Source organism: Musca vetustissima, unplaced genomic scaffold (genome assembly GCF_032173495.1).
Source record: "Musca vetustissima isolate MV318-11 ecotype Yass unplaced genomic scaffold, APGP_CSIRO_Mvet_v1 utg25509, whole genome shotgun sequence".
Classification (NCBI taxonomy): Eukaryota; Metazoa; Arthropoda; class Insecta; order Diptera; family Muscidae; genus Musca; species Musca vetustissima.
In genome coordinates, this window is record NW_026885149.1 from 272,443 (window position 1) to 344,531 (window position 72,089).

Genomic DNA, 72,089 nt, shown 5'->3' on the forward strand with positions numbered 1-72,089 from the left:
AGACCCCATGTTTATTTTAACCAAATCAGACAATTTGAAGTCGATTTACAAATGTAGTATGCCTCTGAATAATGAATAAATAATCGCCAAAATTTAATTCATTTTAAAGAATGTCTCTACAAAATTTCAAGTGAAAACAAGAATGAAGATATATCCGATTTATTGTGTCAGCTTCAAGTGACGGCTGAACAAACTTTAAACGCGTTTTTCCACATTTTTTTTAAATCAAAAGCTAATAATCCAGTTCCAAATTTTGCAACGTCTCTCGGGGAGTGTATAGCTTTCGTATGAACTAGGATAAAGCCAATCCTCTTATTTTTTAACTTGGTTTTTGGTAAAAAATCGGCGATTTTCCAAAAATATTTTTTCAAAGGTCCACCATTTTGATTTTAGAGCGAAGTCAATAATCTTTGACATGTACTCTTTCTAACATGAAAAACAGCCATCAAAAATAAGGCCTTTTCTTTGATTACAAAAAACAACAACAAAACAATAACAAAATTTTTTTTTAAATTATTTTTCTTCTCTTTTAAATCTTCAAATATATATGTGCAAAGTTACAAACCTTAACAAGCATTGGTATTTTTTGAAAATCGTGAAAAATTTAATTCATTTTTTGCACATTTTAATACTTTACCAAATCCACTTTAAATCCATAGATGAAGCCGATAGCCAACCTCTTCTGGTACCTCTCCACAGATTGTCATATCTTTGATAAAACAGAAAATCAATATAATTTACCGAAATAATAATTTTTTATTTTTATAATTTTTGATGATTCAGCCACAACATAATCGTATAAAGAGACTGCAATATATATCCAATAGGAGGGAAAAATTAATATTAGGTACAGTATTTATTTTTACTTTCACTTAAAAAAAACTTGTATATTCTATATATATAATTTGATGAAAATATAGATGAATATATTTTTCACAATCTCAAATCACCTTCTAGCAATCTTATATCCTAATCATCAGCTATTACACACATTTCATTGGAAAACTATTCTTATATTTGAGTATATTAAAACGAATTTGGAAAAAAGGCAAATTAGACTATAAATATATTTAATATATTCATGGCATAATTTTCGCAAAAACAGAAAAACGCCATCAAAGGCGACGGAGAAATTGATGAATAAATAAAATATGCGACGAAATCATCATCATCGGGTCGACTCCACCAATCCACCATGACAGTCGTTCGTTGATGTACCGAAGAAAGTAAAATCTCATTTGAAAACATCGCCCTAATGTAAACATTCGCTTTTGTGTCGTTTCGAAGCTTACGGATGTGTGTCAAGTATTTTGAGCAACGTTGCAAAATCATCGTTCACGATTTGCAAGTTGAATGGTGGCTGTTCCAAAGGATGATGAACATGGTGTATTGATAGATTTGAAGATATTGGCAAAGAAATGTTGCATTTTATACAGTTATGGACAAATAATAACGCATTTTATTTGTTATAGCCTCAAAATAAATTTTCGAATTCTAATCAAATTCCGAATTCTAATCAAATTTCGAATTCTAAAACGGAAAGAATTGTTTGTTCAATTATGTCCGCCAATATCTTTCTTGTCTCATGTACAAGATCTCTTCGCACACTTTGTTTTTTTTTTTTTTTTTGATAAATTATGCCTCACATTTATGAGTATTTTTACAGGTTGTTGTTTAAAAAAGGAGGATAAATTCCTTATTGATTCTAAAATGGAGTATCTCTTCGAATATATATATATATATATATATATATATATATATATATAAATATATAAATTAAGTTCATTTGGATTTTTTTTGCAAAATGAATGCATACAAGACATATAAGTCTCATTCAACATACGACAAGTTATGATTTTAAATAACAGCTGCTAAAATTTGATGGCAATATATTAGAGTGGTCCGAATGATGTTGATATTCATTACATGTGACATGTGTAATAAACAAACTATTAACATAAAGTTTTAGGTATATACGCCTTTGTTATTGGAGAACAGCAGGAGAACAGTTGTATTTTGAATCTCTAACTAAGAAAAATCTTCTCTAAGAAAACATATACTGTAACCAAAATATTACAGAAAGTCATAAGATCAATTATTTCTAGGCAAAAGTAAACTATTCGTCAAGGAACTACAATGATTACAGGTAAATGCACATCAGAATTGATTGATGTATTTATATCTCTCTATATATATATATGCTACATTTATCTCGTTTGCAGATTTCATATTGAAAATTATGGAGAGTTGTGTGAGTGAGTGTAGTCTGAACTCTTGCACACCCCAGTATATTCAAATATTTACTTGTAAATGTATGCACATGTATATATAAACAGAATTTCAATCTAGAATGCTATGGCTTCTCGAGCAGGAGATGAAACGATTTAAAGTTTACAAAAATATTTTTCTTCACTTTATCAAAAGTAGAAAAAGAAAACAACAACAACAAAACAAAATGAACCAGAAAGCAACACAAAACTGAAATGAAAAATTCTTTGTTAACCTTTAAAAAAGTTCGCATATTTTTCATAAATTTGTTCAGGACGAACAGCTCAAAAGTTTCTCCATTCAAATTTGATCTTTTTTTTTGGTTGCGTCCTCATGGCTGACTAAGCCAAGTAGCATGGACCCACCCATCAACTGTAGCTGTAGCCAATTTATTTCGTTTGCCTTTGGGGCAATTGACCAACCCAGCCACTTTGGAGTTCAACAATCAAAGTGTCTATATTTTAAGTGGCAATTTAAGACTTGTTTAAAGTCCTTTAACCACAATCAATAAAACTACGAATTTCTTTTAATTTTTACGATTCGCCGGTTGCTTTCTTGTTTCGTATTCGCCCTCTTCTGTGTGTGTTCCTTCTCGAATGCTATGTATGAGAAAAACGGATATGTCTTCGTTTGGCATACATGAAAGTCAAACCACCAGAAACAACAATGGGGATGTAAGGAGGGTTCGGTTTATCCTTGGTTTCAAGAATGTGAAATAAATTATGTGCCTACGTAAATTGATGTTGATGGCAGGCAGGGGAGGGGTAGATGAGAGATGGGGAGGTAGTTACTCTACAAGGAATGCCTATTATTTGTGTCGTAACCTGGATGAAGTTTGTTTGTCAGCAGGATAAGTACATAATACCCCAAGATCTAGTAGGTCTGACCAAACGGCAAATTGAGTTAACAGTTCGGGCACATTTGCCGCTTTTGGGGGACCAACAAAATTCTTCCCTGCATTAGCTCTCGTCTGCTATTAGTGTGGGCAATAAGACGACTGACTGGCACCAAGTTATTTAATCATTTCTTGTTTTATATCTTATGACATCGAGGCAGAGCGGGGGGTTTGATATAGGCACTATGACAACAATAACAATGTCTAAAGTAAAGCCGAGTAGGAGGACGAACATATTGTTGTTGTTATTCCATCGTTTCTATTCAATGTTGTCATGTCTTCCCAGAAGGATTTTTCAGATTTTCTATTTCCTCAGCAGAGGTGGCCAAAGTGAGAACAAAGTTGATTTTCAAAAAAAAAAAAACAAAAAAACAAAAAAAGGAAAACAATGAAATGCAAAACATGCCTTTACATGCCATTTAATATTAACTTCGTTACGTGTAAGCACAAGTCGGTTTGAATGCAAATTGACCGGGGGAGACACGAGTGTGGCAGCACTACGAACATGCATATGTTCGTAAACGACAAGCAGATGACAGTTTTCTCTTCTTAAATTAAATCACATCAACTTGTCTGTTTGTCTTTGATAGGCACGCACACACAGTCGCACCCGCTCCCTCTGACACAAATCGGATGTATGTGTATTTTACACAACACAAGAGCTCACAACAGTACATCTAAAGCGGACGGACACTGATGAATAATGACGCAATGGCACTTGGATTTTGTTGCCAGTTCCGGGCCAACACCTGTTACCGGTTACAGGCGACATTGTAAAACATCCGGATGCGAGAGTGCACCAGAGTTGGTATCGCACAATGTTAAGTTGTAATCTTGAACAAGTTCGGTATAATTTCATGAGTTGCCTCATGCATAACAATGACTGTTGACTTTTGAATTCTAAAGCAAATAACTTTCGAATTATTTTCCTCAGCACTGCTCTTGTTGACTTGGCTTTTATTCCCTGGGACAACTTTTCAAATGCGTTTTCATTGTAACAATAGCATTTATTTTACATGTTCATCTAGTGAAAGAATTGAGAGGAAAAAAGAAGACAAACACATACCTACATATGTATATGTACATACGTTTATATGACTGTATGTATGTGTGTGTGAATGTGGACAATGGCAGGGGAGGAAGGTTGTGCTTGGACCAGAAGAACACATGTATGTACGGAGTCAGCATTCTGAGAATACCTTTGAATATTTACCCAGTGTGTTTGTGTATGACTTCCTTTGTATTCGTAGGTAACACGACCAGCTCAAAATTTGTCAATTTTTTTCAAAAAATATTTGCGCGACAGGTTATGTATCCAGAGGCGGTTTATTGTGAATTTATTTAGTAATCCGATTTACTTGCAGATGTTTTTAATTCAATTTTATATGCTATTCATAAATGGAAGTTATTATAATTTGCATATTTTAAACTTTTAAACGGGTATATATTTTAATTTGTTCGTTGGAAACTATGTTATAAACGGCCATATAATGATGAAGCATTGAGGTCCAGTTTACAATATCAAAATAATCCGAAATTCTAAAAAAAAACTCACAAACTCACATTTATGTACATATACCAATCGAAATATTTGTGGCAATCGGTTAATATTTAGGAGATAAACTTGTCCAAGACTTTTTGTCGGTTTTCCCATACAAAACGAAATTTTTACAGAGGAAATTGACGAAAGTTCACATATTTGGAGGACGAGCATTAGTGGTGATTTCCAAAACTATAGGCCATGGTGTGGATTTCACAGTGTTAATACTACACTTTACACATATCCTTCACCCTACGACAGAACTGCTTTTCTACTTCTCATGCGAGATGAAGTTTTTAATCGTATGTATGTAGGGCGACCAGATTTTGAAAATAAAATAGATGACATTGAAAGAACTAAACAATCTATTTGAAAATAAATGATGTTTAAATTTTCTAAAATAAATGTTCATCAGGTTTTTAAAAATATAGATGTCTACAGATGACAGATTATAGAAATAAATGACAGATAGAAGACAAATATTGATGATTGTCCTCTAAAAAAGGGCAATCCTTAGTGTATGTATATGAGCATTTCGTGGAAAAGGTAAACCAAAGTCGAAGAAACTTTTTCTTTAATTGTACTTATTTACAAGTTACAGCACAAAGTGCAAAGAGAGACACTATTTGTAATTTCCAGGGACCGTAACGGTTATAACTTATATCAAATCAGGTAAAAAATAACTGTTATTATGTGACCTAAATAAAAAAATCCACTTTAATTAATTATTTTTTAACGGAAAAAATAAACGTTGATTTTTAACTGTTAAAAAATTTTTATTTTTTTCAAAAATAAAAGTCTTTTTGGGATTTTTATTTTTTCCGTCAAAAATAAAAGTCTTTTTGGGACTTTTATTTTTTCCGTCAAAAATAACAGTCTTTTTGGGACTTTTATTTTTTCCGTCAAAAATCAAAGTCTTTTTGGGACTTTTATTTTTTCCGTCAAAAATAAAAGTCTTTTTGTGATTTTTGTCAGAAAATAAAAGTCTTTTTACGTAAATAAACATATGAGTTTGGTGTTATATAACCTTTGACCTAATAGTCAGGGGAATGATTCTAAATTATATTCATGATTTGGTACACTAGACTATTTTTTAAAAATTTATAACAAATATTTTTTACCTTTGATCTTGATTACTTATGTGTACACTTATTGTAATAAGGACAGAGATTTATAAATTGTAATTTTATAACTGATTACAAGTTGTATAAACTTCTTTATATAAAAAGAGTTTTATTTCCTGACGGAAAAAATAAAAATCCCAAAAGGACTTTTATTTTCTGACGGAAAAAATAAAAATCCCAAAAAGACTTTTATTTTTGACGGAAAAAATAAAATTCCCAAAAAGACTGTTATTTTTGACGGAAAAAATAAAAGTCCCAAAAAGACTTTTATTTTTGACGGAAAAAATAAAAGTCCCAAAAAGACTTTTATTTTTGACGGAAAAAATAAAAATCATTTTTAACAGTTAAAAATCAACGTTTATTTTTTTCGTTAAAAAATAATCCTTAACATGGGAACTGAGAGGATCACTCAATATCCTCAATGGGTTCCTCAGTACGAATCTATTGGTATATGACACTATTAGTGTCCCATGTCTCTAACATGAAGATTTTTTTGTTCGCATTTTAAAAAATAACTGTTATTTTCGGTCCCTGGTAATTTCGCATATTTTTCTTAGCATAAATTCTAATTTAATGGCTACAAATATAGATACTGCAGATATAAAAACTGCAAAATAACAAATGTCGCATGTGTTACGTCACGCAGAGTTTTCCCATTCCTAACAATGATGTCTAAATGCATATATACGTCTTACCCGTTGGTGAAAAATTAATCTTTCCCCGCTAATCGGTTTTCGTTTATAAAAAATACTCAATATATGAATAACAATTGTTTCGAAGGGGTGCTCGTTGATGGTCCCTCTCTCTCTGCTCCTAGCCCATGTCCTTGTTCCTGAACATTAAAGCATGTCAACTGAGAATGATGACATTTTATGAAAGGAAAATACTTAAAATAAAAATCTCCACATAATACTAACATCTGTCAAATTAAGAAACTTTTACTCATTATTTCTCCATAAATAGGAGTTCTTATTTATTCGGTCTGGTGTGAGGCCGACAACAATGGGGACGGACATACATACAAAAATAGCATTGGTATACAGTCGTTATTTTCTGCAATATTCCCAGCTTACCTGTACGAATTTCCCTAAGGTGAAACACAAAAACCAAACTTTTTTTTCTACAAAATTATTATTTTTGTTTATTTTATTATTTTTTTCTTAACAAATGCACATGCTTTATATCATGTTTTGGTTCACATTGTCACATTTTGTTAATACATACATAAATACTTCTGTTGATGTTCTGATCATTTATTTTTTGTTAAATTATAATTCTTGTTTTTGTTGGGTACATAAACTTTAACATACCTCCGGTTATTTGCCTCCATCTACCATCTGGGAAAAGGAAACTGACCGTTAATGTTTTTTTTTTTTTGTAAAAGTTCACCTTCAGCTGCCAAACATTTTGTGGTTAACAGTATTTTAGCGGCCTTTTTACACAGTTTTCAATTCATTTGTACCTCCTCTTTGGATTCGTTTAAGGGAAACTTTTCGTAATAAATTTCCGTTTTCCGCTTTGTGCCGCTTCCTTTGCATTTTTAATTAACATCAAATGAAATTAATAAAATGTTCCTAAGGTTTCGAATCAACACAAAATATTCTACGCATTTTTATCATAAACGTTTGTGGGTCTACTCTGGCGGGAAAATATTAATCCTACAAAGCGAGTAGATTTTTTTCGCGCACGTGATTGAACACCGGCCTTGCTTCTCTGGAATGTGTTTAATGTAAACGATGAGCTTTTTAATATGAAAACTGTGTACGTCGGTATAATGCATTTAATTACTACATCATGGGGTTAAATAAAATGTGTTAGAATAAAAAGCATTTAAGATATCATTGCTTATTTTTTTACAGTAGGAATTTTGTTTTTTATAAGTTTTCTTTATCAAAAGATTTTGGTTTATAGTTTATTGTCAGCAGATTTCATACATCGTCTCTTGTCTTTGCAGATTTACACTATATGGATTTGTTTGAAATTGTTTAGAATATAATAATAATATAGTCAAAGTTATTCCAAAATAATTTTTGAACGTTTATTTTAGAATCTTGGAATAAACCTTAATTTTAGTAAAAATAATCTCATTTAAAATTATTGCCGATTTTGAATTTGTGATCACCAAATTAATTGAAATAATAGTAAACGTTCAATACATAATGAAGGGAATTTAATTTTTGAAAAAGCAATGTTTTTCTTCAGGTATGGATAAAATAAACCATTTTTTAAACATTCCATGGATAGGCAAAATAATGACAACAAAAAATAAATAAAATACATTTGTCTGTGATGGGTATCATGCCTGACAATTTTGTCAGCAGATTTTTGTTTACATAGTCCTTGTTATAGATCAAATATATCAGATACGAGGATTGTATGTATCAGTCAACCAGAAAATCTTTAAGCCATCACTCGGGCCAGTCAGATAAGTCAAATATTCATGCATAGTCTAACAGATAAATACATTTTGATTCAAATATATTGATGCCATCCATTCCAAGAACTCACATAATTTTGCATGCTCTTATATTTTGATTGTCTAAAACGTAGTAAATGTTAAATGTAGCTAATGCCATCGTAAGAAACAAATATAATATTTCGAATGATAAAAGCGTTGTTTGCTGTAATGTCTTTTTGAATCCGTACTTTACGTTCTACCTTAATTTAATCGAATGACTAATCCTTGCAACATGTGCCTGGAATTGCCATACGAACATCGTACCTATGCACTTTTAATGGTTGCAGCATTTTTAATGGTTGACAACAATTGATTTTCTGTTCTCATGTTTATTTATATATATTTATATTTATACACAATCAGTCACATTATTTTATAAAATAAATTTACCTAACTATACACTGTACAGATGGGTTGTTGTACGTGTGTGTGTTTACACATTCTGTTTCATTTTTTTCTTCTTTTTATTTTGTATCATAATCAATTATTCAGGAGAGGGATTTGTGTTTTGTTTCAATGCTGTTTTTCTTTTGTTTCTTTAAATAAATTGTATACATACTTTCTATATATATAAATAAAAACGTTTTAAAATATTATTAAAAGCTCTTTAGAGGTGTTCTTAACTTCATTCGTTAAATTTATTAATTACATAATAATAATTAGTATATAGGTGTTTATGTATTATATAAATAAAATATAATCGCTTATGTATTAATTGTATTATTTCCTTCAAAAAATTTGCTTTGCAAATGTTTATTTATGTTGTCAATGTATTGAAGTTGTATACAAATCATATTCATTATATCGAATTCTATGTACAAATACAGACAAAACAAACTAATATTTAGTATGGCTAACTATTTAGAAACACTAACTAACTGTACATCATAAAAAAATTAAACTATATTAAAAATTAGAAAATAACGTAATTACATTTTGAATTAAATTCCTTGGAATATAACATAACCTACATAGATGTATGTATGTTGTGTTTATTTGTATAAAAAGGTGTTAATTAGATTGGACTGTTTCATGTTTGTTGTCGAATTGTTGTTCATTATTAAACACGATTGAACTTTTGAAGACAGTTTATGCTTTAGAATGGAATTTTCCAGTCATTTATTAAAATTAGATTCGATTAAATTGAATGTGGGTAAAGTCGTATATTTTGTTTTTTTTTTATATATACCAGAATAGATTTTAAATAGGATAGCTATTTAAAAATAAAAGAAGCGCCAACAAATTGTTGCCATTCAAAATATATATATATATATATATCAATAAAGTTAGAGACAGCATTATGACTATATGGAAGGTCGTTCAATGATACTGTTGAAATTGTGTGGCTTTTTGTCGCCGCAATTAAATTTTGCATTACAATTGAATCTTTCACCAAACGAAATCTATATTTGGCAAAGTATTGTTACATTTGAACAACTATATCTCCTAACCATCAACATGGTTAGAAACATACTACAACATAACAAGTCCAATGTAATATATGTGTGTATAGTATTTAGGTATATATGCACAGGATGTGTATATAGGTGGTTTTTAGTACAGGACACCCTTTAGGCAATTTAAATAAAATATTAAGGACATCGTGTACTTGGATGTCTGTAAATAGCGAATTATGTGTAAAAGTGTGTGCGTGTGTGCTTTTGTATGTTTATATGTTTACTGTATTGATTCAATGGTTTAATACACTTTATTTGGTTTGGTTTCTATTTGTTTTATCTGCTTTATTGATTTTGTTGAAATGCAACCTACATACATACCTATCCTGAAACTATATACTCTTCTAGCTTTGTATGTGCAGATGATTGCTATATCGATGGTATTTGGGCGCCGTGCTCGCACTCACACATTGCGCGCAATACAAATGTGAATTGTTTAATCATTCCGATAGAGATACCATTGTTCGTTTCGCCTGTTGCTTTGTCTTTGTCTACATTCTGGTAACTGCTGCTCATGATGGAACATCCGTTTCCCTATTGCATTTCCGGCGCCATTCTAGCTGGCATTTGATGTAGAAAATTGTGCAACAATGGAATACGATTTTTTGTCAGCATCATACGCTGGCTGAAAAGTTATTCACAGGTGTTCCTATGTTCTATTCTTATCGCTCTCTATAGTGCCCTGCTGCTGTGTGTGCATGCAAATCTTCCCGTGCAGAATATGTGGTTGGCTTGATGTGTGCTCAGTTACTACACCGATGTTGATGGTGCCTTTTTTCTCTTTTATTCAATGATCGATAGCTGATGATGCGATTCGGTTCATTAGACAAATCGGTAAAAAGTCAGGGTTGTTTAGTTGTTTGATTGGTGGTCGTCTTCGTGTTGTTGCTGCAGTAGTAGGTGGTGGTTGTGTTGGTGGTGTAGGAATTGTTTAGTGGTGGTCTCATCATTGTCATCACTGCTCCTCCAAGCATTATGACATTTTGAATGTTGGATTGTGTGTGAGTGTAGTTGTTGTTCTTCCTTTAACGTTGTTTCTTTTTATTATTCGTTTTCTTTGTTCAGCTGCCTTATCGTCGCTACATCCAACAGTTTTTTCCTTCGATACATATCGTTCAGAGGAGCTCTTAACTCGTTGTTAAAGAGCTGCTCGTCCTGATGTTGCAGCATATTATCATTATTGTTTTTGTTGTCGTTGTCGACAATGTCCCCATTGATATCTTCCTTGTACTGCAAGTTAATACCATCCATGGGGTATGGTTGAGAGCGTTTTTGTTCCAGATGTTGCTGTAGTTGTTGTTGCTGCTGCATCATCGATGTGCCATCGTCGTCATCGCCGTCGTTGTTATTATGGTTATTGGTGTCCTTATTGTTATGCTTGAATTGATTGTTGTTGTTACTGCTGATTATGTTGGAATTTCCTGGAGCAAATGTCTCATTGATATTATCCTCTTCCTCTTCGGCATTGGCATTCTGTTGTTGATGGGGCGACATTTTCAACACTTCCTTAGCTTTATTTTCCCATAGCCTTCGATTGGCTTTTAGCTGTTCGAGTCCAAGAGCATGTCCATGCATTCATTGGTTTTTAGTTGATGGTGTTTGTTTGTTTATTTTATCGTTTGTGTCCACGCCAATGGCATGTCCAGTGCCAATTAAAAGTATTCCAAAAGAAATGAAAAGGATAAAGAAGTCATTAATTGAAATTAACTTGAAAATGAATGACGTTATGACCCGAAATCAAAGCAATGTCCCGTGGTCAATAAATATTTATACAGATGTATGCATACATATATACACATATTGAAATGTGAATGTGTTTAAATAACAATAAATATAAGAAAAATTTAAAACTCATAATAAATAAATTAAGGAAAGTTTGTGTGTGTTTATGTAGCTCATATAAATGACACAACTACTCGGACTTTTGCAGAACTCTAAGTGGAAATGAGTTTAACATATATTTGCGTAATGACGGGGCGAGACATAAATGCGGGTTTTAAGTCAATTGGCCACACTAAAAGTCGAAGCATCCACCTTTAATTCCACAAAATGACACATTACAATTCGATCAGGGAAAATTCATTACCATAATTAATTATCATCGTTTATTATGGCATTCGTCGTTTGCTATGAATTTCATTTATTCATTGCGCCAATGTGCAACATAACGCGAGTTCATTTCATACATTCACGTTTTTCTGTTATGGAGTGAAAATGTTTAATTAATTTTTTTTTAAACCTTCACATTTCATCCATTTTGCTTCCCAAAAAGGATTTTTTTTTTTTACTTTGACAATTTTATTCAATAAAGTACAAAAAGGTTTGAATCTGACAAAGTGGTAGAGTATTCTAACAATATGTCGGTAATGAATAATAAATGAGAATCTGAAGATGGTGTAATAACTCATACAGTCGCCGCCATATATATAACAAATACTTAGTTTAACGAATTCGGGATATAACGAATGAGCAAATAGTCGACTATCGCATATAACGAAAGTTTTCCAAATATATATACTGGGTATAACGAATGACGCAAAAAATAATGGGCTAGCCTTATAAAAAATATGTAAACACGTTATTATTACTGTTAATACGTTAATAAATATATTTTTTGTTAGAAGTCCATTGAAAAGTGGATTAACTTTTTTGCTTTTAAATAAAATTGCACCTTCGCGATATAACGAATTTTTCACTATAACGAACTGTACTTATATTCAGAGATATACAATAATACATTTGCTATAGAATTTTAACAGAAAAGTACTGAAATGAATCGCAAGTACATACATATATGAATAGATTGACGAATACACGTTCGAAAAAAAAAATACAAAATAACGTCTCATCCATCATACAAAATAACGTCTCATCTCAACTTTGGTAAATGAATAATCCGATTTTCATCTAAAATATAAAATGTACTCAATTTCCGTATAAATTTATTCTGATATGTTTTGCACAGAACAATGTACATGTTCTCAAGCTATGAACACTGCCACCAACGCCTAATTGGGTCAGAATATTTTACCATTTAGATATCCTTATCACTAGATATCATCCTTGAATAGACTGACGACAATGATGTCATTTAGTTTTGAATGTCGTTCCTAATCAAATCAGACTGTAATTATGTGGGAGGGGTTGATTGTTAACTGCTGTTGTTTGTACCGCGAGATTTACCAATTCACACCAATTGACAAGACCGCAGGCAACCACACTTTGTATTTGTTTATCATTACAGGGAGCAGTGGGCCATGAACCATTTAGTAGCAAACCTGCAGGCATTATTGATTTAATTCCAGCCCACCCCCCTTAACTCCTCCGCATCACGTCTGGTAATGGCATTTGTTTGTATTAATTAAAATTATGTATTTATATTACAATGTTTAATTATGCATTAACGCACATCGAATTAACAGGTCATGGGGGTATTGTTTGTACGTATGTTTGCTTGTGATGAGAGTGAGTGTCTGCGTATGGACCTACAACGAACAGCAACAACAATAACCCCGTCATTTATGTTAATTTGATTTGAGATATATACAACCATGAATATTATGTTGAAAAATTTACCGTTACGTTAATGTACGTGGTAAATTTAATTTTATTTCAACAGGTAATGTGTGCCCTAGGGTTCGCTATAAAACAAATATCAAAATATTTGATCATACGAAGGTTCGATAAATTAGTTTATATAATTTGGAGATAACATTATCTGTAAAGAATGAAAAGGGCTATAATCAATCAGTTATTGTCCAAATATGTAAATTAGGAATAAAGTCATCATAGAAAAGTACAAAAGTACACAAATGAGTTCACATTTTTTCTTCAATTTCATTTCATTCAAATCATGTGTTTGTCGAGAAAAGTGACTGCAAGGTTAATTTAAATTAAAAGTATTCTTGTAAACTGGTTTACCAATTCACATCATAATCCAAAAAACCAAGTCATGATTGCTTTATATTATGGCATCATGTTGCAGTTCTGCAGAGTAAAAACGCGAGTCAGATTTCTACACGTTCATAAATTTTGGAACATTTCAAAAGTCATTAGGATGCTGAAAGCTAACATAAAGCAACATAATTGACTATCATTTACTCCGAGAACGTCGGTGCGATACGCACAGCCACACAACGGAATAGGAGCAAGCGAAAATGAAGATTACTTTAAACTACCTAATGTCGTTACGTTGAACAGTAACAACAAAACGTCAGGAGGAGCAGTGGGAGCCGAAATACAATGTCAACATTTGTTAGAAAAACTTTTTTATTTATTTCTTCAAGACGACAACGAGGACGAAGTCAAACAAAGAAAACACCCAACAAAAGGAATACATTTTTTTTTTCAAGAAAAGGAAAGTTAAAATTAAACGAAACATAATGGAATATAATACGAAAATAAGAGAAATGACTGAATAGATGGATGGATGGCGCACAACACGTACAATAAAGACAACAAAAATAACATGAAACGAAAAAAACAAGAACATTCATAAATGGAAATGGCTGGTGGCAACGGGGAAGGAAAAGCCGGACTATACAGCAGACAGCTCAAATAATACACAATGCACAATGGGGAATTGGGAAAACAGAGTTCAGGCTAAACTGAACTGAATTGAACACAAAACAAACTCATGAACTTAACTAAATGGAGCAAATCAGAAAACAAGCGTATATTAACAACCAAACAAACAACCCAAACAAACGAGGAACCAACAACAAGAAGAGCAACGGTATTTATACAAGCCACACACACATACCTTCGATGTATTATCTGCCACCCAGGCGTCTGGCTTACCGTAATCCGGCGGATTTGCAAAGGGATCATAGCCCAACACTGAGAGCATAGGTGCTATGTCCGCCATATCGCGTACCACATCTTCGGGTATGTTGCCAACCCACTTCGACAGTGCTTCCAGGTTTACAGGCTTAATCACTTGGTCCGATGAACGTTCCACCCTGCAAAGACACAAGAATACGGAATCACATTTAAAACAAGAATAAGAAGAACAATTCCAACAAATTAATAGACAAGAAAAATGGGAGACAAAAAGTTAATTGCTTCGTTAGCCATTTGGCTTGGAGACATTGTGCTACCTTAAAGAAAAAAGTTTATATTCTACACGCATACCACAACAGAAAAACTGTCACCCGCCCTTTTCAAGCACATCTGCATTTGGCTGTGCCTTGCATTTGGGCCATAATTGTAAGTTATGGCGGAAGTTAGTTAATGATATTAAAATTCTGGGATTTTGCAAATGCCAGATGACATAAAAATGAATGGAAGCACGGACAGGCTTGGAAAAGTGACAGAGAATAAGTAGCGACAGCATTGCCTGAAGAAGACCTATGAAAATGGAATCATTAAAATACGTTGAGGTGCATTTATAAACTACGGTGAGTATGGATACATAACCATTATTAAATATATGTGGATGCGCATCATAAGTTGATGTCATAATTGTACAGTTATTCTAATTGTGTTCCATTGATTTCCAATATTCTTTAATTAAAAAAAAACTATTAATGTTTTAATTTCTTACTTGGAGAGTGGCACACCATTTGGTTTGTTGATAAACTCCTCATGATGTAGTACAGAGTCATTCCAAGGAACATCGAGAAATTCCAATATTTTACGCATCCATTCTTCAGGATGTAATACCAGCTGTTCGTAGTAAACCTGTAAAAAGAAAAAAGAATTTGAAATTTGTTAAAAATAACATATGTATATGGACAATTTTTTCAACTTTTACCAAAGCTCAATTTGAGCACAATTTTAAAATATTTTATTTTAGAAAGAGAAAATCTATCCAACAGAATGGCGGGAAAGGGACATATCGCGGATTTTATCTCGTTTTTTTGTGGACTTTTTTAAAAATAGTGTTGTAACCTCAAAACACCTTAGGACTGTACATCCATAGTTCTTGAAGCATGACATTAAAATGTGTAAAGATCGAAGTATTTTTAGGATGTTTGCACTTTGGGTCTTAAAGCCACCCAAATCGCATGTGGAACAAATTGTTTAAAAGTAGAATTCATTCAGCATTACTATACCTTTGTAATACGGACCCACACAGAGGTTCACATTTCAATGGATATGATATCTGTAGCTATCCTGCTGTTCTCCAAGTACATTTATTATATTAGCCACGCCAGATACAGCAGCACTGACAATGAAACCTAATGGTCTAACTGACTGTTCACTAAACTAAACCATCGTAGCTATTTACGATGAGTGTAGGCTGTACAGAAGTACAGCTTATCGTTCTTCATAAATCACTGATGGTTTCCAGAAATTTATCATCTGCAGCAGCAACAGCGGTAATGGCATGGGTAGGAAATCGTGCGGCATAGGCTTAGTTGAATTTTTATCTTCTGATATTTGAAATGATTTATGTTTGCATTTTATATAAATGAAAATGTGATGCTGTGGTGATGGGTTCCGGTTACGACCAAAATTGAATATAAAGACATTTCGAAATTTTTAGAAGAAACTCCGTTACGAAAGATCACCAAGAATTTAAGGGGACCCCCTTTCTCAGTTGAATATATATCTTCTCAAGAATGTCTCTCTAAAATTTCAAAAACTCTTGAAGCGGCAGGTGACAGCACTTTTATGTGTTTTACTCGAAATCCAATCGAGATCTACATAACTATCGTATGAAATAGGATAAATTTAATTGGTCCAGATCCTCCATATTTTCCAGCTTGGTTTTTGGTCGAAAATATACGATTTTTCAAAAAATTTTGCCAAATTTCGAGCAAAGTCAATAAAGTAGTTCATACCCGAGCCAGTTGAAAATCATAAAAATTTGGAATCGAAAATTAAGTTTATTTCTGAAGTCTAGGAAAATATATGGATTTCTTAATACAGACAAATAAAAAGCTGTTTATGTGCGTTTGGTCAATGTAAAGCAGATAGTCTGAACGGTATAAGCCAATATCAAAATATGGTAATCAGGGACGTACGTACCCCGAAATGAATTTTTTCACAGTAAATTTATGTTTGCAACAGCGATTTTTTTCATTTTGTACTACCGGTTATAATATTTACTGAAAGGTTATAATATTTTGTCAAAATCCAGTAGGGAATACTACTAAAAAAACTAAAAATTTTAAACTAATATTTCGGATGAATTTTCAAACACTCGACTTCGCATAAAAGAAAAACCGGTTAATTGAAAATATGTATAAGAGAAGGATTTTTTGTTGCAAAAACACAATTATATATGAAACGAGCACCGTTTAAGAGAAAAAAATCATTTTTGTAAATTTTAGTTTTTTTTTAATTTTTATGTGCAACCCTAATATTATGTTGCACATTTTTCCAACCATCCAAGAAAATGTCTACGAAAAAATAAGTTCTTACTCAATTCATTTCATAATATGATTTATAAATTTCAAGATTTTTCAGAAATTGATTGAAAACTTCATTTAAGCGCAACGAGTTTCGATTATCCGAAGTTCTTTTATTTAAAAATTCTGCTTAAGAGAAAATTTTTTTCTGAAATTAGACGTTTTCGCTTAACCGAATTCGACTGTACCACTAAATACATACACACAGTATATTATTTTACTGGCATTGTGAGTCAAACTCTAATAACATGCCATGGTATTATGACTGCAAATTAAGGCCACTTTGTTAACAATTTCTGCACAACGACATTAATCGTTTTAAAATACGCTGCATTTAATTTCCAATCAAAATATTACAATGTAAAAAGAAGCCATGCAAAAAAAAAAAAAACGAATGCAAGCGAGGTTAATGGACAACATGACAGTTACTATTAAAGCGATTTTACATAAATTGTCTGGCAGGATATTATACTGCCTGGTGTAGATGCACGCAGCAGGCAAAACATAACAACAGTTCGGAGGGAAATCTACACACACACAAATACACGCAAACATCGGGATACCCCTGTTACACAATTTGGTTCATCACTAGGGCTCGTTTCTACGCTGCAAGCACTTCCAAAGAGTGTCACTTTTAACTTTTAATAATTATCTATTTCGATACTTTTTTTGAAAATGGGCGATACTTTGCAATTCTATAACAAATTAAGTGTTATCCACTTAATCGCCTTTTGTTATGTTGCTTGATGGGTATATTTTGAAACAAAACATGCTGTGTTCAATTTATATTTTAAAAATGATTTTAAAAACGATGACTTCCTAATACCACACGTATGTGTACGATTTTATTCATCTCAGAAGTTCCTTGCAAAATACGCATACAGGTAAAACATTTCACTATTGAAAGCTTGTATTTTTGCTTATTTTGTTTTTTGAAAATAGAATAGAATATTTAAAATTTTCGCTAGATAAACATGGATATATGTAGTAATAGGGACCAATGATAGGACAATTAGATTTCCAGAGTGTACGGGAGACTGACTGCATTGCACATGGCAACAATGTTGTTAGTTGGTGACTACCATTCGTAAGGACACATTTCAATTTCACTATTTAATGTTGTTTTCTTTTACAAAAACTCACCATCATACAACGCTCTTTTCCAATTTCCTTGCATTGGTCGTGCATAACCTCAATAGCATGATTCCATTTTTGCATGCACTGGCGATAACTGGTCAAATCGAAACCAGTTATTGTTACCTTACGCGAAATTATTGAATGGACGGTGGCTCGACCATCGCGTACCATAAATAGGAATTTCGCCTACAATAAAAAAAAACACAATGAGGCATGAATTAGCTGTGTCATGGTAGTGCAACTGTTGTGCGGAACTTACATTGGGAAACAGTTCAATGACATATGTGCCCATTTTTAATGTTAGCGGATCCTTGTTACAGAGTCTGGGTGCTGGATCGCCATGTTTTGCAATGATTTCTAAACAGAATTGAGCGATTGCACTGTTCATAACTTCTTTGGTGATGCCGGCCTCCACAAGTCGCAGTGATTCCTTTTCGGACTTGAGCCAATGTGAACGCAGTTGTAGTATTCTGGGTATTACTCTGGTTTCCTGACCGCATCTGAAATGGATAAACAGTAAAATAGATTAATGACAAGTTGAAGTGCACACAGGGTGGCGTATGATTATTTGTCGTAATGACAGAAAGACAGTTAATCATACGCTTATATAAACATACAAATGACGATTACTTCTCAACAGCGAATTATATCTTGTAGACCACATGTCGAAAGTGCCAAATAAAATGATCTCGAAATTATATCTTGTAGACCACATGTCAAAAGTGCCAAATAAAATGATCTCGAATTTTTCTGTAATCTGTAGTAATTCGTCGATTCCCACATGCTAACACGAAATGTTTTTTTATTTCTGTATGCATAAATGCCTGAATGTCTTTCCCCGAAACATTTTTGTAATATAGATTTTCAATCCACTGAGAATCCAAAATATCAAATTAGTGTCAATTCGTTTGTGAAATGTGGTTACCCTAAAAGTGGATCAATATTGATAATTTTGAGTAGTTAGATTATCTATCCAGGGAGAACTCAAAATATAAAATTAAAGCTAATTAGGTTGAAAATGTGGCCAGAAGTTTCAAAATATCGAATATCACAAAAAGGGCCGATATAAAACATTCTAAGAGTATATTGCGAGCTTTATTGTTATTTAAACATACATCCGTATAAGTATTTGTTTTTACATATCGATAGATAGGTAGATAACAATGTTTAAAATATTAGCTTGGCAAAAGCAAAACTTTAATAAGTTTTTAAACGTAGTAAGACTCCCCCTCCCTCCCCCAAGGGAAATGTAATTCATACATTTATTGGTTATAAACTTTTCATATCCTTAAAGCCCATTTGCCGGGAGACTGACTGCATTAAAGACTTGCCAGCCAAAGTTCGAAATAATTTTAAACTTTTATTCATTTTTTTTTTGCAAACTAACGGTTAATGCCAAACCGCACACTCCACAAAAGGAATTATTGGAAAATGAAATCAAGCGAAGCGCAAAACACCAACATATTGGCTGCTCTATCACTAGCAATCCCTAGAATTGTGGGGAGTTGTGGTGCCCGGGGTACGTTGGGATGGGGATTATGCGCGCATCTTCACAAAACGGTAAACATTGCCTCCTAACGTCTGCTTTCATTGTGGAATTATTTCCCAGAAAAGAATTTGCTATCTTGGGAACAATAGACCTTAAACAAGCATTCGCGTGGGAATATGGCCATGGAGCAGACGTTTTTCTGCTATACACTGTAACACGAACAAAAGGCACGACGATGACGAAGAATGGAGCGCGAAAGACAGCAAATAAACACAAAAATGAACAAGGCTCAATGGTGCCTGCCAGTACAACAGCAGCTCAAATAGAAATAAGCCATTTCCGCCGTCTTAGCTGGCGCGCCAAATTCCTCCCACTTGGTCTCCTAATCCCCCACTCATTCAATCATCACAGCAGAGAGCAAATACCGTACCCGTGGCAAGCAAATATGTAGTAATACCTAATGCAAAACAAGTCTGTTCATTCATTCTTACAGGCAGATAGACTAGAGTAGAAAAAAATAAATAAAATGAGCCCAAGAAAGAAAAATGGGGAAAAAAATTCAACACACAACACAGCAGTACAATGAGAATCTTTTCAATTGAAAACAAGTTCTGCAGCTGAGCTCAATGTGTTCTAATGGCCTCCTGTTAGGATGTTCCAGTTGTTGATGATGTTACTTACACCTACATATACGGAATTATCATAAGAGACAAATACAAACATAAACATGCAAATATATTCCAATAATCTGTGGGCCTACGAAAGGCATAACATAGCGTCAGATGATTTAGGTGCGAGTATACGGCTATACAGATGAGCAAAACATGGACTCTAATTACATTTTTTAAGTTTAGTTTTTTTTACTTTCAAGAAGACCAAACGTGTTTTACAAGAATTTTATAGGACTGACGTTTTACGAGGAATTAGAATTATACTAAATACAAAGAATTGTTAAAAAAAATGTTTATATTGATATTATTGCGAACGTTGAATGCGTACTCAGCGAAATCCAATATTTTATCTAGTATATCTAGTTATAAAATGTAGTCTATAATTGTGAATATAAACATGTTAAAACCCTACACCATTTTCTTTATCCTGCTCGGATGTACATCGCATGTGACACACACATCCATACCAGTACATCATATTTCCTAACGCCATGATATTTATTCAACTTTAGAACAGAGAATGACACTTTTATTGGATTTTTTTGTTTTGTTTTATATTTAAGCTGTAACATAAACACACACACACATACACATTTGCATTCATTTATGCACATACACACATATATATGTATATGTACACATGAACTTAAATGTATATACTTATGATATCTTCATATAAGTGTACAAATATTTGGATACATAACAATATGACATATCATATAAGAGCATTCACCATTCGCTTTTATTAGATTTGCCATCCGTCCGTATATTTACACATCTTTTTGTTTCAACGTTGACGTATTTTTTTTTATTTCATGTTGTTTCTCTGTTTGTTTTGGTTTAAATTTTCTAGCATTTTAAGTACTTTAATAAAAAATACAAATAATACTTAAGTAAGCATAATGGGAGAACTAAATAAAATTGATGCTAATATGAACTTTTCTGATTCTCCATAAATAAGACTGTTAACGCAGCGAACTTTTGAAATGTTTCAAACAAGTTTATAAACGTAAATATTGGTATTAATTGATTTCAATTCTGGAATGCTCCATTATTCTTGAAGTGTAAATAGTTTATAAATTTAAGTTTCCATTTTGTCCGTCCATTATTTTTTTATTAATTGGCACTGATGTAGTTTTGGTGACTTAGCCACCCTAATAAAAATGTGTACACACTCGTACACATCATATTCACATTAATTTCTAAAGTCGTAACTCTTTTTGTGACACTATTAAAGGTTTATGTTTGTTTAGATTTTACACTCCCCAGTCGAGTGTTTTCTTTTGCTGTTTTTTTTTTATTTTCTAAGATATTCATCCTGTATTTATAAAATATACAAAACCATCTTTTATGCAGATGTCGTATGCATATTTTGTTTGTATTGGTATATGTCTATGTAGTAATGAGTACAATATGGACGAGAGATTTGATATTGGGATGATTAGTTGTAACTACTTTTTATATATATGGGAAATTACAAAAATCTTTTAAATTCCTTGAAGCTGAGGTTTGCAAGGTTATAACTCGCGAAATATGAACATATTGCATATAATTTAAATTCATTTCTATAAAATGAAGTGTTGTTGTCAAAATCTTAAAATATTGGTAAAAAATAATAAGTTTGGTGGAAGCCGTGATGGTGGTAATGTAAAAAAATGGGTGAAAATGTGTTGAAGCCAACGTGGTTTTTTGTGTTCGTTCCTGATTTGTGGCTAAACTACACAACGCACACACATGTGATCAGTGAATAAGTTGCAGAATACCCCATGGACAATATGGTTCTAATGTATGATTTTTCGATATAATCACTGCATCAACCCAAAAAGGATGCTAACATTTTGAAGCCGGATTTTCGGTGTTTTTTTAATTTTTCTTATAATTAGGATGCGCATCCAGATAATGGACTAAACTAATTATAGGATTGTAGAACTCGTGATTTTGCTTCGTTTAGTGTATATCTCATGAATGTGCTCACTGTAGCTTCTTCGCAATTGGGTTCCAAAGACGAAAATTTGGTGCGTAAATTTTTATAAAAAAACATATTTTTTGAGTCTAAAATTAAGAAAGTCCATGCACGTTGCGCCATTTTTAGGGTTTTTGCATAGTAAAGTGCACCGAGCGGCACACTTTGACCGCTAAAAAAATATCCAAAAATTCATAATTATTGAAAGAAATTGATTCGGTTTATACGAAAACAGCATGCGCATCAACTGATTTCAACTAATACGCGAATTGCATGCTTTTAAATATTGATAATTTTTATGTATTGTAACTGCAATATATTTAGTCATTTTTACAGTCGAAACTGCTATCAGATGAATATACCGATATTTAACAATCATCTACAAGAATTTGAAGAAAAAAGCGTCGCGTATTTTAGAAGATTAAAGCAAACCCGTATTCCCTTAACCATACTAAAAAAATCGAAAATTCAAAAAACATTTCTATTTAATTAAAAAATTAATTTATTTTATTTTCAGATATCTTCATGCTTCTATTTGTTTCTCGCGCCAATTTAACCGTATTTCAATGTGATTTGACAAGTATGCAAAGAAATCAAATGTATTTAACCATTTGTGAAGAAATTAGCGAATTACAACAAATAGGAATTAATTTAATTTACATTTGAAATAAAAGATTTAAAATAGCTATAACATATTTGGAATCAGCATATTTTTCTTAACCTATGTGCCAAAAATCATGAATGTGCTCGCAAAAAATTTTTTCAATTTTTTTCTATGGAATTTTAAAAGAATTTTGTAATTTCCCATATATATATATATATTTAATTGGTTTTATGTATATGTTTATTGTTCTTACATAAAAGAACATGTTAAGGCAAAGTAGGTATTCATAATATAGAGTATATACGGGATTTACGGAAGAACTTTGATGAAGGACAAAGGACGGAATTTTCTTAAAGAAACCTTTAAGTAATATTATATAGATAATATTTACAAAACGATATTCGGAAAAATCTCTCTAATACGAACCACGCAAATTCGGAATGCATTACACAAATCATTACGTGTCAACAATCCGATTTTTGACTATATTCAACTTTAACATGCGGATAGTGATGAAACATTTTTTTTTGCTAGTGTCATTTTTATTAAAATCATTGCAAATTTTAGTGAAAATGACAGCGATTTAATATTTTTTAAATGAATAATTTGATTTTAATAACAACATAAAACTATTTAAATTGGCGCTAAATTTATATAAATTTGAACCAATTTAAAAATTTTGATAATCCGTAAAATTTGCCAATCCATGCTGGGATCTGTCATCAATTGTCCGGATTAGCGAGATTTCATTGCATATATATATATATATATATATACTACATATGCATTTACCGGACACCCTAAGATAAACTATTTTTTTCTTTGTGCATAAATACTAATATAATGTACTGCAGAAATAAAAACTGCAAAATCAACAATGTCGCGTGAGTGACCGAGAGAAATCCTTCGCAAATAAAGGATATGCCATATTTTGAAAGTGCAGTAATAATGCTTGGTATCTCTTATTCATGTAAAGAATATTAAAAGTTTAAAATATTCACACAATTCGCAGAGTTTTCCCATTATTAGTAGTGATGTCTAAAGTCGTGTATATTTGAAGTCGCGTGAGTGACCGCTCTTTTGTGGCTTTTATCTCAAAAGTTAAAAACTAGCGGCTCTTAATTTTTTACCACTGATAGTACTCCAAAAGTTCTACAAAAAAGTATTAAGGGAGAATTTTAAAAAATGTAGTTGTTTTCGATTTATTTAAGATTTAAAACTTGATTTTGCCTCTGAAAGTCGTGTAAGTGACTGCGGAATTGCCCATATATATATATATATATATATATATATATATATAATATGCATTATAGTACTGATAGTACTCCAAAAGTTCTACAAAAAAGTATTAAGGGAGAATTTTAAAAAATGTAGTTGTTTTCGATTTATTTATTTAAAACTTGATGAAAGTCGTGTAAGTGACTGCGGAATTGCCCATATATATATATATATATATAATATGCATTTACCGGACACCTTAAGATAAACTATTTCTTTGTGTAAGTACTGCATGCAAAAATGTATACGAACATTTTTGTTCTTGACTCATTTCTACAGAATTGTTGTTCGGTTTCTGGGACACAGTGAACGCCAGCAACAGCAGTAGATGATGAGAATATGACTTCCTTTGAGCCTCCATTACAAAGTAAAATATTGTTCCATGAATGGCTGGCATGTGCTTTGTGGTCTAAGCAAGAGCTCTTCGGTTCTATTTCTTGGCTCGGAGATGTTGTGTACTGGCTGTTGCAGATTTGTATGGTTACTCACACTTATATAGAGTAACTCGATGGCTTTAGATGAAACAAGCGACACCATCAGCATCGGCAGTTAAGTTATTTAACATTCAAATGCGTACACGAAACGCCAACAAAGGTGGGAGCAATACTAGTGCGGCAAGTGTGGTAGGGTGGTCATTACAAACATGTCTCTTTGTCTTTGTCTTTTTTTTTTTGCTTTTTGTACTGATGTTTCCGAACATTAAACAGACAATTCACTTTGATTAATTCCCGGGCGGAATATTCCTATCAAATTGCATCCAGCCCCCATGGCGTCAATTCCACAACAGCTGGCAATTGCCGCCTGCATACTGCTGGCTGGGTACTTGTAAAGCCATCTGAAGAGCGTTTAAGCATTAATTGCCATCGCGTTTGTTTTTTCTTCTCTTTGGTTTCTGGAAGAGTTTTACTTGTGTGGTGGCTGTCGTACTAACGGCGGATAGCCCACATAATATCGGGATTGAAATTACTACAGGGATGTATGTAAACTTGGATATATCGCGCATCGTTGGTCATTTTATTTGCTTCGTGGACTCAGTCAAACGCAACAACGGGACAATACATGGAGTTCATGCAATGCAAATACCCAACAATGTGATATGAAACACATTCCAAATGGACGTTTCTTTTTGCGCAAATTTTCTGCATAGACTTTCATTTGGGGTGAAGTGTGTGTATGGGTCTCCAAAGGAAATGACCGAATGAACATTTCAAATAGTTTTATGTCTCAATTTTCCACATTCAGAAACTTTGTCTTCGCATTGTGGTTATACTTAAATTCTGTGTGCGGTCTTCCCATACCTTGTTCCGAACTGATGTTGGAATTCAAACGGGTCCGGTCTTTCTGTCCCATACAAATACAGCAGCACAGTGTAAGCCATAAATGTTGAACCATAATTTGTGCTTCCCATTAAAATTTCACCGATACATGCGGACTGCAGCATCGTTACCAACAAAGTACTAACCACCACCATTGGTGAAATGTAGATGAGAGGGAAAAGGTGGCTAAACGATAATCGTTGTCACTGCCACTGGGTGGTAACAATCAATTTAAGCCATGCACTGGATGCGATTTATATTTTTTAAAACAGAGCAAAAGAAAAAGCTACTCACTGTTTCTGCACTCTGGCCTATTACATGGTGATTGTTTTCTTCTTCTTTCAAAAAAAGAAACGTGAACTAGCCGTTGCCATTGTTGCTGCTGTTGGATTAGAGTTCTTTATTGGCGGATTCGCATTGTTGGTACAAAAGACAAAAAAATGCCATGGCTGCTTTAATATCTACAGAGCAGAAAAACGGGAATCCTTTGCATGGTTTAGTCGCAGCAGTCATGGTCACAATTTCGGGAATCTGCCATAATAAACTTAAAATGAACAGCACAAATCTCCTCTCTGATGTCTGTAAATATCATTTCGTTTGTTTCACAATTGAAAAAGTCAACTGCAGCCACACTCACACACACACACATTTCATTGTAATGGACTTTTTGTTTATTGTACCAATGACGATAGGGGGACGACCTTTCATTTTGGCCAAGTGATTAAATTGGATTGCAACGAGTGAGTGTTGTTTTTTCTGGGTGCCACAATTTTATATCGATCAGATACATTCGACTAAAGTAATGCCCTTTTTTGTGGTGCAGATAAAGGCGGAATACGCTTGGCATAACATAAATATTCCATTGTTGTATTTTTTTTGTTTTTTTATGATAGTTCATTAAAGAATGCCTGGAAATATTCCAGCCGGTTAGGTACTTATACGAGCTTAATTGTTAAAATATATTTTTATATTTTAACATTCTGTAATGAATTTTATAATTTATTTTCTTCAAATTAAAGCCATTGCACTGTAGGCCCAATGTCAGTTTTCTGAGGCAAAAATTAAATTTTTGAAGTAATATATTTGAATAAAATAGTTTGGCGGTGTTTTAAGGGTTTTTTTTGTTAAAAAAAATAGTTTTTGGGGTTTCCAAACTTGAAATGGGGAAAATATATCCTTTACAAATGTACCTAAATTCATAACAAAATACAGGCATTACGTTACATGACTATATGTTGTGTCTATGATTTGTTCCATGTACAGATGGCACCTTTATCACCAAAACCACTATTGAAAGTAATTCTATTAGAGGAACAGGACATTGAAGTAGGCCAAATATGTACCTAAAGATACCTGAAATTGAAGTGCTAATTATAAAAATCCACCTTTCCATTCCGACAAAACATGCGTTGTTTAGGTTTGTCTATTGTACCGATCAGGACAAAATTTTCCGAAATTGATTCTAAATTGAACAGGATCCACCGTATTAAATTTTAAAGCGATCGGACACAAAATGTGTCTCTTATGCGACTTCGGTATATATATGTATATCTCAACCGATTTCACTCAAATTTTGCAGATGTGCTTTTATGTGTGCCTCAAAAAAACTGTTGTTGTCTCAAAAACCTGTCATTGGGCCCATAGTGCAAAGATATTCTGAATAGTATGCAGGTAATAATAATATAATATTGTGGTTCATATTTAAAATTAACTTTGCTATGGTGGAGGTTATGTCATCATTTGACGTCCCTGTTCGCAATGTCGCCATATATGCGGGTTTATGGTTTATTAAATATATTTGCCATGAATTTGTAATTTTTACCCAAATAATATCTATGAAAATTTTATACATTTTCGACTTGCATTTTCATCCTTTATATATATTTCCCAGGTACTTGAGGAAATATTTTGGCAAACATCTAAAGAGTTTTTTCTCCAGAATTAATTAACCTTTTACAAAGTACGTGTATTTTTGAATCTTATACTCAATTTTGTTTAATTAAACACTAAATGCTTATCAATTTAATACAATATTTAATATTTTATAAATTATAATTTATTTCAACCAAATATTAAAATTCGCTCAGTTTGATTATTAGATTTACAGTAGGAAATATTATTTTCCCAAATTCAATAGTATATGTTGCGCTATTAAATTAAATTTTTTTTAAAATCAAGTAAATATATAAAAATTAGTTCAAAAAATTACCACAATGTTCAAATGTGCACACACATACGCCAATGCAATAATATATTTATATATATGAACATTTGGTTGTAGAGATGTCTAATGTACGATTACCAGCATGCGATTGTGATTTAATTAGTATCACATATATACCGTCCATTCAACTTGTTTTGGGTGATTTTTTGGATGATACACCCGCAACATTTTCCACCAGGAGTCCAATATGTGTGTGAGTGTTAGTGTTGCTGTTGTCTGTATCCACCATTCATTAGTGTGCTTAACGATCATTGATAACGCTGTTAATAACAATTGAGATGGTCTGATAAAAATTAAACAGATAACTTACTGTGTACAATCATGTCTACATTCACACATACATATGTGTGTGTTACTACTATACAGTCAAACGACGCCAGTTCCGATATGTGTGTTCTATAAAGTATCGAAAAGAAACCCTTTTCTCTCCCCGTTGCCAAAATCCCGTTAAATAAACCAACAACAACATTAATACCAAAATAAACAAAATACATAAAATAAAATAAAAAACAACAACACAGTTTTAGAGAAAGTACATTGTTCTATGGACTTTGTGCACTCCTCACACACACACATGTACCACCAAATTCTTTTAGCCCCCTCCTGGTTAGTTCGTGGCATTTGGGTGTTTATGATGGCCATGTCCACGTTATTACTGGGCGATGGTGGGTCTCTGAAGATTGAAATGCCAGCGGCTGTAATGGCGCTTACGTATGAATGCGAGTGAGAAATGGAAGTATGGCACAAACAAACAAAAAAATGTTCGGTGTGTTCCTCTCGCCCGCCACGTTTGGTGTTTTTCATTCAATACCCATTTCGCTGTACATGCCATTCGGCAAACCAGCAAACGAGCGTCTTAATTAAAAGAGAGGGAAACATAATGAAGTCATGGCATGCATTTAAAGAGCGGTTTTACGTCGCCAAACACATACCAACACTCATACTCACACATCTGCACGCAAACATGACTTTTCATTCATCGTCAACCACAGAGCCAAACACGCACGCACGCACACACACACACACATCAACGACAAAACAAACAGCGAACGTGTGAAGATTTTTGCCGGAAACGGAATGTTTGTGTGCCTCAACATCAAAACTACGTTGAACAAACGTTGCATATTTTTAGGGTGCGCGCGTAAAAGTTCAACTACTCGTTATTAGTAATTGTGGCAAAACCGAAATCAAAAACAAAAGCGAACTCAGTAATGCCCTACACCAAGTGGATTTTTCACATTCCAGTTGTTGGTGTTGTTATCGTTGTATTTTTCATTTATAAAATTGTGTATATTTGTATACTACACCAAATGGATTTTCCACATTCGAATTGTTGGTGTTGTTATCGTTGTATTTTTCATTTATAAAATTGTGTATATTTGTATACCACACATTATGCATCTGTTTGCAGCAAAGTCAAAAGTGCTCCCTGTTATATTCAAAGTTTCGTGAAATTCGAATTGTGTCGACCGCCTAGTGGTGTGATATTCCATTTTGGATTCGAATGAATGAACATTTTGAAAAATAATAAAATCAAATGAAAAATGAATACAAATTTGAATAATGGATAGAAACGTTAGAGCTGATATCATAATGTCCCGAATGCACACGACAGACATACCAGTGTAGATATCAAATTGAAATATAATATCACTGATTGAAATAGTTTATGAATGTGGATTTATCAAAATTGTTTTATTTGGTTCAATATTTTAAAACTCTTTAAACAACCAATCACATTTCCTAGAAATCTGTTGATTTTTGTTAAGAAGAGGAATGTACTACATTATTTAAATCATAATTAAAATCGTTACAATTAGTCACTAATTAGTCTTTTAGTGTATAAAGTAGTTAATTTTATGTTACCGGATATTTGGCAAGTAAGCTCATTTCATTTTTATTTATTTATTTTTTTTTATAATTTACTACTTAGTATTATGGTAACATTGCTAACAATTTTCATTGGTCATGGAGTTTTCAGCATTATTTGGTGAAATAAAATAACAAAAATTAACATATCCTCTTGAATCACACAATACATCATGATTTTAGTCTGTTTATATACCGTCGAATTCGGGTAAGCGAATGCCGGTATATAGAAAAAATAGGTTAATTAAAACTAAAATTTAAAAATTTACATTTTGAATGAATTTCCAAACACTTTATTTCGCTTTAATAGTAGCAAAAACACAAATATATATCCAAATCCAAAAATATGTGCAATCCAAACCCTTAAATTATTATGCACAATTTTCTAATCGTACAAGCAAAATTTCCACACAAAAATTAAGTTCTTACTCAATTCATTTCATTACTTATTCATTTTACTTTTTTTCAGATATTGATTAAAACTTCGTTTAAGCGCAACGAGTTTCGCTTTTCCGAAATCCTTTTAACTCAAATTAAGCGTTTTCGCTTAAACGAATTCGACTGTTCATATAATATGTCTAATGTAAAGTGTAACGGGGAATCTGTGTCCCCAGTTGTTATCGGTTTAGATAATCCCAACAATACAAATGTATATACAGAAGTATTCATTTAATAATGCGCAATACCTTAAAAAGACGTTAACGTGATTTGCAAATATCTTCATATATCGCATTTTTTCTGTTATGCCTTGTTTCCCTGGCCCGCAGAAATAATATCAATTGGGATTGTTAAAAGAGAAAGCAAGGACGAATATTAATAAAACCCGCAGTATTACTGTTAAGGGTATCACCAAACAACACTCACTCAGCACTCGCACATATCAGCCGCGACTGCAATTCGAGGGTGTTGCCACGAGGCTGTCAGAATGTCGATTCGCCAGTGTAAACAACAAAACACACTCACTGTTGGCAAAAGTGTCATGTGAAAATAAATGCGAAATGTAAAATGCCTTCAGACTCGAAGTCATAGCTGGTGCTGGCATGCCATCATAAAATACAAATGGAAATGGAGAACATCATCCAGTCAACCAGCCAGGCAGCCCACCATCCAGCCCACACAGGCTTATGACATACCTTCGAGCGCCTTCGAAAATAAAATAAAAAAAAGTCGCGGCATATTTCGATTTTGTTTTGTCGGATGAACATATTTGGAGGTTTTCCCACGTGTATGTGTGTTTTGATGTCTGTGTATGTTTTATGTTTTTTACAGATACTTTTTTAGCATATACAAATACATAAAACCAATATATATTTTACTACAAACGTGCATATGTATATGGACGACATATTTGTTGTGTGGATGTGTGTATATTATCACATGTGAATGTATACGACCACACCACATTCAGAAATAATCTTTTTTTGGGGGGAACATTATCAAGGGCTTTCTGGCGAATGTTCGAAATTTGTGGTGCTTGCATGCATAGCTGTCACCACACTACGGCAACGAAAAAGGGACATGGATTGTTTTGAAACATCAGCGATTTTGTAACTACTAGTTCTAGGATTTCATGTCGTTGTTTGCCATTTCTTTGTTTTGTAATATTGCTGAACACAAATTGTTTCATAAATACTGTTTAGTATGCACGGTTTTTTCGTCAGTGTCCCCTGGCACAAGAATTTCTAGTTACATGTCTGTCATTCTTTCAAATAATACTTAAAAGCAAATTTGTAAACACATGGAGTCATTCATCATCATCGCCGTCGTCCGTACATGGGTGGATGGTGTATCATTCCGCAAGCGAACCCGAGAACTCTACAGATGGCTGAGCAATACATATATGTACACATATGTAAATAACATATGCATGTACATAGTTTTATTTGGCAAAAGTCATAAGGCAGGAACGTAAAAACTCGCCAGGAAACACACAACTGCAAAAAATTTCAAATTGATTTTTGTTTTTTGCAATTCGAATGATATGGTGAATTCTTTAAAGGATTCAATTCCAATGGTTTTTATTTCATTAGCAAGCTCTGATATGAGGACAGTAATAACATTCGTAATCCATGATGAGAGTGGTGGAAATCATATTTATGCTGAATAGGAAATTGACGATTAGCTCGTGTATTGCGACATCGAAATACAGTTATGAGCATATTTCATTCATTACATATTTTTCGTATCAAAAAAAAAAAAAAAAAAAAAATCACTCACCTTACATCTGGATGGGCATCGAGCATTGCTCTCATTAGAGTTGTCCCTGATCTAGGTACGCCACCAATGAATATTAGGGGCATTTCTCTGTTATATGAATAGACTTTCTGGCTATCGCCTTCGACATATTTCTGTAAAGAGCATAAACACACAGAAAAATATTAAAAATAATAAAACAAAATGTAAAAGTATAGAAAACAATTTAAAAATAAAATTTTAATTTAAAAAAAAAAAAAGGAACAAGCATGTAAAAAGTGTCAATCGGCGTATTCCTTCAGCCTATGGTTTGCGGAGGTCTTCGAAATTACACACAGGTTTTATTATTGGATTTATATGAGGTATGTGTCGCGTGATATTGAATTTATGAATATTGAAAATCTTGACCATTTTTGGGGGACCAGGGGTACCAGAATGAGTGAACGAATGGGTCTCATCTACGGACTTGATCTAGGCTTGCTAAGGAAAATAGGTTGAACAAATTTTGGTTCAAATCGGATAGTCCGTTCTTATGACATTATAAAAGTAATATTTAGCACAATTTTTGACCAAAACTAAGTTGGAAGAAATATTACGATGTGCAAAGTTTGGATGAAATCGGTTACTCCCTTCGAGAGTTATCGTGCGCACCACCTAGCCACACAGACAGATGGACAGACATTTGTTAATCGACTCCAAATTCTCTAAAAGAGATTTGATCCAAAGAAACATGGGGTCTAGAGCCAATATTTCGATGAGGCACATTTTTGCCGTATCAAAGTTAGCCATAAGGCTGGGCGTATAAAAACTCAAATCACTGTTTTCGACATCCAAAAATGTTTGCGGAACCTTAAAAAACTAATTCAACATTTTCAAACGATGAAACAAAATCACTGATTCCCAAATAGCTCTGCAGAGTTAAATGAAATCTGAATCAAATTAATGTTGACTAAAGAGATATTTTTCGAGATTTGTCTTTTTGGCATCTGTGTATTTGGTTCTCTGCTTCTTCCGTCTTGGAATGGACTGAATTTTTTCCCATTGCTATGCTAAGCTATTTTAGCTTTAACATCAAGTGGAAATAATAAAAGTTATTTGACATTAAGGAAACAAAATGGTGTCACCACGGCCAGGTGACCGACTAGCAGCAGTCAGTGCAAAACAAACAAAAAGTCAAGTTAAAGCAAAGAGACGTTAACACAAGCACTTCTGTACCATCTTCCTTCCCGGTCATACTCTATGTGCAACAAATTGAATCTCAGCCAGCCACTAGTCCGCCACATAACGCCCTCTTGATGCTTGTTTTCCTTTGAACCAACTTACATATACACACAACATCGTTAGAAGACTGACTTTCCTTGGAAATCTTTGGTATTTCAGATTTACTTTTTGCCGACTCCCCAAGCACCACTTTATACTCTACTACTTAGGTTGGGTAATGTTTAGTGATGCGACTCAGTCGAATCGAGCATAAAGGTCAGCAAGCAGCAAGGTAACCTTAGATGGATGATCCTCTATGCAGAAGCAATACAACCAACTGGACAACGACGACGCTGTGAACAGCTCGCATCCATACACACACACACACACAACGCAACGTTTAATTTGATGTTTTGTCAAATTGCTTTGTGGGACTCATCCACTGGTAGGACAAGAAGCTCAGTGGACAAATTTAATCAAAAAGTGTCATGTGATGATTTTGCGAAGTTTCTACATCTTCTTGATGCGAATGCGGGTTTCTTTTATATAGGATTACTGTTGAGGCTATTATGTTTGTCAGATCTTTTGCAGTGTTTCTACAACGGAGTGCTATGATGGAAACACAATTAAATGCTAATGTGGATTTGAAATGCAACAAAATTTAAAAATCGAGGGAGGAGTTGATAGACATGGACACACATTGAACTGTATGTACTAATTTAAAGCACCCGTACGGTATATTCAATTTGCATAAAACGTAATAAAGAAAAATAACATTATGTTAAGAAATACATTTTACACATTAATTTGGTACAATTTGGATTTGGGTGAACCGATAGTTTTGATATTACGAATTACCAAATGGTACTACATTTGAATTTTGATTTGTGGAAAATAAGAATTTTGGAAAATAAGATTTCTATTGGATTTATGCTGTTGTAGGTAGTTATGAAAATTTGTACTTATGTGTACATAGGTAGTACAAAATTTGACACAATTTTGATTTAGGTGATCCTATAGAGCTGAAATCCTGAAATGTAAGTACTAAATTTGGTACAATTTGAATTTGGAGGAACGGAAGGTGTTGGAATGTTGAAATCGGAAATGACCTTACTGTCGGAGTTTAGGATTGGGATATGTTGGTAGTTTTGAAAATGTGTACTTATTTGTACACATAAGTACTAAATGGTACTAAATTTTATACAATTTAGATTTAGGTCAACCGATAGACTGGAATACTAAAATTTGGTATTAATATTATTGGATTAGGTGAGTCGATCGGGATGAAAATCTGAAATTGGGAAATATGATATCTGTTGAATTGTTGAAATAAGTAGTTTTGAAAATTTTTATTAAAGCGTACTAAATGTGGATTTTGTTGTAATTAGATGCGAAATAACGTTCCACAAGAGTACAAAAGGTACTAAAATTTTAATTATGGTGATATTGGTGTGTAGGTTGATTAACTATTCTGACATATGCAGGTTTCTGTGAAAACGACATAATATGTTAAGATATGTTTACAAATTTCCTCATTCGTTAACGATGTAGCTGTTATATATATTATGTTTAGCATTTTTACGTACACCGCATTCGAAACCGCCGAAATTGGACGATGTAAGCGATACAACATAAATTTCAGAACTGTCGTAATAATAAAAAAAAAATGTTGGAATGAAAAACAAATAATTATAACAAATTTCTATTAAACTTAATAAATATACAAATGCAATATAAACAAATATTAGGTTAGCATCACTTACCGCATCTCCTCTCATCATGGCCGATGATTGCCCTGATAGACCAGAGCCAGGTACTGCTTCATCTCTGAAGAAACAGATGGGACGTAATTCCGTAAATTTGAATAGAAACATTGTCACAACAACAATTCCAAGCATGACCCACAGGGTGGTCTTCTTATTACGATAAGGCAGGCGCATGATTATCTTGCGTGTAGGTGTGTGAGTGTATGTATGGTAAATGGTTTTGACGTCTACTTCGCCCGCAAACCACAAATCAAAGCTACACTCTTGTTAAAGTGACCGGGCGGCGTTAAGACTACGAGCTACAACTATCAACTATAAATAGGCTTTGTACATTTAGCTATAATTGCAACAACAACAATATCGCTTGAAATGGTAGCAACAACAGTCTCAGCGGTGGCAACAACATGGATCATATGATGACGGCGAAAACGTTGGCAGAATGTTGCAAATCCAATTAATTATCGATGATCTCTTAGTTAATTGAAGAGCTGCGATTAGTTAATGGTGAACCGATTTTGTCAGCATTGATTTTACACGGGTCCAAAACGTGTTACTAATTTTGGTAATCGTAAAATTGCAATGACGAGGGGATATGTTCTTCGACAACAAGCCACAACATGCTACACATATTTTCGTCAATTCTCTCTCGTTTGGGAATGGGAACTTACACTGCTTTGCTATATTACAACTTCAACGAAAATGTTCTGATATCTTCTGAAGGGATTTTAGGAAATGATTATGGCTCACTAATATTCACGGTAATGATGAGATACTGTGTTTCTTACAGTTCCAAAAATGTCGGGATGCCTCTGTGATTCGTTACAGCTGTTTCCAATTTTGTGTCTGGGTATCTGAAAGAATTAAAAAATAATTAAAGATTATTTAGTTGCTTTTTAAATAGTTTAGATTAATGAATAGAGGATTTTTAATTTTTTTTTTCAATTTTTGTGTGATCGACATAATTGGTTCAAATTAAAGAACACGTATGTCTAACTTATGCGGTCCAATTATACGTTAAAATCTCGCTAATCCGGACAATTTAGTTTATTCGTCTGCATATATGTTTTTGTATTTACAAGATATAACCAATGTGTATTGTATTAAAATATCGTTGTTAACATTGTCAGCCAATTTATTGGCTGGTAATATTATTTGTTGCCAGACACGATTAAGTAAATCGTGTCTGACAACAAAAAAAGTCATCAAGTATACATTATCAGGCTATTTCTTATAGTTTTTAATAACCATTAACCGCTTTGAGTCACGCTTCCCATTTTCTTATCAATAACTTTTATATATTACACAAAATAAAAATGAGGCAAATAAATTGCACCACAAACTATGCATGACGACTAAAACCATTCAAACTCATCTGAGTCCTGCTGGCTCCACTCGCATGCCACTGTCATAAAAATAAAATGTTTACTACGTATAATAGACAACACCCGTTGTCTTAAGATGCTGTTTATTCGATCGAATAATTTCCCTATACGAATACTAATCACAATCGTATGCATTTGACACAAATTCAATAAGCGTTTCCGTTTCAAGAGACAAATTCCGATGCATTTTACACGCAAACAATAGTTATACAAAAATTTCAATTTGGTAGATGTGCAATCGCGATGGTTAAACAAAAAAGACAGCGTCACCACCATTCAAATAGGCCAAATAGAAAAAATAGCAATTTCGTTCAAAATCAAATCATTGTGAAAACTCACTGAATCGGATATAACGGTAAACAAAACACGACTATTGATTTCATATCGGTTACCATGGAGTGCATTCGTGAAAGATACTAGTCGATGGTTCTATATGATAGTCAAAAAGTGGGTGGTATAGCCAGCATGTGTCTGACAAACAAAAAAAAACAATCTACCGACGATCACCCCAAACCGCCTATCTGACTGTCTCGATTGCTGGCTGCCTGCCTGGCATGCGGCTTACATATTTGTACTACTTAACTATATGAAAAGTTAGAACTATTCCGAGTAAAGTTACGCTTCAATGGACACATGTTGCCCCATACTTCGTTTCTCGTGTATGAGCAGAGCTGTTATTCGCCGGCACCAGTCTGATTGAAGTTTATGAAGTTTGTTTGGGTAGTTTAGTTGATGTTGTCGTTGTTTGTGTTTGTGTTGGCATTTTACACAGAGTTTATTTACCTATGGTCGCAAAAATGTTACAACTTAAATGCCCATTAAACTGTTGTAAACTAACATTGCATGTTTACCATGGTTCTTTCGCCACCTCTCCCGCCCATTTGCCACTTCCTTGGAGTTTTGTTGAAGTAGGACTAGAATAAAATTATAACCCCATTATTAGAACTAAATATTATTATATTACTTTGGCCAAAATGCAAGTATAAGGGTTATGTCAGAGAAAAATATACATACATACATTTATTAAATCGATTTACGCATTCCATAAGATACATACACAGACATGAGTATTTTTTTGATATGTGTAATGTCCTTTAAGTAATTTCGAATTTGACTACAAAATACATTCACAGATTTTTTGAATGTCTGTATTACGCAAATACGCATTGTCAATGTTGACAATTTTCAAATTTGTATACGCATATTTCTCAATTTCTTAATGGGGGCTAAACAAATCAATGCTTTCAAGTAGTCATTGCTTTTCTGAATTTGTATTTGCCACGCAGTATAGTGTCCTTCAAATCAACCTCGTTAATTTCCCTAATCTCCTTTACAAATCAACGTTTCCTACGAAACTCTACCCGAATATTTTCGCATGGGAATTTTTCAAAGGATGCTGTGTGGCTACAATGAAATTAGCCTAGTGTCGCATTTCGTGTCAACATGTCCAAACTAATACATACACAGCGTTGTGTGCATTTTCACAGATGGCCCAATGCGTTGGCAGGAATTATTGGCAATAAGATTTGATCTGAACGACAAAACGAAGGACCAGCAGCCAACACACTGCGTGACTTCACTCGTACACAGCAAACATATCCGAAGCTATCGTCTGGGTATTCCCTAGCAGATAATATGTATCGAGGGACTTATTCAGATGTGATGATACAATTAAACAAACCTAATGAATGTTTTTGTGTGTGTCTGTGATTGTGCGTGTTTGACGGCAGCTATGCTAGACATAGAGGAATTATACGATTGTCTGTCCAAACAAAGTGTCAAATCTGACATACTTTCCAATTGGTGTTCGTAATAGGCTGTGGTATATGGAGAATTATGACTGCCTATTATTGTTACAGCTTCAAGTCGGTACGTATCCGGGAGCCTGGATACAACATTTCCAGAAATGGAACATACAATAATGGTTGCGACATCATCATATCCTTGTTAACAGAAGCATCAAAGCATAACGGCCTAACATTGATTGGGGCCGCTCACATATCTTCTAAATTAAAGAATGATTGTTAATCTGGTGTGGATGGATGTGTGTGAGTGTTTGTTTGTTGGTAGATTCTAGTTGTTAGGGTCAAAGATCCCAAACATTGTTAGTTTCATGGTTGAATTCCTGAGTTTATTGGCTAAATTTCTCACCCAAAAAGCACAGACACAAATTCATTGTATGTTTTCAGATATACATATACACGTAAGTGTGTTAGAATATAGATGTTTGTAAAATTGTTACACTCATGCAAAATTGATTGTAATTGTGGGTGGTATTACAGTGGTAGATAAATCATCAAATCAATCCATGTATATACAAATAACAAATAATATTTATCAAAAAATTTCAACAGACGAATGCTGCTCATGTTTAGCTTACATATTCTAAAGATATGAATAATAACTGTCTTAAGGGGACCCCCCCCATTATCGGTGTCAAAAATTTTTTTGATTTAATTCGAATCTACTCTAATTCTAGAATGTCTCTACAAAATTTCAAGTGAAAATCTCAAGAACTCTTAAAGATATAGCCGATTTATTGTGTTAGCATCAAGTGACGGCTAAAGGGCTTCTCAAACTTTAAACGCGTTTTTCTCAAAACGAATGGCGGGCACGATAACTCAAAAACTAATAATCCAATCGGTTTCAAATTTTGACACGTTTCTCTGGGAGTGTGTAGCTCTCGTATGAACTAGGATAAAGCTAATCGGTGAAGATCTTCCTTATTTTTTAACTTAGTTTGTGGTAAAAAATAGGCGATTTTCCATAAAAAATTTTTCAAAGTTCCGCCATTTTGTTAATTGTTGTGCGAAGTCAATAATCCTAGTTCATACGAGAGCCAGACATGTCCTCTTTCTAAAACAGTTGGAATTTTCGGATTCCGATGTTCCAGTGAGGAGTTATCATGCCCGCCATCGAAAATATGGACTTTTCTTTGAACCCAAAAAACAACAACAAATTTTGGTAAATTATTTTTCTTCCTTTTTAAATCTTCAAATACATATGTGCCAAGTTACAAACCTTAACAAGCATTGGTATTCATTTACCAGCCCATTTCAAATCTCAAAAATAAAAAAATCGAGAATGGGGGGGGGGGGGGGGGGGGGTTCCCTTAATGAAATATATTGTTTTTCTAATTTGTGTGAATTAAAAAAAAACTAATACATGTATGAAACTCCCGCGATCGGAATATAATTGCAATAGTAAAATATTGGGAGATAATGTCTTTAAATAGAACCACCACTCCATCCCTTTTTCCTTTTGTGTTTCTCCTTTGTGAATCTTGCATAAAAAAATATGACAAATTATACTAAAACTACATAAAGCCTAGCATTGCTAGATTTATGGTCTGTACTACTAGATTTTAATATTTTCTTCGATATGATAAAGGAAAAATCGTTATCGTAGTAAAAAGAAGTAGATTCTTGCAGTACGGGAGCAGACCATTAGTCAAGGCCAGTCCCAAAAATAAGTTGTAATCATCGATATATTATTTATTTGCCTTACATAAATTATCGATCATCGTTTTCGCCTTTAGCTTGACCCAAAATTTGATTTTAGGTCAATATAGGAATCCAAGCATTGAATTTTCTCGCCAAATTTATTCGCATCGAAGACTATGCTTGAATGATTTTTATCAAAATTCTTTTTCCGCACCCCTACTTAAGGATATTACTAAGGCTTGGCCGCCAGGTCACACACGCATACAAGTGACCTTATTTCCACCCTTTTGCCTGAAAATGGAAATGTTATCGATAGTAAGCAAAGATAATCCAAATAAAGCCATTGTGAAAAGAATTTGGAAAATAATAAAAGCAAACAAGACAAAAACTAAATTCCATTTATAGTATTTATTTGGTTGATTGTTGGTATTGTTTCGGCATTGTCTTCTAGTTTACCGTGACACAGCAGAACCGACCATTTTAATATTTCCATTTTCGTTGATGGAAATGAAATCCTTTCTTTGAATTTGCATAAAAATATTTGGGTTTCCTTAAAATCCAATATCATTAGGTTTGGTGAGGTGGGTGAAGACGAAACCGTTGCGGAAACGGAGAAACGTCAATTATAATAATTTAAAATCTTTGTAAGGGGGTGACAACAACTGCGATTCAAATGACGAATGCAGAATCGCAGGAAATCTGTTGGCGTAGACGGACAAACAAACGGACGGACGGACAGATGATTCAGATTCAGTTTTGAAATATTTGCATAGTTGACGCTGTGGAATGCGTTCGAAATAATTTGCATTTGAATTGAAGCATTCTTGTCTCTTCTTTGTTTATTAATGATTGAAGCTTCCATGGCCAAATGGCCGCCAGCAAGTTGAACGAATTGAGTTTGAAAATGCCCAACAAAGCCGTTCAAATTTCCTATTTGAATCAATTTTTGTACATCTGCTCAATTCGTTTCTTGAGCCCGGCAGCAATGTGGAATACAATTAAAGTTGTCACTTGATGGCAACAAAGGGTTCACTGGTTGATATTTTATAGTCACTTAAAAAAGTAGATATATAAAAACGTTATTTCCAAGTTGTCAGGACCAGCGTGGGGTGTACGAATGAATATTTGATTTAAGAGGAAATTGATGATTTTGGACTATTGTAAAACCACACTCTTTAAACTATTTATTTAAACACTGTGATGCGAAAAGACGTTGAAGAGTTTTCTCCATATTACTTTAAGTAATCATTTGTATAAAAAAATACTTCTACTACTTAGCGTGTTTTAAAAACTCTACGTACATGTTAGTTGTGTTTGATTAATAATGTGTTGATTTAGGGCCATTTTTAATCTAACACAAGTTACAACTTCAACCATATATCATTGGGCAAAACATTAAATTAAACAAAATATAAAATGCCCTTATTTATTTTTCCTTAGCCGAATGAAAAAAAGCAATTTGGAAAATTTGAGGCAAAATAAACTTTTTTAATTTCCATTTTAAATGAAAGAGCCTGGCATTTATTAGCAAAAAATGGTCACAGCTGCAAATGTTGATCATTCTTTTTAAGCCTAATGAAACAATGTTTAGTCACAAATAATTTAATTTCAGTTTGTTTTGGGAAATAAAACACCCAATATCAAACGAGAAGAAAATTGTAGATGTCTCTATAAATTTAATGTCAACATTTAAAATTTAGCTAATGTACATTTACTAAAACTGTTCATTTCTGTACTTTTCCAACGAATAAATAGTTGTTTTTAAAAACAACAATCTGGGATTTAGATTTAAAATTCATTTCTGATTACTTTGTGAGCCTATAACCACGAGGTCAAAAGTCAACACATCCAAACGGGGTTGTAAGAAGGGTCCTTTGTTTTTCCTTTGACTAACTTCCTGTCATATATTGTTTGACATAATAGTATGAAATTTGTAGATCTGATTAATGGGTACAACATTGCTGAAGAGAAAAATAAAAATTTCGAGTAGTTCATGTGATAAACAGAACGTATTATTTGAAAATCCGCCTAAACCAGGTCAAAACAAAAACCTAAGCCAATATTTCAAAACAAAACTATGTGTTTTTCTTCTTTATCACAAGCTTTTGTCGAGATTTTGTCGATGCCGATTGTTTCAAGACTTTCAAGTTGAACAATGTGTCACAGTGTTATACGTCTACGTTTAAGTGAGACATCCATGATACTTTGGGCCTATCATTGGGTACTTAGAAATCTATGCTCAAAAATTACCAATATACACCAAGTGGTTATAATAATGGGGGGAAGTGTTCTATCTTAAATTACATGACTGTTTTGGAGCAATTTCTTCACATGGTCTAAAAGCTTTCCTCGTGTTGGATGGTAAGATACTGAAAAATTTGATAAAATTCCTACCTACTGTAAAATACTCCAGGGAAATACATTCTAGTTGCACTTGAATCATATATAAAAGTCTTTCACTACAATAACACTTATCTATATTTCTTAAATTTGACTGAAATACAAAATAAATTACTTTTTTGTAAGGATCTTCTTAAAAAAGTTTTCATTATACCTATATCTTTTTCAATCATTGTGTTAATCTTATTGAAATTTCCAAACTTGATATTATATTACGTTCTTTATTTATTATATATTTTCCACATCTAATCCAGGCTATCCATCTAGTTATGATTACATAATATATTTGCCTCCTCCTCCTCGCAAGGCCATGAATTGACACTGTCTGTCACAATAGGTGTTAATGAGCGTGTGGATGTTTAGGGGCTGTCCTTGTTTTTCTATTGTGAAGTATTAATTAAAAGAGAAAATTAATTAGACTTACTTTGTATGCGGATTAATGTCCTTTCTCCAATGATACATAAACACCTACACACACACTCCTATGAATCTGGTGTGTTGGTAATCAATAGGTTTGTATCTATGTGTGGATGGGTGTGTGTGACGTTGTCTGTGATAGGGATTAATTGTTAACAAACAATTTCCAACCGAAAAACTTCAAGAGTGTAAACAACATATAAACTGGTATCAACATCAGGACCACTAACACGTAATACAACCAACTTTCGGTTATAACGTCCGTCATAACTGTAACGAGAACAAAACAGAGAAGAGTACAAACATAAGCAACGGAAACGGAAATTGCAGGTGAGCAACTTGTTGTAAAGAGATTTTCGGATCTGCAACTTTGTAACTTCAAATGCGGCAAATGAGTGTTTTATACAAATTTTCAGATTAGGATTAAAAACTTCTAATACCCCTTTATTGTTGCCTGTTGGCATCTAGCAGTGTGCCAACCAGCCAACCAACCCATCTGCTACATACCCACCCATACTTACATGGCTAAATAAAAAGAGCTAGGACACATACAACGGGAATATGGGGGAAGAAGTAGCCTGTTACCATGTAACTGAACGAATGGCCACCAGCATATTCATAATACAAATATTCATACGGAGTCAAACACAAGACTTTCATGAGTGCACCAACTCTGATTTTAATTGAGAAGTAGAAGAAGAATATGAAAAAATAACACAACTTGTTCCCTTGCTAAATTGCCAAAATGTGAAAGCAATTAGTGAGAACCTTTTTTGTACAAATTCAATCCTTCTCAAGGGGGTCTCTCATCTGTATACACTTACGTGGTTATATGCACACCGAGGAACATGTTGTACTAGGACTAATGCTGGCACATCAGAGTGTGCTGTGTGTACAGCTGGCCATGTTGTAGTCGTTGGCACCCACATTAGCACGAAACGGCTGTAATTATGTAAATAGTCACTAGGAGGCCTTTTTTAATAAGATCGACTAATTAGTGCTATGTCTGTTGGAGTATGCGAGTTGACCACATGTCAACAAATTCGGGTATGTATTTATTTCGATTAAATATTTTTCCATAGAATCAAAATAAAATTTAATAAATGTAAATAATACGAACTATGAAATTGTTTCCCAATACAAATAGGAATATTCAATTTAATTTATAAATTCATTTAACGTCTTGTGTAATTTTTATACTTTACTACTTTGTTTGAAAATCCTAACCACACATAAAATCATTTACAGCAAAAATATAAAAAATAGGAGAAGCAAAAAACTGTTTTGTAAAATCATGTGAAATGTGCCCGGCAGGGTGATATTGCATATGACGAATAATAGACTATCATTTTTTTAAAAATTGGCAACAATTTGTGAATTATTCATTCAAAAAAAATAATTTTTTGTTAGTTACGCCTTTTTGCCCACGATATATATATATATATATATATATATATACACTGTATATATGTATATATAAATGTCTACTGTTATATTTATACCCAGTTATACCGTATTATACATTTTTTAATATTTATTGGCAAAAAAGCGTCTACGGTTTTTTTTTTATAATTGACAACTTATGTGGTTAATGGTTACATCCTTTGTTGTCGACATAGAACATTTTTTGATAAAGGCCTATCGCTGTACCCTTCGAATCCCCTTCATTTGAACGCTGCACAAGTCACACTTAAAACTCAGTCACTGAATGAACCCATATATAGAGTTGTTCCAACATGGTGGCACTTTTGTCAGTGAAAGAATCTGTGGGTTTGTGTTGCAGCAACACTTGTAATTTAACACAATTTGTCGGCTCGTCTGTGAACTGCAGAGCCAAAGCGTGGGTAAGTGTGTTTGTTTAAAAACGACTTTGAACCGAACGGCTGGTAATCAGTGCCTTTGCCAGAGTGCAGTCCCCATACCTTTTGTTGGAGAAATAGCAATTGTCTTTGTGCTATCACCAGCACTAGAGCATCAGCATTTTGGCCAAAAGCAAGACAACAACAAAAAAACTATTTTCCACTTTGTCTTACGGAAGAAATGTTTAATTAGAGAGCTCACAAGTAATTGCAGTGATAACCGCATCAGTGGCCTTTGAGGTTGATTTTTGTTGTTTCGGCCATCGTTTCCATAAAATCTGCCATGGGTAACCTGTGGGCTAAGCTACAACAGATGTTCATTTGGGTTTGGTTGTTGAGCAACATGAGCAGAAGGGCTTAATCGGTCGATGTAAAAGCAATTCAAAAAGTTTACTTTTTTGCGCATAGCGGCAGCTAACGTTATGTTTGATTGCATTGAAAAAAACTTTTGAAATTAGTAAAGAATTACCATTTTTGGGTGTTGTTGTAAAAGTTTAATTTCTTTTTATAATTGAATGGGAAATTCAATTCAAAGTGTTGAATATTTACTTGTAAATGCAACAAACTTTCGGAACTAGTTTTAAAAATACAAAAAAGAATAACTTTTCACATTTACCCGCAATACCAACCAAGGTGTACGCACATGTTGACAATTTTGTGCAATAACTTATCACTGAGAACATAAACATCATACTTCTCTATTGTGGAGGAAAACCATTAATGGTCAACAAATTTATTTATATATATATATATATATATGACATTGATGCCATGATAATAACATCAAACTGTTGCCCCGTATTAAAATGTATCAATAGAACAAGTTTTTCTTGAATTACATAAATATAATGTAACTACTTCTGTTCTTTTTTTTGTGTAATTTATTAAAACAAGTGTTGTAAAATAATATAAAAATAAAGATAACTTAATGGTCGTTGTTCAAACAAATGTGTTTTCAATGTGACAAAAAGTCGCTAACAAGTGATTTCAACACTTTTTTCATTTCTAAAAACTAGACAAACTACAATAGTATGGCATACTTGATGTACTTAATATTAATTCCTGTAATAAATACTTTCCACAGGAACAGAAACACATACAATTTTAAACAAGAAAATTCGAATGGTTCTTGAAAATTATTTTCTTAGAATGTGACAACAAAGAAACAACTTGGGTGCTGAACGATTCACAACAGTTGGTTTATTTGTTTCTTCATTCAGTGTTTCATTTAATTAAAACCAGCAAGAATACTTAATGTTCAGAACAACAACAATACCCAGATGTCGCACTACTGATATCAACACAAACCAAAACTCTTTAATTAAAGGAACCACCATGCCTGTTATTTTCCTAAGTTTTTTTATGTCACACCTGACAATCTCTATGGCTGTGGGAAACGATACCGAGTAGTATAACATACAACATTTGCATAGAAAGAACAAATTAAATACACGCAAAAAAAATAATAAAAACAAAGCTAAAAATTAACATTTCTATTGGAATGTTAAACGCAATTAATGACAATGAAAGTGAGATCTGACAAAACGATTGAAATGAAAATGAGGAGGATGGATTCTGAATTGATAAACATTGCCAACAAAACATTTAATTTCTAGCTATGCGAACATCTGACAAAAGGTAATTTATGATAAATAATTGCAAATGTTATGCTTGTTGAACAAGTTCAAAGTAAATTAATTGGATAAAATAAAGTCTGGGATGTTCTAAAATAGTTTTGTAATCCTTTAAAAATGTCCAAATGAGGTCTAATTCCTTATTATGTTCTCGTGTTACTGAATAAATATTTTTGTGTGACTGAATAAATAAAACAATGATCATCGGTAGATTCCATGCATAAAAAATATTCTGTAACTAAAAACTTAAGATATACTGTTTTTAATGTCTTAAATTACAAGAGTATAAACATTTATTCACTTTAAAATATAAAATATAGTGGATTTTGAATTATAGCAATTTTTTTCCTCTATGGAGGAAAGCCAGCGTTAAGCGGCTTCATCAGGCATATTGGGCTAGAGGCTTTGGAGAAGTAAATTCATCTGTTTCAAAGTTCGACAATTGCCATCACACTAGAAACTGTCCCTTTCGGGCATCGTTAATGAACGACTTCCAGTAAAGACTTCATAATGGTTTCTTGAACATTTTAAAACAAAAATGCGATTAAATAAAATGCATTTTCGTTTATTGATTCAATGATGCCAATGTAGAATGCAAACTGCCGGAAATCCACAAAAAATGCAATGGCCAAATTCGACTTGAAGCAACTGATTTAACTCGAAAATCAGCATTGAGTAATTTGTCCTTGTAAGGTGGTAATAACAACAAAATCTATTCTCACAATTCACTCCTTTTACTGGACATTCGGGCAATCGTGCAATATCCAGTAATAATTTATACAAATTACTAAGTCAACCAAAATTCTTAATTTCTGGTAAATTTGAAATTTTTAGGTTTTCTAAATCAAGAATATACAGTTCCTATAAAGTTCAGTTTATTACCAATATCACTTTATAAAATACATGTATGAAATGTTTCGAGTCCCACTGTTATGTCTTTTGTTTTGTGGTTATGGAATTCAATACGTATTTAATAATGGCATGCTTTCGGACATAAGACAAATATTTGAAAGAAAAGTTTGATGTATAAAAGCAAACTGTTGTCAACGCCATTAGCATTTTCAAATCTCTTTTGAATAATTATTTGACATTTCTTATTCATTAACTTTGGAGTTTTGACAACGAGCCCTCAATGTATGGATATATGACACATTTCAACATATTACATGTTACAAATCAAGGCCTATATAAGGTCGGCCAGTAAGCGAATTCATAAAGAAAACTTAAGTTTAACGTCAAATATTTTTGCCGAGGCGAAAACAAATTGTTTCGCCTTTAAATAAAAAATACAACCAAAACACAACTCAATTTATAGTTTTGTAAGATAATTGGCCTTTAAAATGAAATAGTCCAAATGTGTTTCACAAAGACGATGTAAATTAAAATTGAATTGAATGTTCACAAAATATTAATATTTTCGTTTTGACGTCTATCATAATTTTGTACGTATGTATAGGTTTCAAAATATGATTTGACAGCAAACTTTATACTCAGATGTGCTTACTGGCCGACCTTATATAGGCCTTGTTACAAATGAAAACATATACCTACATACATACATAAATCTACACATTAGAGTGGGTTCTTGAAAAATACGCACTTTGAGAGATAAATAAACAAATGGCATTTCCTTTATGTTCATAAATGTGGTTTATATGTTACAAATTCAATAAAATGCTGAACTTCGGCTCTACAATAAATATACAAACTTCAGACAATGTTTACGATTTACTTGCTTAAAATATAGTATGTATGTAGAAAATCAATATCACAATTCTGTGGAATACCCCGTTTTCACTTCATTACACCACATTCATGTAAACAAATGAGCCAGCATACGGAACATGTGTAGAACAATAATCACAAACATGTGTAAAAAATAAGCCCAGAATACTTTCTAGTTTGTTGTTTTTGTTTGAATCTTTTTTTCCTATTCAAAAAAATTAACGTATGCAGCATAATGAGGCGTTCACAACAATGTCGGCTGTGATAAAGACACAACACGAACACAGTGAATGTAGACTGTGGATTGAAATAAACCATCAAACGCAGAACAACATGATGTTCGACAATGATCCACATCCAAAGATATACTCCAAACAAACATTAATTAACACAGTTAATAGAATTAGAACTAGATTTATCCAATCATTGAACGAATAATTCTCGGCCATTGACATAACATTTGTTGCTAAAATGCAACAACAACAATGCAACTCGTCGTTTCAAAGTAAACATTTCCCCTTACCAATGGAACTTGTAGTTCTATTCTAAGCGAATTTATTTATTTATGGCCCCAGTCAATGAACTTTCTTGGAAGCGTCATAACAAATCCCACCCAACCGTTGTTCCTCTCTTGTCCTGTATGACCACGAACAAGACACTTCATATGCACAAGATGTCGACTATCAGTCATGGCTGAGGTAGGCCACCATGGATAGAATCTCATAGTAGAAGAATAAAATTTTTTCTCTCTCTCTCCTCGAATTTGCATGGAAAATGAATAATAATCAGCAGCGGCGAAGCTAAATTGTTTACGTTCATTAATCATGACACACTCGGATTGTGTCTAGCAGGAATCGTCTAAATATGTATGCACATATGTATGTATATGAAATGTTCGTCATAACACGTAAATTACGTTTTCATGCATAATCATGAACAATGAATAGAGCAATAAAAGTCAACGTTTTAGAAATTTTGTTGATGTGAGTTTTCATCGCCAAACATTAGAAGACGATCTCATTTGCATCCCCATTACTAAACCTCTATTTGATTTGGCTCAAATCGTTTAAAAAAGCGTTTTTAATTGGAACAGCCATATCCACAGCAGTTTTATTGCTACAAAATTACACAGCAAGTGTTATTAATACGAATGTCGCACGCTAAGCACCACAAAATACCGATTAGCGAAAGTACTAACAATTTAACAATATGTATAGGTAGGTAAGTAAGTGAGTGGGATGGTCGAAATTCCTACGCAATTATGAAATAAATTTGCTGTACACTGGACATCATACACAAGATACTGTTCAAATGATGTATATTTGTATGACTTCAATATAGATACGGAATCGGAGGGTATACATATAGGTTCTACGTAAAGAAAATTGAATTACATTGTGTAAATAATAACTCTTCCAAACTTGATATGGACATTATGTTTTTCGACATTATAGTTTATTAAGAGGTAAAAGAAGTGTTGTAAAATAATATTAAAATGAAGATCATACATTTACAGAAAATTAATTGATTTGATTCCTAAATAGTTTCCTCAATAAATACATTTAATCAACTGTATTTTGGCCTAAATTTCCAAATTTCGAGCAAAAAATTTAACAACTGCTTCTAATTTCGGCATCTGTTGCATATAACCTCAAATAACTTAAAGACACAAATCAGTTTTGAGTGGTTTTACACGTAGTGATGATTTTAATCTTTAATGTTTAACTACTACCCCAAATACTAAATATTAAAATGCCCGTTTTATATTTCTCTAACTCCCACAAAAATGGCTCAGATTGAACTGAATTACATTTGTTTTAATGAATAATAATAGAATTACTATATATACGGTCAAAAAATACATAAACAAAAATTATTTATTTAATTTCAGTAGTGTTTATTTGGGATACCATTTGTATTTTGTTTTTGCAAAATAGTCAGTTATTTAATTATTTTTTTTTTTTTTTGTTATTTCATCATCATCAGTGTTATCTTACAAAATTTACATAAACTAATTTTATTTATTAAAATATCGCAATTATAAAATAAGGGAATCTTTTATCCAATTACTGATTTTTTTATAAATTAATCGTTATTTAGAACACTTATTTAACATTATTATTATTCACCCATATGCCGACTATATGAAAACCTTAAAAATGTTTGCTTCTAAGGGCGACATCGATAAAAAAAAATCTTAATTACAAATATTTTTTAATGATTTTAAATTGTAAAGTATTCTCCTCCATGTGCGGACAAACCTCATTGACCAAATGCCAAATTTTGACTGAATAAAGGTACTTATCTCGATTAAATTTTATAAAGAGATAGATTGCCGTGTTATTGAAGATTATTCAAGGTATTTTTTATATTTAGTTATGGGATTTTTTAGTTATTTGAAGTTATATAAAACATTAGGTGCGTTTACCCTATATATTACAGATCATCCTCTTCTTAGAAACAACTTGCTAAAATGCTTGCATTCAAATTAATATTAAATCTAGGTTTTTTATTTTTGTACTTCGCTGAGAAAATTCAATCACATAAAAATTTTGGGATTTGCATTTGCATATCTATTAGAAATTAGTGTGCAGCCACCCAATCACATTTATCACTACACAAAGAGCAACTCTGGCCTATATATTTCAGGCAACTACAAACGAAATGAAAAAACAAAAACAAAAGTGGTGGCGTTGAGGTGTCTTCGTTAAAAGAAAAGCTTGAATGAAACGTCTTTGGCATACTTATGATGGTATGGCAGAGTGCACTGCTTCTTGTATACATTTACTGAATGAGCCTGTCTGTCTGAGTGTACATGGGCAACACTTTACCTAGTTACAAATACAAAGTACCGTCATTCAAATAAAATATAAACTTTAATGTATATAAAGGTAGGTGGTTTGTGTGTGTGCGCGAAGAAATAACCACAGGGTTAGACCAGGGCTGCCATATTTGCCGATTTATCGGCATTTTGACGATTTTTCACTCTAAAAATGGAAAATGCCGATTTTTGCCTCAGAATTGCCGATATTTCAACAATCGACACAAATTGTCTAACTTTTTAATTTAATACGGCATTACCATACAAACATATAAAATTGGCAGCTTTAAATCATTATAACTATCGGCGACTCGCCGCAGCCGTTTTCAATGGCTTAGATATCTGCATTTTTTGTCAGCATTGTACTCTGTCTAGTTTACATTTTACATCGAATAAGGCAAATCTTTAGACTCCGAGTTTAGGGAGTTAAACTTTCCGAATTTTGAAGAAATTTTTGAAAATGCAGAATATAATTTAAGAAGTTTTTGGAAAAAAATTTCCGAAATTAAATGTGGGGACTCCAATTTAGCTTTTCCAGTTTTGTCTAAATTTGTACAAAGAATTATGGTTCTTCCACACTCCACAGCAAATGTGGAACGAATTTTTAGTCAGGTAAACCTTAACAAAACTAAAATTAGAAGCTCATAATTCAAATTGTTTTAATATCAAAATTGATAATGAATTACTAAAAATGTGTAATAAAAATATGTACTAGTTTGTAAGTTATTTTATGACCTTAATACCACACCGTGTTATACGTAAATCTGAAAGATCTCACTAGTGTACATAATAATTACTATATTTTAGAAAAATCTACATTTTTTGTAGAAAAATGAATTTTTTATGTTATTTTTTTATACAGGATTGAATTTGCTATCTTTTTTTTTAATGTAATAAACAATATTGATTTGTTATAAACCAAAAAATATGAATTTATTTATAAATTATATGCTGCCGGTTTTTTGCCGTTTTTTTAAAATACAAATGCCGATTATGACGATATTTTCCTGAAAAATTGACGATTTTTCATGAAATTTAACTGGCAGCACTGGGTTAGACAAAAGGGACCAGCCACAGAGATGACTTTGTTTACTCCAAAGTATGATTGTAAATGCCAAGAGATCTGAGATCTCCCAACTTGTTGATTTTGCATTTTATATTTTCGATTTCGTTTTCATTATTTTCTTTTATTAATTATTGTTGCTATTGTTGCAAATATGTCTTTATCGGTTAGTTGTACATTCACTCAATCGAGCATTGAACACTTTGAATTTAAATGTATGACTTTGGTTCGTTAGACTTTGTTGTTGCCTGCTGTTGATGATGGCACTTTAATTGAAAGTGTTGATATGAGCAAGCGGGAAAAATATACCGACGTTGTAGATTGCTTGCATGTAAAAATGTGGAATTTTTTCATATAGATAATGAATCAACGTTCATAGTATGTAAAGCAAACTTGTTGGTACAGCATATATATATTTAGAACCGAAACCATCAAAGAAATATAACAGGTCTAATTTAGGACCCGATCGCGGATCTTTTTGAAGGTCCTGATTACAACGGGCTCCTCTCTGATTTAAGACTTTCTCCTATGGACACATGGCAACTCCGGCGACTCAACAGAATCACCCCTGTATAAACATTGTTTTGCAAGAATCTACTAGATTTCGTAAAATGTAGTAGATTCTTTAACCTTTAAAATGATAATGGATATCCGTATCTAGACTTAAGCCAAAGCTATAGTCGTAATCCACCTAATATTAATAAAAAACATCTCCCATTTATTGGGAGCATGACTTAACCCTTTCAGTGTCAAAGAAAATTTTTGTCGGAATAAAAATCTAAAATTTTGTACTTAAAATCATATGAAGGCCCAGAGTTTAGAAAAAAATCAATTTTTATTTTAACCCTCGGACAGTTTTGTCTATCTTTCAGCAAAAATAAAGACATCAACTGTAACGGTACATAGGATAACCGAAAAATTGCAAAGGAAGAGAGTAATTTTAAATGTCGAATATATTCGACAAAAACACTGAAAGGGTTAAATAGAGCAGCGTTTAAACAATAATATTTAATAAGTAAACTGGGAACAACTCTAGTTTAGTAAAAACGATTAAATTTTTCTGAAATTTTTTCCAGAGTTAGGTATTTTCATCCTAATTATGGGGATATCTTTTTTCTTGGGGGACGTACCCGGTTACCCGGTTATATTAACCGGATCCGGTGAACCGGATATAACCGGGTACCCGTACCCGAACTTTCGGGTCAAATAACCGGGTAACCGGGTACGTCCCCCAAGAAAAAAAGATATCCCCATAATTAGGGTAAAAATACCTAACTCTGGAAAAAATTTCAGAAAAATCTGATCGTTTTTACTAAACTAGAGTTAAGCCGTAAACTGAATTTCAGAACAGTAAAATTTTTGTATAAATAAGACGTTCGTTCACCAATCCTGGTTTTGATCCGTACGAATTTGTTTGACATTTTACCTTTTGCTTGCACCAGAACAACAACGACGACGACGTGACGTTTTATCTCCTTCATCAACACATAAACAGCTGTTTTTCTTTTATTTTCCCTCTTTATTCCTTATGATTCCGGGCTTTGTTTTTGCTGCTGGCGTACTTTTCTTTTCACTTATTTTATTTTCTCTTGTTTATTGTTGCACTCGTTCGTTCGTCCCCTGATTTCCAAGACTGATTTTTATTTTCTTTATTTTCGTAGCGCACTAAAAAATTCATTCACACATGTTGCTGTCTGCCGCGACTGCTCGAATTGGTGTCGATAACCCACGAATCCGTTTTTCAATCCATATTTATTGGCTATTTTCATATGTGGTGCGATTTTTCTCTTCTTTGGCAGCACGATTTGTTGCTGGTTTCGTTCGATTAAAATATTTATTGGACGTAGACGCATAAAAAATATTCTGATACGTCGGCAACAAATAAAAACACAAACACTCTTTTCACCCTTTGCTTTAGCACTTTCTTCGTTAATTCACGGACGCGACGCGATTGAACACGTCCACTCTCATCAAAAGTTGAACACGTCTATTCTCATCGAGTTTGATGTTAGGGAGACATAAGTCGAATTTTTGATAGAAAATTATGGTTAAAACGGAGCAAAAGATGAGGAGAAATTAAAGAGGAACAAAGAATAAGAAAATAACACCAAAAAAAGAAGATAATACAATGATGGGTGCCTACATGTAACTTCACCAAAGACATAAAAGTATAAAGATAGGACAATTGAATTTCCACAGTGCGATATCGTAACAACATTGTATTTTTCATATAAATATAAAATATAAATATTTTCCTCTAAATCGGTGTCATTTTTGAATGACACTCTTGCTGAATTATCGGCTTGCTTGCCAGTTTGGCCATTAATTTCTCTCAGTCATCAGGCAACCACAAAAATGTTTATGGTTACGTGACAGTCAGATGTTAGATGTTTGTTGGTTCGATAATGTGAACATAAAAACGCCAGTCAGACAATAAATTTCAACAAAAATATTAAAAATGCACAAAATTATTAAAAATGCACACCCAATTCTTTTGTTATCCATTTTTATTAATATATTTCTTTTTATAAATATGAATTTCGGTTTGAAAAAAGGCATGAATGTTAATATGGCCGCTGCAAATAACACAACAAAACTGTAACAACCGATAAGTTATCGAAACTATCACTCAAAAATGAAAGTGTGTACAACGCTTAACAATGTGTTTCTTTCAAACAGCTAATTTCCTTATGTTTCATACATATACGAAAATAGAGCGCGTCCTATTAAAAAAAGACATATGTAATTACATAAATTATCCATGGCATAACTACACAAGGTAGTCTCATGCAGACATATGATTCCAATTTTTTCACAATTTTACTTTTGACAACATTCAGCTTTCAAAATTTAAATGAAAATATCCTCTTTCGAAATGTAAGTACAACACGTGTCCAATGGCAATAATTACAAAATGTTTATTATCTTGAAGTTTCCAGTTTCTGTAACCTATAAATATAATTTGTAACATCTACAATTTTATCTAAAAGCAATATTAACATAAAAAAAATGAGATGCTTATTTACAGAAAGTATACATTTTTAATTTTTAAAAAATATGCCATTCGACATGCATTAAATTTTATGAAATTTATTTTTTAAACAATTTGAATTTGATAGATGTGTTCCAAATTCCATTAATAATTTCTCAAATGAGACTACCTTCTGTAAATATGTCATGGTTTTATCTTATTTTATGTAAACACTCATCCAAATATGGTACTAGGATACAAGGTTGCAAAAAAGCCATAAGCCTACATACAAATTTCAATAGTTTCATAATTTTTGTGACAATTTTTTAAACAATATTTTCATCATGGCCTGTTAATAAGATCACCTAGAAGGTAAAAAAGTGTATGTTCTCAAGTTAAAAGTAAAAAATTGGACGTTCTTTAAGTTTTCATAATGTGAAACAATTCACAATAACGGATTTTGACAGCAAACTTAATAGGCCTTGATTTTCATCATCACTATCTATTTTTTTACAAAGGTTTGCCAGCGTCCTCTCTCATTATATAAATTAAATTATTTCATTTATAATAAATTTAGGATTTAGTAGTCTAAACGCGCTCTTAGGTTTTTATTTATAAACAGTACTATATTGCCATTAAGTCAAATATAGGAATTTGCAGTGTTGCCACTGAGTTTTTTATTCTGTGTGTATTTTATAGCAAGACATTTGCCGTTGATAAGGAAGTGTTTATAAACACTGTTTTATCGGTAGTTAGCTACTACTAGCTACCAAATACACAATCCATTTTTAATGTCAAAATTAAATAACATCCCTGGAAAAATCATTAAAATGCGTGGATGATGGAGTATGAATTTAACACGGCGAATTCATAAAGAAATAGCGAAGACACGATGGAAAGTGCTAAGCTCAGACAACGATAACATTCAACTGACCCAGACAAATTAAACTACAAATGTGTAGATGGCACCTGCTAATTAATATTAAAGCAGTGTTGAACAGAATTAAATGGTGGGAGAGACCGTAACTGAAAATTCATTTTCAAAAATGACCCAGAAAGAGAAAAAAGAGAAAAAAGAATTAACCATCAACGCTATGGTACTATTTTGTGCATAAGTGTATTAAAGACACTTGAATTTCGCAGACAACAAAAAGCTCTTAGCAATGCTCGTATTGAGTTTTTTCGTCGGCATTTTTCTTTTTAAATCGAATTTGTACAATTTTTAATTTGTTAATTTTAATAAAGTTATTTTTTTGCAATTCTCTATGCAATGATATAAAAACAGAGAGTTGAGACATTTCACAGCCAAACGCTGCCGATAAATGGCTTTTGCTCAGTTGTTCAAATATCGTAACAATGGTGGATGTGCTGTTAAGCGATTTTAACCGCATTATCACTTACCTAAACTGAAAACACATATACATTTTTGACCACATTTCTTAAAATTTCTGCACATTTTATACGTCATATTGACCATTATTGGCGACGTCTTAGTCCAAGGTTTTCCACAAAGAAATTGAGATTACAAATATATAAGCTGTGCCCTCACAGTCAGCAGTAAATGACTTATCACTTCGAAAAGGCATCTTAGGATACAAAAAATTGCTATAGTTACTATATATCTATATTTTTTTATTCTTAAAACAGATAACTATTTGAAATAACAACTCAAAAGTTGAGAATTCGACAACAGGAATTATTCGAATTCGAAAGCCTTTAATGAAAAAACCTAGTAAATTTTTGAAGTACGTGAGGAAAGAATGGTTTATAATGACATCACAATTATGAAGTCGATTGTTTTAGTAGTACCAGAGATGGCCTGTCAGAAACAATGACGTAAATTACATACATTTCCGACGTGTTATACATACGTGAGAAACGTCAGAAACCTACCCAAATCCATTAGGTTTTTGACAAAATAACTATTTCCATTAATCAATTTGAAATTACGCATGTCTTACCCAGTGACAGTCAAAAACCTAAAAATTCGTCACACGGACCATCCCTGAGTAGTACAAAATAGTTTTTATAATAAAATAATATCAGTCACTATCGATTGAAAGTGGATTAATAAATTATTATTGGAACCCCATAAGAACCACCCAATCAAAAAACAAAAAAAAAATACGGATTATTAAATTCCCCCTTTCCATTCCGACAAAAAAACGGGTTCAAATTACTTTGTTAAGCTTCTTACATATTTAAAATTTTTATTATTTGAGTTTCTTCACCTATACATTGACATTATAAAATTTTAAAATGGAAATGGGCTACCTCAACTCTCAAACTACTTAGACCTACATGGAAAAAAATACAAAAACGTTGTGTCGATTCATTTTAAAGAAAACAAGTAAAAAGTATGTAGAGAACAACCCACATTCCGAAACGAACAACTAGTGGGAAATAGCTCACAGCCATATTTGCAGCATCTACGCCTAAGGGAATTAAATTGCAAAGCAGCTAAAAACACCAACAGCGCATAGCAGAGGAGTTACACTTTCAATTTTCACTGGTGAAAATAATAGTTCTGGAATAAAATGGGAAAACACGTGAAACAAGTAAAGGTACAAAACGTCGGTCGCGTTTTGTGTATGGCTGAGTGTTTATACATGCTGACGGAAGATACTGCAGATTCGCCAGCTACAGTAAAAAAGAAAAAGCTACTTGCCTACCATAGTAAAAATTATTTTTGGTAAACTTTTTTATTTTAAATTCCCTTTAAGGGCGAAACACTGATTATAGCTACATTTCAAATTTTTCTTTTCTGAGAGTGGAAAATAGTCACTGAGGTAAAGAGTATGAGAATACGGCGGTAGCGAGAGCAATTTAAAGTCCGATACATAGATTTTCGTTTTAATACTCCGATGGACATTTTCAGTTTGTATTATTACAGCTTGTCTGCTGGTTTATTCAATATCTATTCACAGTGATGCAAAATCCTTTTATTTATTACTCAGGTATCTCTCTTAACTCGTGTGATAGAGTTATTTTAAGTACTTAAAATTTGATTTGATAATAAGTGTTACTGGCTCCATATTTTGAGATATTGCCGACATGTGAACCATTGGGATTTTTTTCCTTTTTTTCTGGTGATATGTTTGTCGAGGGAAAAACATGTTTACCCACATAACATATACTATTGTATTGTAATAATTCTGTTAGTGATATGCTATTAAATCTGTTTGTCGTTGTCGCAGTCGCTGCCTCTGTTGTTATTATTGTTGTCCTAATTGTATTTTCATTGTCATGCAAATGCAATTCAACCACATTGTGTAGTGGGAATTTATGAATTTATGCTAATAACAAAAGGAAGTGAGATTTGCATTTCAAACGATGAAACTTTTATGGACTTTTGTTGCCTGTTGCATGCAACATAGTCTACGTTGGTATAATGTGGTAATACTTTCAAAACTTGAAAATATGTTTTCACTATTTGGGTAAATTCTTTACAAAAGAATTTTAATAAGGTGACATCTATTCTAGAGTATAATAAAACAAGTAAGCAATTAATTGTGGCACAATGTCAAAAGGTGAACTTATATCAAATTATATTTCGTAAAAAATGTTATTCAATTTGCATCAAATTCACAGTTAAAACATATGAAATACCAAACATCGATCAGAAATTGTTAACTCTTTAAGGCATGAATGAAAACTGAATGAAAACTGTTATATGATGTCGCATTGAATGTTCAAATATTTCGAATTTGTTCTTTGTTTTGGTTAAGTCCTGCACAAATGTTATTCTTTAAAGCACAACTTTAATTTAAGACGATAAGTTGAACAGTTTTCAGCTTAAATAACAATAACAAAATAACAGTTTGTTACACACTTTCAAATCTGTTCAACTTACATATAAATCTAGCTATGTAGAAAGGTGTGTACGGGTGGTAGGTATACGTGATGGCTAACAAATCTTCTCAGGAAGTTAAATCGTAGTGTATCTGAAGAAGTCATATGAGGTAGGTTTGTTAAGTACGAAGATGAGGTACGAAGGGTGATAACTATTTGAAATTGATTCCCCCATGGGGAGAAAACATCTTTTCACATCGTGAATAGGGTTTAAAATGTAAACATTATGCTTTTTTGCTGCATGGTTAATTGATACTCTAATATTTGAGGTCAATACTTTTCTCAATAATTTCTAAGTCTAATATCAGTTGTAAAATTGAACTAAACATATATTACAAATAGATATTCCGTTTGCCCAACAATTGATTTTTGAAACACCCACTTATTTTCGTACATTTTCCTTTTGGATCATCCGTCGTATATTATCTAGACGTCGAAATGACACTTTACACGCAGATATTTGACGTGATGATGAAGTTAATCTCCAGGGCCCTTACCAAATAATTTGGACGTTAAAACACGGTAATCCATGTTAGTGCCAGTGCTCGACTGCAAGCTGCCACAAATTAGAGCAACTGAAGAGCTCCGTAGCCAGTGTGTGTGTGTGTCTACACTGACTGGTAGTCTCCGCTGAAGTAACTTATTAATGAACTTCAAACAAGTGTGATAGTAGCCACCTAGTTTGCTAAAGCAAAAATGGAATATTTAGGGGAAAATGAATGAACTATTGAGTGGCTGCATAACTAAGCATCCCACATCCCGAAATGGATCACAAAACAAATATTTTACTATTTTCCAACTGTTGCATATCCGTAGGGTTTGTTATTCCAGAGAACAGATTCAGTGTTAATGAATTTTAACTGTTTTGCATGACCAATTGCAAAAGCGTTTCATCGTATCAAATTAACCATTTTCAAGCTTTACTTTCATTCTCCGGAAACCTTCAAGCCATTTGCTGGGGATTAACTTTGAGATACTGATGTCAGATGATGTTGTTATCAAACATTTGTCTCCACTTCTCTTACACCAATGCATAGCATTGGTGTAATCCTTTCTCAGGACGAATGGGGTGGAGAGGGGGGGGGGGCGAATTGGCGCATCAACTGGGCTGATGTAAATGATAGCCGTTTCCGACAATATAGCTGGCACACAAACCGCCAACATTTGTAAGTGGGCCAAAGCCTCGTCTAATGTTTACTTCGTAAGCGCCCTTGTTGATCCGGCTGAATGTGTGCCATTGTTGGATGTGTCGGCATTGTGGTGTCGTTACGTGGTTGCAATTCATGGACTTGTGATGTTTACCCATTTCCCAGCGGAAGGAAGCTCACAGCCATTGAAAGGCACACGTGAATGTATCCGCAGACACGCACCGACACATGCACATCGATCCGCAATGTTAAACAAATTCTAGTCGAACGTCGTGCTTGAATTTTCAATTTGGATTTGAATTTTGCCAACGTTTAGAGATGTCAATAAATGAAATTTGATATCGAGATGCAGCAAACGAGATTGAAGGAAATGCCATACATCAGTGGAAGATAGCGAGAATTAGAAAACAAAAACTTGTAACGACACCCATATACCCATGGGGGGGGACACAATGAGTAGAGTCACTATTACGTTTATTTAGTTTTTAAATTATGTTCGGACTGGATATTGCTATTTGATTACTGGGAGTAGGGGAATTCAAAACAGCTCTCTCAGTTATTGCTTTTTTTTAATGAATTTTTATGTAAAATGACAACATCAAGTTGATTATAAATCTCGAAAAGTCGTCTAGAAAATAATTTGAAAGTTGTTAATAATGTCCAATAGAAGTGGAATTTACCGAATTGTTCCATGGACAATAACAGCTAAAAATGTCGTTAAACATGTGGTGGATATCCAAACACCTAAAATTGATCAAAATATTCTACATGAAAACGAAATAACAAAAACTCAGCATGGGCTTGGACCTTGCACATATCGAACATGACGCCTGGCCGTTGGACAAATGTCTGAAATTCGCAAAATACCGAATAGTGAGAATACCGGTATATTGGGGCAATACCAAAATAGGGATATATATATTGCAAAATTTTGGAAGGAAATCTTCCAAATCAGAATCAAAAATATAAAATTACAGTAAATCTGATGGAAATATGTGCCCCAACTCCTAAAAAGTAGATCAATATTGATAGTTTTTAGTAGGAAAATGTTCTACCCAATGAGAATCCAGAATATTAAATTTCATCTGAGTAGTTAAAAAACACCTAAATGTTTAAAAATTCCTAATATTTGGGGTACGGTTATATTTGGGCTATCGTAAAAAACGACCTTATGCATTATTTTCAATACCATATATCTCATGAGTAATATCAATGTCTGTAAAAATGTATCGTAACAAACTGACTGACTGGAATAAATCCATATAGATCAATAATATTGTATGAGGTCTCCGACGAATATTTGCTTGAATATGTCCATACCATGCAACCCTATTTCATTCCGACAGGCAAATGTGCAAGCTAGTTCGTTTTTCCATTGTATAGCTAAATTTGTTGTTCGAACCTTTATGTTTGTTTTTTTTTGTCGTTGTTGTTGAAAGTTTTTGTACTCGCATGTGCATGGTACGTAGATACAAACGTCGACTCCTTTCAAGTGCGATATCAAAAAGATTTGCTTGCCGAACAAAGTTTCATTTCATTGTCACGGAGATATTCCTGCTTGAAATTGGCAAATTGGAATGGTTTAGATTTTTGTGATTTCAGTGAAAAATGGAAAACGATTTGGTCAAATTGTTGAACTAATAAAACTTGTTGTTCCCACATACACGCAGACACACGCACACAAACTCATGGGATTTGAATGATGCTGTTGGTGGTGCTATGGTGTAATGATCAAATAGGTGTTTTTTTTTTCAAAAAAGTATTGGGATTTTAGTGTATTCGATTTTTAATTGTTGCGTTATATAATTCAAGTAGGTAGTAGTTTTTGGGAAAACTAAAAAAATGGAAAGTGCTAATAAGAATTATGACGAACTATATTATATATCCGATTCTTCTTAAAGCAAACAATTAAAAAATCCATATCAAGTATGCTACCAGGTAAACGTTTTTGATAAGACTAAGTTTTTATTGCCAACATCTAATCTCTCGACCATTGATAAGTCTGCATATATTTATAATTAAATTCACTTTAATTGATTTGCAGCCAAACGAATTTGACAATAAATTAAATTTTCTAAACATATATTACAAATTGTATCCGTATAAAAATAGTATAAAAAATTCCACATTTTAAAGTCTGACTAGAACTTCGTAACAGTCGATTTTTTCTTCGCCGCCACCAAAGGGTATGTAGAGGCAGGCGTGAGAGGGATGTACTTTGCCCACACACAAACTACCGGCATGTTCGGCACGACCAATGTAAAGAGTCTCACCGTCACAAGTGGAGCCTGCGGGTACGGCGCCAGGGACAATATTGCCATTTTCACAACCCACCCACATGAAACCGGCACCGACCAGAACCTGGAAGTTTTCCACTTTTTCTTCCTCGCCAGCCCAACAGACGTAGGCTCCACCTTTGTTGGGAATAACTTTGGCTGGCAATAAATCGCCATTCTTGAATACACGGCCAATATAGATGGCGTCTCCATCAGCGTCACGTCCTCCCTCTAGAGCGTCTTCGGGAAACGAATCGACGGTGGCCGATATCCACTGATCGGGTTGTGTTAATACTTCGTATTCGGTTAACTTGACCTCTTCTTCGCCATAAGGAATGTAGAGGCAGCCATGTGAGGGATGAACTTTACCCACGGTCACACTACCTTCCCAGTTGCCACGGCCAGCATAAAGAAAATCGCCATCGGCAGATCTGCCGACTTTAACAGCTGTTTCTGGAACATCGCCATTGGCAGCAGGTACCCACTGGTACCGCAGTCCAGTCAACACTTCATAGGTGTCGACTTCAATTTCATTGCCTCCGTGAGAGACATAGGCTTTGCCTTTGGATGGAATGACCTTAGCCGGTAAGCGATCGCCCTCATAGTCAGCACGGCCAATGTAAATTGTGTCTCCATCGGAATCATGGCCACCGACTACTGCCAGTTGTGGTACAGCACCATTTGAACAGGTTACCCATTTGTGATCTGAAAACGAAACAATTCCAATTGTATAATATTTTAATTCAAATTGGGACGGAATGGACCAGGGGTTATAACGGAATGGACCTACCCATGTTAGCAATAATTGAAACTTTTTTGACACTACCTCTACAAAGCGTTGCAGTGCAATGACTAAACCCACCAAGCGGTAATATCTGTACGAATGCTACAAATTCTTATCTTTGGGAACATTTATTTTCAACTCGACTGAATTGATAACTGCAATGATAAGAAGTTTGATAGGAGTATGTGTTGTCACAGTGGGCTTCAATTCAAAAATTATACTGAACGATTTTTCAGCAATTCAAAGAATATGCTCAATATTCCGATATAACGATGAAATATTATAAATTAAATTATGAAATATTATAAATATTAGGTCATGGTGAATTCGTTGGCATTTGAGTTTGCTCTTAAATAATACTATATTTCACTTTAATTTGTCCCACTCTCTTATTGAATTATAGGCTAACGGAAGAAACAATGAATTTTTGCAATAGAATGCAAATAAAATAGTCCTTTGCTGAATATGACTCTAGCAGATCGCTTTAGGATGCAGATGTCACCTTGGTGTATAATAAAATGTGAGCCGGGTTATTAGGAATATAATCGCATAATCACATACATATCTCAAATTCCATCGGACACATAATAACCAATAAAACCGAATATGTTTTCTTTTAATTGATATTTTGTTTCGAAATTTCTGAGAATTCTTTGCTCACCGCCAGTCTATCAGTGCCAAACATTTGATATGGGATTTCACAACGTTCGTATTTCCCATATCTGAGGCCAAAGAACTATGAACGTCAGTGTTTGACATATTTTCAGACGTTTGAGTCTGGTGGGAGGAGTATTGAAGCACACTAAGGCGTGAATTTGTCAGTGATTTGTTGTTATTGTTGTTGTTGTTGTAGGCATTGTTAGCTGTAATTGAATTGTCTAATTGCAGGTGTCACACTCAGATTGTTCGGTTTGTCATAATTGTGCGTTTTACTCCGCGGCACACAACCTCGCAACTTTAAACATCTTGAATGAATGTTGCCCTGCGGACAAACGTGTCTGAATGTTCGCTGAGAAGTGTTGAAATGAAACATTGTGTCACTGACAGATGTTACAGTTTGAAAATCGTTAATAATGGCATTCAAGTAGATAGTTTGTCGTGTTGCTGTTCAACTTCGTCAATCCTTCATATGTGAATAGGGTGGTGTGCTTGTGTGTGTGAAATGTAAATTCGAATGCTTTAATCATATTTATAAGGGAATGATATTAACACTAGATTTGACATGGGCACAAGTTGACTTCTATAAACCTATAAATCAGTTATTTTTCCCAAGAAAATATATTCTATATATTTCTGTGTAACAATATCTTGGGTCCTTGTGCATCTTATTTTATGGAACCGTAAACTAAATACCATACGACGATATTTTGTGACCTCTAAATATTCAACAAAAATGTTCCTCCAATGACAAGAAATCGACATTCGTATATTTTCATTGTCCTTTTCTACATTTTACTAATTTATCCTCAGAAAAACACTTATATCTACAAACACTAATAAATTTGGAATACATCCCCAATACATGTTTCGAAATTTTTCCGAATTCGGAAAGAAACTCTGCACAGGATTTTGATTCTGATGCAAAATTCGTACCGAAATCAGAACAAAAATTCGGGTGAAAAAAAGGGAAATTTGCGATTTTCTGCATCATTTCCGCATAAAACTCTAAAGGAACATTAGAAAATGAACAGAAAATAGGTTTCGGATACTTTGAGTTTGATCAGAAATTCTATATTTCATCCAAAATTCGGAATACTTCGAAAATCGTAAAAAATCCTGACGATTTTTAACGAAATTCTGGCACTTACCGCATAGTTGAATCGAAACTCTTAAAAAATCGGGGTTTTTTTGCGGGTTTTGTCGAAAATCTGAAAGAATGTTGTTCGTAAATAATTGTATCCACTTTCATTGCACACAGTTACAATGAAAACATGATCGTAATTCCCATTTTCCTTCAGAGAATGCGCAGATATCTGTTAATATTGCTAATCGGATTTTCAATATTAACCCCTTTTTTGTATCGGTTTGCATGACCGGATGTCATTCGAAATACCTTTTCTGCATAAATGGATCCGCATAATAGTTACATCTGCCCGACGACTATAAATGTACGAAAAGTACTGTGTGTATTTTTTTTTTTGCGAATGTTTGAAAACAAAATATTGAATTGAAAGTTAAACGACACAGATTTAAAAACGTTGGTTTTTGTGTTCTGCCATCGCCATCGCAATTGCGATCATATTTAACCACTAATGTGGACTTCCCAACAAATAGCCATAGTCATATGTTCGCGTATATTTCTTTATAATAATGTGTCCTGTTTCAGTGGAAGGACAAGGCCACGTACACGTACACACATACACAGTCACACACAGCACTAAGTCTGCCAGCACAGTTTGTCCATGTGTTCGGTCGTTCTTCGTTCTTCCGCTCACTCACATTCAGTCATATGTCGGAATTAAAGACAATGAGGTTTTGCAAATGTAATAATAAAACGAAAACCATACAACAATGAAAGCTAAAAGCAATGAACAGCTCATAACTCAAGAGCAGATGCCATGACAGCAGCGCAACATCTCGGCAATTCTGCAGAGCAGAGCACATCATTGCACGCCACATTCCAACATTGGCCAACAAAAAAAACGGTCACCACATGTCAAAAAACAAATGTTACTTCACAACGCCCCCTCAACCCACCCATTTTCTGTTGTAGTTCTGTAGTTCTATTCTTCTTCGCTGCTGTCTTTTGTTTCTCGGCTCCGAGCAGCAGCAGCAACAGCATAGAAGTGACGACAAGACAAACATCGTGGCACATGAAAACCACTTTCCACATTGTGTTAATGTTTGTTGGTGGTAACAACGATGTTGGTAATGTTGGTCTGGTCTGGTCTGGACTGGTGTGGTGTGATGGTTTGGTTGTCCCTTTGGCTGCCGCCCATTCTCAGCCACCAACCAACAATTCAATGGCCAACTGTTATGTGACATATGAATGCAAATATGTGCTAGTGTGTGAATGTCTGTCAGTGTTGCTGATGCTGCTGCTGCTGTTGTTGTTGTTAATAGCACCACGCTGATCATTTGGTGCTGTGAAGAGCTTGTTTCGCTAAAGGGATGACAACGAGAACTGTAGCTGGCCAACCAACAAAAAAGGACGAGGTGAAGTTGAACGAAGATAAAGGATTCCTTATAATTGTATTTATGTTAAATACTCATTGTTGCGATAATGTAAAAGATATACAGCTATCATGTGATGGGGGGTGAGTGTGTGTGTGTGTACATGCGTGTGGGTATGTGTGCCCCTTGTATGAGCTTGAATGGCGAACATAATGCCTTGCAATTCATGTGGGAAGACGAACATTTGCCCAACATCGTTGCGATGATTAAAATAATGAAATTAAATATTCTTCTCCTCTTTTGTTTCCCTTCGTATTTCCCACTTAATTTGTCGTCGTTTCGTTGTTTGGTGTTGTTGGACATCATTTGTATGGACTGCCATGCCATGCCAGGATTTATTGGGATAATCCTAAAGGGATTTTTAAGGTGAATTTAAAGGGCTTGTGAAGATGACGCATTTATTTTGAGAACATCGATGGCGACTAAGCTTCCTTGTGCTCGAAAGTTGTTAACTATGACAATTAATTATTATAATCGGTTCATAAAATGAGAATTATTTACGTACAAAATTTGAATAACAATATGGAGATTTTGGAATTTAAACAAAGAGGCACAAAATAATGTACTGTATTTTGCAAGGTGTATTTAATAAGGTGTAAGTGACAATCATATGGTTTCAAACTTTTTTCTTTATTGTTTGTAAAATAAATTGTCAAAAACATTTTCAATATTACATTTCGATTTCAAAAATGGTCTTTAAATTGAGGCTTTTTTAATTATAAAAAATCAGGAAAACTACATTCATAGAGGCGGACAGAAGGGAAACCTAGGCTCAGTTATAACCCCGTTCACCGATTGGTCCACATATTTTATATTATGTGTGGAAATCTGTCCAGAAATCCCAGCTACTCATAAAATCGAGGAGATTATGTTAGCCTATATTGGAATCGGCCCCATGGTGCTTATCACAATTCTCGGCGGAGGTTAAATACGCCTATGGAAAGATTTTATACGGTCAACAAAATCTCCACGATTTAGTTTTTGGCCGGGGTTATATGTATGTCCTTCAATTGTCTTTAAAATGACAAGATTTATAGCCACTCCACAGAAAAAAATAGATTGTAATCCACAATATAAACAACATCACAAGGAGCCATGGGCTACATACGGGAATCACGACCAGGTCTAAAACTTTATTTTTCACTGACCTAAAACCGCTAATAACCCAAGAATACACAAATTCATTAATTATTCCTCAAAGATAGTTCTTGACAAAAATAAATTAATAATTGTTTTTGTTTATTTTTATCAAAAACTTATTGTCAGCATGACAATTTAATTACTACAACAACAATGTTGTTTTTGTAAAATTTTTGTTGTTGTATCTGATGCATAAATACACCTTGGTATTTTGAAAATATTAAAATTTAAAAGTCTTCAAATGCCAGCCTTTGGCAATTAAAATCGATAATGTTTCCAAAGCTTGCTTATGGAAGATGTGTACTTTCATGGAACCTCAATTCTCAATCCAAGGCAAATCACGTCAATTTGAATACAGCTTCAATTTGGAAATTTGTATATAATTTAGTTGAAAAATATTACCCATATACTTTCATCCATAAATCATAAAACGAACGAATAATCAATTCGCAAAGTAAACAGATCATTCGAGCATCTCCGAACGCAGATCAAGAATCCTTTTAATTTCATTTCTCTTGTACTATTGGCAACATTGTTGTTCTTTTCGTTTTCAGTTTATCTGTCGCTGCAGAAAGTGTTCATTTTACATACTTACATGTGAATGGTATGCGTGTCCGGTTGTCCCCTGTTTTTTCCTCTGAACAAGTATTTGAGGTTTGTTTCTGTCATGTTCGAAGTTTGAACATGTCCATTGTATTGTTTCCTGGGTGTAGTAGCTGTTGTATTGTTTTTTTTTTCGTTTGTAGCTTCGTAATGCGATGTGGGAGAGTGGTAATTAAAGTATGCGATTGCCAAGCGAGCGACGCACTTCCCACAGATTAATTAAAGCAATGACATCCATTTAATTTATGGCAATGCAAATGTGTTCCGATTTAAATTGCCTTCACATGGCAGCAATAAACTCTTGAGAATCGTTTTCTAATCACATTTCGCCGACTTTGGAGCTTGCCGCATGGCTTTAGGAAGGATGAGGCAACGACCATTTAATTACCGCCATTAGGAGTGGCCACACTGTATTATCTTATTTCCGACGTTTGTAAGGCTAATTTATGGAGTAGGAACGCCAGGCCACGCCATGATTGAAGAGCACCTATTCACATAAAGTTTTTCCTTTGCCGAAAATGCAAGAAAACAGATCCGGCGACAAGGTGGCTGGCTGGGTGGCTGCGTCCATAGAGGAGCATACTAAATTTGGAATACTTAAAATCGGACTCACTAGTCCTTATCTTGTTGTGGTGAGAGGAACGCTAAACCGCGTAAATAGTTGTGTGTCCTGCCCCCAACAACCACACCACCAAGTTACAAAGTCAATGACTGTGCATCGCAAACGAACGCCGCAGATGGCAAGAGTTTTATGCCGTTCTGTTTGCTAGGACAACGAAACAGTTCATATGGCGGCAGGATTTGAAAGTTTCAAGTGCGTACGTGTATGTGTCTGAGAAAGTTTTATTCGTGTGGCAGTCAAACCAGCAGAGAAATAAACATCCGAACTTTATTCATGCCATGCCATGCCACTGAAGCCACTTAACGCAAATTAAATGCACATTTATATGATGGGCCCTCGGCCGTCACCGCACCGCACAAAGGATTTGGGGCCCTTTAGAATATTGCAACAACTACCGTAGATGGTTGCTGGTACAATTTTTAGAATACAGTGTAAAATATGTATTGTGTATGCTCGGTATGCTAAATGTGGTTGGGATATACAAATGACTTACTTTTAGACTTGTTGTTTCATTTTTAGAACAGATACTGTGGACTTATTTCGGTGAGTACGTGACGAATTATTGTGGACAAATTTAAGGCAACATATTTCTGCCAATCACAAATATTCAGTATATCCCAGTATGTGTCTTCGACAAGGAGGTTTCTAAAATATATTCACATGGTTATAATACTTCGGACATAGACTGTATCTTAGGCAAGTGAAATACAAGTAAACGGTATAAACTTACTAATACAACCAGCAGTAGTGCATTTGATGTTGTTGTTGTTCCGGCATTGTCTCGTAAAATTTTCGCAAATAGAAATATTCGTTGCGCCTTTTCAGTTTGGCTGTTTTTGAATACGGAGAATATGTTAACTTTCCTGCCAGCGTGGAAGCGTGTGTGTGTGTGTGTGCCAGTGCATTGAGGTATTGTGGGCGTATTATGTTCCCCGCACAAATCCACACAGTTACTCGTCTCTTGGTTAGTTAAACATTGGCTTTAGCCTTGCAAAGAACAAGGAACTAAGTTAAGCCCAGTGTGGTTTTGTTAGGCGGGAAATTAGTCAAATTGTAACTCTATGATAATGTTGAAATTCACATTTTTAAATGCAGAGAATATTTTGCTACAATATTAGATATCGATGTAATAAGATTTTATAGTAATTTCATATTACAGTTTGATGTTTCTTATTTCCAAATTTAGAAAGTAATCGTAGAGTTTGGGAAATCAATAAATAAAGGGGCATGAGTAAAGGGTTATCCCTTAGATATATTATATTAAATGGGCTTCACCAAATATCAGCGCAATAAAAAGATTTAAAAATTTGATTCTAAGTCTATTTTCAAATACTACCTTGTACCGCTGTTTAATATTACGGTTAAATACATATGGGAAATTACAAAATTCTTTTAAAATTCCATTAAAAAATTTGATTTGTTTTTGCGATCACATTTATGATTTTTGGTATATAGGTTAAGAAAAATATGCTGATTCAAAATATGTTCGCGTTCACAAAATCGTATGTTGCACACAAAAGTTATAGCGGTTTTAAATCTTGTATTTGAAATACAAATTAAATGAATTCCTATTTGTTGTAATTCGCGAATTTCTTCACAAATGATTAAACACCATTGTTTTCTTTGTATACTTGTCAAATCACATTGAAATATGGTATAATAGTTCGGAAAATAAAATAAATAATTTTTTTAATTAAAAGAAAATGTTTTTTGAATTTTCGATTTTTATGTTTATGTTCAATATATCGGAAAATAAGGAATTTAAATTATTTTATATATAACCAAAAATATAAATGTGAGCTCAGATTTTCTGTTACCTCCAATAACTGGGAGTAGCATTTGAATCGCAATTTGTAATATGTAAATGAATCTCATACACAATTTGTATTCATATTTGGCGGAATGAATTCTACGAACTGTCATCGCAAACTGCAAATGCTAGTCAATTAAAACCAGTAAGGAATGTTTCAAAGTCGGTCGGATTGGACTCTATGATAGCCTCCAAACACACAGATAAGAATATGAAATATTATAGATAATATATATGTCGTGGCCGATATTTTCCGTAAACAATTTCAAATTTAGTAGTGAGCTTACATCCAATTTTTTTATTATCCATGTCATTCTGCTGAATTATCGATGCTTAAGCTAGGCTAACTTCAAATTTTCAAGAATACCACATATATAGGAGCTTATTGTACCAGAATCGAAGAGATCTGAATGAAAATTTAATTAACAACGAAAGTCAAGCGGCTTAAGGCAATCTACTATATCTTAAGTATAAGCAGTCTCTTCTTCGCCTCATCGTATAGTTACTTCATTGTTCGACATCTAACACATACGAGTATACAAACATACATATATTTAAATGAATAGTTACTGTAGTCTCAACGATATCCCGGCCGTGTGCATAGATGAAATATTCGAATAAAAATAAATGCTGAAAGTGGAATACGCACACACATACAAACTAACATATAGGAATTGTAGCGGCATAATATATGTTTTTGCTGCTGCATGGATTTCTAACTGCATTGACAAGGACACACAGCACGGCAAGGTTTTCTGACTTGACTTCAATGAGCGAATGAATGAGTGCACACACAAACATACAACATGCTAAGCATACAAACGTAAAGGCATGGATTTGTGCAGATGTTACACGAGATCTAAATAAACTAACGAAAATATACTCGTAGCTGTGTATGGATGTGTTTGCTATGCTCTTTCATTGTAGACAAATATTTACAACAGTTGACTGTAAAATGGAAAGGAACGTCGACTTTGTAAAAAATATTGTTTTATCGCTCGCCGAATTCAAAGCAAAACTCAATTCGAAATTCCCAACCAGCATTATTGGGAAACAGACGTCTGTCCGTCTAAATCGACATATAATTTTATTTCGATCAGGAATTTATGAAGTCTACGGTGAATATTTCGAGGTATTGCAAATGGAATGACAAATTTAATATAAATCTCTCAAATTCTTTAGAAGATTCTTAATCCAGTTGGAATACTGAAATCAAAGGAAAGACTATTTGTTTTCTTATATACCCCATTAAAGTGAGTTTTAGCTTCGCCTCAACTGTTCTTAAGCTTGGCAGGCTCAAGTTCTCATAATACACTGCATCTAAATAATCGATCTATAAAGTATTCACGTTTCAATTTTTTATGATTAAGTCATAATCGGATTAAGTAAAAAATATATATATATACATATATACAAGGAATTTGATCACAAATTTGTCCCAGTTTGCAATATTTCCATCATTGACGTCCCCATCTTATATCCGCACAAGACAACTAAAGGCATTAATATATGAATAAAGAATAATATTTGTACTCATACACATGAATGGCAACATTTGCCAGTGACTCTAATAACAAAAACAGCAAACAAATTACGAAAGTTCTCTTCGTGCCATCTTGGTTAGCTGTAAGGCGAAATAATACAAATCGAAGCAGAGTTTTGTGATCGGTGGAATTTGTTTTCTCAAAAAACCGATTCATCGGAAGAGAAATACACATTGAAATCTGCATTACTTCCAGTCAATCTACCCCATTTCTATTTGGACATCAGCATAATTACACGCCATTTACACAATTTGTTAGTTATATTTATTGACATTTCATACAATAGCAACCATGTGAAGATATATCGCACTATTCGTACGCATTCAACTAAAATACATTTTATTCATTCGTTCTGGGAAGTATGGATGTGTGTGTGTGTGTGCGAGAGCCTGACTTTTGTTAGTGTATGTACATAAATCAGTTGGTGTTTTTTATACTCCAATAGTTCACAGGGGTTTAGACAACGACTTCGAGTTGCAGCATTTTCCGTTATGGCTTTTGTATGGAACTGCGTTCGGTTTGGTTTTTTATTCGACTTAGAAGATGAGTGGCTGTGGCGATTCGTCCAAATCGTTTTTAGGTGGTTCATTTGTAACATCAGCTAATTGGGT

General features: G+C 33.5%; 3 protein-coding genes across 3 annotated transcripts; all 3 read right to left on the reverse strand.

The window, feature by feature from the left end:
• Positions 1–11,124: 11,124 nt before the first annotated feature.
• Positions 11,125–35,016, reverse strand: LOC133332274 (protein-tyrosine sulfotransferase). The gene is made up of 7 exons (XM_061540675.1): positions 34,808–35,016; positions 31,869–31,999; positions 18,497–18,737; positions 18,244–18,423; positions 15,288–15,424; positions 14,543–14,703; positions 11,125–11,287 (listed from the first exon to the last, which is right to left on the reverse strand). Exons 1-7 carry the CDS (start codon positions 34,982–34,984, stop codon positions 11,256–11,258), a joined length of 1,059 nt encoding a protein of 352 aa, XP_061396659.1. The 5' UTR covers positions 34,985–35,016; the 3' UTR covers positions 11,125–11,255.
• A 7,548-nt stretch (positions 35,017–42,564) lies between these two features.
• On the reverse strand, positions 42,565–53,481 carry LOC133332276 (uncharacterized). The gene is made up of 2 exons (XM_061540678.1): positions 53,461–53,481; positions 42,565–42,722 (listed from the first exon to the last, which is right to left on the reverse strand). Exon 2 carries the CDS (start codon positions 42,718–42,720, stop codon positions 42,598–42,600), a length of 123 nt encoding a protein of 40 aa, XP_061396662.1. The 5' UTR covers positions 42,721–42,722; positions 53,461–53,481; the 3' UTR covers positions 42,565–42,597.
• Positions 53,482–61,650: 8,169 nt separating this feature from the next.
• Positions 61,651–62,595, reverse strand: LOC133332257 (uncharacterized). Its single transcript, XM_061540642.1, has 2 exons — positions 62,592–62,595; positions 61,651–62,506 (listed from the first exon to the last, which is right to left on the reverse strand). The coding sequence occupies exons 1-2, from the start codon at positions 62,593–62,595 to the stop codon at positions 61,656–61,658; spliced, it is 855 nt and encodes a 284-aa protein (XP_061396626.1). The 3' UTR covers positions 61,651–61,655.
• Positions 62,596–72,089: the final 9,494 nt, after the last annotated feature.

Excerpts from the sequence above, each read along its gene's own strand:
- LOC133332274 (XM_061540675.1), bottom strand. The coding sequence starts at position 34,984 with ATGCGCCTGCCTTATCGTAATAAGAAGACCACCCTGTGGGTCATGCTT. Across the intron at positions 32,000-34,807 it reads CCATGATGAGAGGAGATGCG|AAATATGTCGAAGGCGATAG; the intron begins GTAAGTGATGCT and ends TGCTCTTTACAG. Across the intron at positions 18,424-18,496 it reads TCATTGAACTGTTTCCCAAT|GCGAAATTCCTATTTATGGT; the intron begins GTAAGTTCCGCA and ends TTTTTATTGTAG.
- LOC133332276 (XM_061540678.1), bottom strand. The coding sequence starts at position 42,720 with ATGACGGACGTTATAACCGAAAGTTGGTTGTATTACGTGTTAGTGGTC.